This window comes from Centropristis striata, chromosome 22, assembly GCF_030273125.1.
Source record: "Centropristis striata isolate RG_2023a ecotype Rhode Island chromosome 22, C.striata_1.0, whole genome shotgun sequence".
Lineage (NCBI taxonomy): Eukaryota > Metazoa > Chordata > Actinopteri > Perciformes > Serranidae > Centropristis > Centropristis striata.
The window spans coordinates 27,043,900-27,115,988 of NC_081538.1; the positions used below are offsets into that span (position 1 = coordinate 27,043,900).

Genomic DNA, 72,089 nt, shown 5'->3' on the forward strand with positions numbered 1-72,089 from the left:
TTTAGTCACATAGAGGTTTTTATTTTTAATTTTACAATATGAAATCATGAGAAAATGTTGATATACTGTAATGGCCATTACACATTAAAGTTGCGTTACCGTTAGCTAAGTTAGCTTGTTAAATCATTAGCTTCAGTCAGGGCCGGTTATTCCTACAGGCCACCAAGGCGGCTGCCTAGGGCGCCAAATTGGCAGGGGGGCGCCCCCTTGGGGCGCCCTTAAGCATACATCTTTGTTTTAACAACATTCATTAACGAAACATTTTTTAAAAAGCGTGGGCAATTTAAATTTCATTTTTATGTTTATTTTTATTGCATTTGTATGTCTACATTTTATTTATTTTCAGTCTTTGCCATTCTTAATTTGATGAAGATCTGTGTTTTCTTATTTATTTATTTATTCGTATTTTCAATTCAGTTGTTGTTGGTAAAGTTCCAAAGTTTCTAAAAATAAAAATGTTCTGAGACCATTACCTTGCTTGTAGTTCATGTATCAAATATTAGTGTACAGCATAATAGGGGGGGGGGCGCAAAATCTCAATATCGCCCTGGGCAGCCAATGGGCTAGAACCGGCCCTGGCTTCAGTCCATAGCAACGGCCCCAAATGCCCTATCGGCCTGCCATTTGAAGACAATTTTTTGATACAAAACAATCACATTTAGTCCAAATTTAAAGTACAACAAGATGTTTTATGTCTCTGTCAGGGTAAATTAACTTGTACTTGAGGTGAAAGACATATTTTTTCATAAATATTAGCTTTTTCTTTCCTTAAACTGAATGAATCATCACTTTGTTTCATTCATAAACCTGTTGAATCCGTGTGTCTGCGCCCAACACACACATACACACATTTCCGTAAGCTCCGCCCCTCCCGGAGCGGGGCAGGGAGACCCGCTGGTGAATAAGTAACATTCATTGAAAGAAGCGGACAGACGGAGACAGACTCCCGGCTTTGGACCGTCTCACCTCCGCAGCAGCAGCAGCAGGAGTCCCGGCGCTGCCTTCGGTGTTGGTCGGTGTTCAGCTCTCAGACGGACCGGAGAACCGGCAGACAGCGTCCAGGTAAGACTTCTGACCCACTTTACTGAGCTAACTGTCTGTGTGTGCCTCATTATCGATCCGCAATCAGCGTTCAGGGACATTCCTATAGTGTGACTAATATCCCTATAATCAGTATTTACATTTACTCAAATACTGAACTAAAGTAGGCTACAGTTTTAAGGTAGGTTACTAAAGTATTTCCATTTATCCTACTTATTTAATACCTTGTCAGTGGTGGAATGCAGCAAAGTACATCTAATCAAGTACTTGAGCAAATACAAGGTACTTGAATTTTTCCATTTTATTTTACTTCATATATACTTAAAAAAGGGTGTGGGGTGTGGATAAGTTATTTTCCACAAATTTGCTGTGTTATTTTTACAGCGTTTATCTGTTTTTTATTGCAAATGCCATTAAAAAAAGTAAGTTCAAATAAAATAAAAAGTAACCATAAAATGGACATTGAAATCTGTAAATTCATATAATGGGATATTATAGATTTTTAAAAACCAATAATAATATGAAAATAAATAAATAATAATAATAAATCTAGGCATTAATCATTTATAAAGTGTCACATAAATTGATATTTCTGTTTGAATTTGCTCCTTTATTTACTCTTTAATTTTCCTGGTAGTTTATTTATTTAATATATTATTATTTTTATGTGATGCAAATCAACCAGCCCCCTTCGATGAATGAAGAACAAATGCATAAAGAAATATTAAATTAAAATAATACAACTTTATTAAAAATAATAACAGAGGGAAAGCAAAAGAAAGATAACAAAATAATGCATTCATATTAATTAATTTCAATATATATATATATAGATATATATAGATATCTATATATCTATATCTATATATATATATATATATGAATATAGAATATATAAATAAATAATTAATAAATGAGAAATATCTCAATAAATGATCTCAATAAAATCATTTTTTGACATTTATTTGGCATATTTCAAGAGATCAATTAACACAGGATGAGGATTATTACAACTGAAAATTTATTTTTAATTTCACAAGGACTTGAAACAACATTATCTTAATTTATGCAAAAGTAGCAAATAAACCCATGCAACTCAGCTTAACTAAGATCCAAGCAGAATTAACTAAACTCAATGTAATTTGACTAAACTAGAATAAAAACCAAATAAAGTAAAATACACACAAAAAGTGAACTTGGAGCCGAGTTATTCTCTGAAACTGATGTGCAGACAGTGACTGACAGACAGCAACCTGTTTGTAGACTCATCAAACCGCTCAGAGAGTGTGACAGCGTTCCTGGAGACACAGACAGAAAATTAACACTTGGACACACAGTTAAGAAGAAACCTGCTGACAGGCAGCCGATCAGGACAGACGGCATGTACAGTTAAACGTTTACTGTCAGAGATATGAATCAGGCCGCTCTGCCTGTGAACAGAGAAAAAAACATGATACAATTTTTTTTTTAAATCTGCTCCAACACTCATGTCTGAATGAATCAGTTTCAATCTGCTGACAGGTTTTAATTTGAAAGTCAATCACCACTTCCTGAGTTTTCTGGATGAATTCTTCTGTAAGCTGCTTTGATTTCACCTCTGCTCCACATAATTGCTTTTTTTTTTCATACCAGCAGATAAATGACTTCATCAGGTTTCCTTTTCTTTTTTTTTAATCTCACATCTATATTGTTCTCTTCAGATACAGTGAGTCGGCTTCTTATCTCTGCCAGCAGTGGAATAAAAACCCAGAGCTTTTAGTAAAAGTAGCACAATGTAGAAACTAGGGCTGGACGATATATCCATATAAAAGATATATCGATATTTTTAAAAATGTGATATGGAATTAGACCATATCGCTTTATATCGCTTTATATATAAATGCTGCCCTTACTGCGGCCTATTTTATTTCATAGGCTATTTTTATGTAAGGTATTTTTTTTTTATTTAAATGTGCACTTTATGGAGCTTTGATTTAAAAAAAAAAAAGAAGGTACTCCTGTTGTTATTACAGTGTTTATGTTTACTTAAATAAACGGTTTTAAATGTAGTCAGACATTTTATTTCATATTAACAAGAAATATGTCATCATTATGACCGTTTATTTAATTTTAACTGGAAAAAAAATCATAATTATGGCTTTTTTTTAACTGAAGTAAATGTTGTTGGACATTTTATTTCATATTAACAAGAAAATATCTCATAATTTGTACTTTTTTTTCATATAACCAAGAAAAGTTCTCATAATTAGGACTTTTTATTTCATATAAACAAGGAAATATCTCATAATTTGTATTTTTTTCATATTAACAAGAAATATGTCATCATTATGACCTTTTATTTAATTTTAACTGGGAAAAAAATCACAATTATGGCTTTTTTTAGCTGAAGTAAATGTTGTTGGACATTTTATTTCATATTAACAAGAAAATATCTCATAATTTGTACTTTTTTTCATATAACCAAGAAAAGTTCTCATAATTAGGACTTTTTATTTCATATAAACAAGGAAATATCTCATAATTATTACTTTTTTCATATTAACAAGAAAATATGTCATCATTATGACCTTTTATTTAATTTTAACTGAAAAAAAATTCATAATTATGGCTTTTTTTTAACTGAAGTAAATGTTGTTGGACATTTTATTTCATATTAACAAGAAAATATCTCATAATTTGTACTTTTTTTTCATATAACCAAGAAAAGTTCTCATAATTAGGACTTTTTATTTCATATAAACAAGGAAATATCTCATAATTTGTATTTTTTTCATATTAACAAGAAATATGTCATCATTATGACCTTTTATTTAATTTTAACTGGAAAAAAAATCACAATTATGGCTTTTTTTAGCTGAAGTAAATGTTGTTGGACATTTTATTTCATATTAACAAGAAAATATCTCATAATTTGTACTTTTTTTTCATATAACCAAGAAAAGTTCTCATAATTAGGACTCTTTATTTCATATAAACAATGAAATATCTCATAATTATTACGTTTTTCATATTAACAAGAAAATATGTCATCATTATGACCTTTTATTTAATTTTAACTGGAAAAAAAATCATAATCATGGCTTTTTTTAACTGAAGTAAATGTTGTTGGACATGTTATTTCATATTAACAAGAAAATATCTCATAATTTGTACTTTTTTTCATTTAACAAAGAAAAGTTCTCATAATTAGAACTTTTTAAATGATATTAACAAGGAAATATCTCATAATTATTACTTTTTCATATTAACAAGATTCTCTATTATGATCTTTTATCTCATTATTATGTCTTTTTTTGTTGCCAATATCATGATATGCATTTCTTTTTATTAGGGCTGCAACTAACGATTATTTTCATTATCGATTAATCTGTCAATTATTTAAACGATTAATCGATTAGGTGATGGTCAATAAAATGTTGAAAAATATCAGTCAGTGTTTCCCAAAAACCACAAGATGACGTCATCAAATCTCTTGTTTTGTCCACAAACCGAAGAGAAATTCAGTTTATTGTCATAAAGGAACAAAAAAAACTGAAGTATTCACATTGAAGAAGCTGAAATCAGAGAATTTGGACTGACGCCTGGATTCCACTGGATGCGTAACGGCTGCAGATCCGTCGTCGGAGCCGTTACGCATCCATTATAATCAATGTGTGAGATTCCACCGACTGCAGATCCGCTGCGTAATGAGTCCGACAACGCACGGCCCTCGCAACACTTGCGCAGAGCTTCTATTTTTGTCGGACGACGGAGCACTACGCATAAATTCAGCACAGAGCAGATCGTTCGGGACAGGAAGTCTTGCACAGACACAAAATAAAACACCGGTATATTTTCAAAATAAAATACCTCGGGTTCGCTAACGAACCGGCCGGCTCGTTAACAAGCCGGCCGACCTCATTAGCGCTCGTTAAGACGGAGTCGCTGGATTTGTCTCCAGTCATTAACAAGGAGATGTTGATTATCTTCCAGTTATATCAATTGATTAGGCGTGAATTCGCGAGATCTCGTGCGTCCTCAGGACTCTGCTGTCCGCAACAGCTCCGACACAGACGGATCCGGTGGGTGTTGACGGACTGCGTAGATACGCAGCCGTTGCGGACAGACCCCTGTCGGAGTCGTTACGCATCCAGTGGAATCCAGGCGTTATTGTCTTTAAAAAAAATTATTCGATTATCAAAATAGATGACGATTAATTTAATAATCGAATATTGTCTGATTAATTTAATAATTGTTGCAGCTCTACTTTTTATCATCACCCTGACTATCGGCCTATAGTTTCTGTATGTGTCTCATGCACGGTGCACATGTCTGAGCAGGCCGACAGTGTGACACACATTCCTCCCACTCAGCTGATTGACAGCAGCAACACGTCAACTAGTGAAGCGGATAAGCTCATATATATATTTTATGACTAAAAGATGAAACTTTCTCTAGGGCATTTCAGATTTGAGCCCTGGTATGAGGCAAAAGGCAACACATTTCAGACTGTTACATTTTCATTTTGTGTTTTTTTTGCTGGCATAAAAGTGGTAAACATCAATTATGATTTATTGATGTGCACCTCAGAGAAAATGTTTTAAAAAGATACAAAAATACCAAAAAAAGGCACAAAATTACAAAAAAAAATACACAAAATTATTTTAAAAAGGTTCAAAAATACAAAAAAAGGCACAAAATTACAAAAAAAAGACACAAAATTATTTTTAAAAAGATACAAAAATACCAAAAAAAGACACAAAAATACTAAAAAAAAGACACAAAATTACTAAAAAAAAAAAAAAGACACAGAATTACCAAAAAGACACAAAATTATTTTTTTTAAAAGGCACAAAATAATTTTTTTAAAAAGGCACAAAATTATTTAAAAAAAAGACACAAAATTACTTAAAAAAAGACACAAAATTACTTAAAAAAAGACACAAAATTATTAAAAAAAGACACAAAATTACCACAAAAAGTAATTAAAGGGACCTTCCACACACAACACGGTAAAGTGCCATTCATTCAAAACTCACATTAAACCTTCCATATCAAGGTGAGGGCCACAAAATATCATCACGAGGGCCACAATTGGGCCGCGAGTTTGAGACCTATGCTTTAAATCTTCTATAATCTCCCATATTCAGCTTCATGCTTCACCTTAACTCATTAAGCAACATATACTCAACACCCTGGTGTGGTGGTCATGTGACTGTGACAAGAAGTGACTTCTCCAAAATGTGTCTGTTCCTGGAAACAGAAATATGAAAAAGTAGCTCATTTTAAAAAGCGTATTTTTTTGTTACGAGGCTAAATTTAAACCCATTTAACAATTCTAATCCGTTAATAGTTTGTCCTGTGTTGCATTTAACTTGTTCTGAACATATTTCCTGAACAAATTAAAGTCACAATTTTTGATATATGTTGTGGAGATGCAAAAGAAAAAGGCAAATTTGTGTCTCTGTAAGCAGAAAATGTGTCTAGCTTTTTTCTATTTTAAAATAAGAAATATCATAAACATAAATACCATAAACGGCCAATGTAACGTATATGTCACATCACAGATCTTTGACATTTAGGGGTAGTATTTTTTTTTTTTTAAACATCAGAAATGTGTTCTATGTGGTCCACTTATAGAAAACATCCTTTAAGGATAACTAGGTCTGGGTTCTGATGGGTTCATTAAAACAAAGTTGCAATTTTGACAAAGATATACATGGTTATAATGCAGGGTGATGGGGAAAATGGAAAAATGGTGGTCGACCGATACAGGTTTTTTAATGCCGATGCCGATACCGATTATTCTGACATCAGTCTTAACCGATCCCCGATATGTCCTGCCGATATTTTTGGGCCGATTCTTGAAGCCGATATCGCCTTTTCTCGCTCCATTTACATGATAAAAATGACACAATGATAACAAATGTTACGCAAGTCTCAATTCAGACTGTGTAAAAGTCAATAGTGAGATAATTTCCTGTTATTAGAAGATAATTTCATGTTATTATTAAATAAAATGTCACAATTATATGATATTTTCTTGTTATTATGAAATAAAAAGTCAACATTATAAGATATTTTCTTGTAAACGTGAATGAGAAAGTCACAAATATGAGATATTTTCTTTAGAAATATGAAATAAAAAGTCATAATTTTGAAATATTTGATTGTAAATAGAAAATAAAAAGCAATAATAATGTAAACTTTTTTGTGATTACAAAATAGGAAGTCATAATTATGAGATATTTTCTAGTTAAAATGAAGTAAAAATCAATAGCCAGATATGTTCCTTTAATTGGAAGATCATTTCATGTTAATATGAAATAAAATGTCTAAAATGTCATATATATATGTGTCAAACAAAAATAAATATTTATGAACAAAACAAACAAAACAGATATCAGCCGGCAGATATATCGGTCTGTCTCTAGTTTGCTTATCTGCTAAAGAAACGAGCTGCAGGAGAGTTTCAATGAGTGACTGAATGTTTGTTTCCAGGAAAACTTTACAGAGCTTTACACCTTTGGACCTGATGTTTCATAATAACTCTGATAATCTGCAGCTTGTTCTTCTTCCTCGTGAGAGAAAAACAGGTTCAAATGTTTGTTTTGTTTTTTTTTAAACTTCTCTTTATTGGGTTTTTTTTTCTTTTGTTCACATACAAAAATATAGAAGGTACACGTTCATTTATGCTTGAAATCATCACGAAAGAGCAGAATGATAGTAGAAAAATGAAAGCAATAAATAAAAATAAATAATTACAAATAAAATAAAATAAAACTAAATAAAATAAAACTAAATAAAATAAAACTAAATAAAATAAAATAAAATAAATAAAAATAAAATAAAATTAAAAAAAACCTAGGTGGAGTCAAATCAAATATCAAAACAAAAATAAGGTTTACAAATAAAAGAAAGAGATTTAAATATTAATAATGCAACTTGGAGGATTTCAAGTTTTCTAAAAATTTACATTTGTTAATTTTTCATGGGATTATATTTGGTATAATAGTGGTTCAAATGTTTTTTATTAACAACTTAATCTGAATCAGCTGTTTTTCATCAATGTGACTTTGGACTTTTTTTTGCCGCACCTCGACTCTCTCCTCCTCTGGTGGCACCGCAGTGATGTCATCGCTGCTCCTCTTCCTCCTCCTCCTCCTCCTCACTGTGGCCTCGCCGTTGGAGTTTCGTTACCACAGCAACCGTGAGATTGAGCAGCACCTCCTGCAGGTCAACGCCTCCAACCCCGACATCACACACCTGTACAGCATCGGCCAATCCGTCAGAGGTAACTTTTTATTCCATATTTACAAGAAAGATTGAATTATTATGATTTTCTATCTTAAAATAACAAGACAATATTGCACAATTATGACATTCCATCTCATTTAAACAAGAAAATGTCTAATAATTACAACTTTTTTCATAATAACCAGAAGAGATCTTGAAATAACTAAAACATCTCTAAGAAATATGACCATTTATTTCATACTTTCAAGAAAATATCTCATAATTAGGACTTTCTACTTCATAAAAAGAAGAAAAGATTTCAAAATAACGACTTTCTGTCTTATTTATGCAAGAAAATATCTCATAAACATGACTTATAACTTCATATTGTCAACAGATTATGTCAGAATTATGACTTTTGGCTCTTATTAACAAAACAAGATCTCATAATCATGGCTTTAGATGTCATAATTACAATAAATGATCTCATAATTATGACTTTTGGTTTGAGTTTTGTAAACACAGCACAACTTTTAGACGCACACACACACACACACACACACACACACACACACACACATTCTTGTACTTCTATCTTTGTGAGGACCCTCATTGGAACAGTGAATTCCCTATCAAGGTTATAATAGTTTTGGATTTTTCATTAGTTTTAATATACATTTTGTTGTGAATTTTTGTTTTCAAATTCAGCTAGTTTTAGTTAGTTTTTAGAGTGAGTTTGCTAGTTTTAGTTTTAGTTTTTTTTAATGCTTTAGTTTTAGTTTAGTTTGAATTAGTTGTAGTTTTTTGTAATGGGGTATTTCTGGGGTACCTCATTTTCATTTTTATTTCAGATAACAAAAATGTTTTTTCAATTCTAGTTTCCGTTATTTCATTAGTTTTTGTTAACTATAATAACCTTGTTCCCGAGCCCCTTACTCTAAGGTAACCATGGTTACCTTAACATAAACCTTGTAACCTTTAACCCTTAAAACAAAGTCTGAAATCTCAAAAAAGCCTTTAAAGAAGTGAGGACCGGCCGAAATGTCCTCACCCTGTTGGTTAAAAACGTGTTCTGGTCCTCACTATGTAGGAAGTACAAGAACACACACACACACACACACTGATGATGGATGGTGTCAGTCTCTATTACAACGCTGACAGTGACTTGACTGTGTGTGTTTGGTGTTTGTGTGATCATATAACGGGACTGTAAACGGCGGTTGATTTAATCTGGGCGACGGCTCAATCCGGCTAATCACCGACACACACACACACACACACACGCACACACACAGACAAACACACAGATAATCTGAGTTAATCTAGGACACCAGCTGGTCTGCTTCCAACATGTGTGTGTGTGTTTGTGTGTGATTGTGATTCATCTCGCCAGTTTTTCCCTCATGTTGCTGTGATGACTCATCCACACTTTACTACACTGTCATGTTTGCGTGTGTGTGTGTGTGTGTGTGTGTGTGTGTGTGTTTGTGTGTGTGTGTGTGTGTGTGTGTGTTACTTGCTGCAGCTTGCACAGCTTCTTCCCTTCATCTGCAATAGTTACAGTAGTTGATGGAAAGTTTTACTCACTGAAAATTGGCACCAGTGAAAATATTAAAGGGATAGTTTGGATGTTTTTAAAGTGCGGTTGTATGAGGTACTTAGTGCAGTTTAGTGTAAACAATATTTAGAGTATTTTCCTGCTTTACCTTGCCATCAGACGGCCTGAAGCTGTGATAACCCTCTCTGTAAAGTCATCAGACTCCATCGACAAAAACAGTAATTTTACCTCACAGAACTTGGAAGTTACTGATCTACCGCTGCCTCATTTGGTTAGTTTGTTTTTTTAACCTTTTACTCAACCTTTTTCTACAGCTGCGTAGGGTTGTGAAAAGTATCGATACTCGAAAAAGTATCGATACTAAAACGTTGTATCCGAATACAATACTCATTTTCAAAAATATCTCTCCAACAACTTATTAAGCAGCTAAACCATACAACCTCAAAGTATTGTTCTAATTGTTATTGTTTATTGTATTTATTTATTTTTTGCACTATCTCAGACCTGAAGCTTGTTATCATAGTTGCAGTTTCTTTTTGCAGAACTTTTTTATTATAAATATTTAACCTGCGGTTCTGTTCATTTTTACATGTTGCATTTTTCTTGTTAATAAAAATATTTCTGTTAAATTTTGGGGACTTTGTTTTTATCCTGGTGGTATCGAAAATGGTATCGAGTATAAAATAATTTCTTGAGTATCGGTATCGAGTTGAAACATTTTTTTTGTCTTTTTTGGGTAATTTTGTGTCCCATTTGGTCATTTTATTTCTTTTTTGCTAATTGTTTTGATATTTTTGGGGTCATTTTGTATCTTTTTTTGTTGTTTTCTCTCGTCTTCTTCTCCTGACGAATTAGCCTACAGCAACACATCACACTGCCACCTGCTGGCCAAAGTACGTACCTGCAGCTTTGTTTATTTACTCTATACCAGCTGATGGAAACTCACTAATTCACATTTTATTTAATGCCACGTTTGAAAATTTCTCATTTTATATATTTTTTGGTCATTTATGTCTTTCTTGGTCATTTTGAGGGGTTTTTTTGTCTTTTGGGGGTAATTTTGTGTGCCATTTGGTCATTTTATTCATTTTTCGGGTAATTTTTTTGATATTTTTTGGGTCATTTTGTGTCTTTTTTTGTTTTGTTTTCTCTTCTTCTTCTTCTTCTTCTTCTTCTTCTTCTTCTTCTTCTCCTGTTTACTAATGGATTAGCCTACAGCAACACATCACACTGCCACCTGCTGACCAAAGTACATTCCTGCAGCTTTGTTTATTTGCTCTATACCAGCTGATGGAAACTCACTAATTCACATTCTCTTTAATGCAAATTTTACTTCGACTTTAATGGAAACACGGCTATCGCTTCTGTGCCGGTACTTCCACTTTGGCTTCATTTTCCAGCCCCAAACATAACACACTGACTGTGGATAAGAACCTCATACGACCCCACTTCAAAGCATCTGAAGTATCCTCGCATGGCTGCAGACAGTGATTATTTTTTACTGTCCAGTTATTCAGGTTACAGTGCAGCTTCACATTCTTCTCTCTCTACATGCTTCACCGTCCACCATCTCATCCAAACTAAGCATTTCATACTCACTTTCTTTGCTCTTTCTGCACATATTAGGGGATAAATTACCAAGACAAACTGTGTGGAGATGCATTCAAATACCTGACATCCAGTATGTGTTTTTGGACATAAAGACACAAAATGACTAAAAAAAGACACAAAATGACTAAAAAAAAGACACATAAAGACACCAAATGACCTAAAAAATACACAAAATGACCAATAAAGACACAAAATGACTAAAAATGACACAAAATGAGAATACATGTGGGAGTGTCGCAATGCATCATGGGACTTTTCCAGAACTGAAATCATGGCGGAAGACGACTATAGCGGAGGGAGCTCAGATATAACAGCTATAAGCTCTTAAATACTTTTTGTGGCTGAAAAATCTATTTTTTAGTAGGAAGAGTTGACATTTCTGTTGAATTTCCAGAAAAACTTCAGGTTTTAGGGGCTTATTTTAAAATCGCCCAGAGGTTTTACAGGCATTTGTTCCAGCCGTTTTAGGCCTAAATGGGTTAAATGCTCCAACTCCAGTCTGGTGTTTATCCAGGACAAAATGTTTTCCTTAGAAACACAAAATGTAACCTGTATAAATGTAAAATCGTCTCTGTGGTTCTCTCTGTCTCTGTCAGGTCAGCAGCTGTGGGTGTTGGCTCTGGGTCTCAGTCCACGCCGTCACACCGTCGGCATCCCCGAGTTCAAATATGTGGCTAACATGCATGGAAACGAGGTGAGTGAACACACACACACACACACACACACACACACACACACACACGTCAGGACCCCTCCCTGTTGACAGGAAGCGGGACTAAAAGGAGACTAAAGAGATCAACAAAAGCCATTCAGAGTCAAACACACTCCACACACACTTTTGTATTCAGGCGGCAGACTCTGTGTGTGTGTGTGTGTGTGTGTGTGTGTGTGTGTGTGTGTGTGTGTGTGGCGATCCGTGTTATTTTCAGTGGAAAATAGACAGTACGCTGAGTCAACATGGAAGTATTAGAGGACATTATAAAACAAATCTTTGAGCTTTATGACTTCAGCAGAAACAAAAACAGCAATAACTGACAGGAAACAACTTTATTGACTTCAGTTCAAACACACACAGTCACAGAATAAATCTCAGACTCATACTTAGAAAAGAAAGATCAGTAAAACTTGCTGGACCAGTTTATGGATACTTTTGTGTCTTTGTTTTTGCAGACAAACGGAATAGATTTGAGAGCAACACTGTGAAAAAACTGCAATTACAAAATGTTTAATTGCAAGTAAAATAAAAGTATAATTTTGTTATTTATTTGCGCATTTAAAAGCCATTAAAAAAGTAAATAAAGAATAAAATACATATGCAGGTGAGGTAGAAACACAATTTATCCATCAACATGTAAACTCTTTTAAATATCTTATCACATTTGAACATATGTCATTATGCTGCTGCTGTGTTTGTTTGTTTGTTTGTTTGTTTGTGTTATTGTGTGACTTTCGCAGCAGCAAACCAGCAAAAATACATGTTTTTAACAGTAATTTTACCTCACAGTAGACAGGAGTTGCTGGTCTCCTGATGTCTCGATCAGTTTGTTTCTTTGTGTTGTTGTTAGGGCTGCAACTAACGATTATTTTAATAATCGATTCATCTGTTGATTATTTTGTTGATTAATCGATGAATCAGATTTTTTTTTAAAATACAAAAAAATTATTAATTTCCAACCCTTCTTTCCAAAACCAGAACTGATGCAAAAAACAGGATTTGTTCGAACATTACATTTTTTCCTTTATACTTCACACACACACACACACTCAAACTCTCTCACTCCCTTGTTGAGACACTTTGCATTGCAATTATTACCATCATTGTAGTAAGTGCAAGTTAAGTTCATTTATACACCACATTTAAACACAGCTTAAGATAACCAAGTGCTATAAAATAACTTGAATTAAATTAAAAAGTACAACACACACAAATATATTTGTCGACACTAACAGATATGGGACAAAGCACAGAATATACACATGACAACAGATTGAAAAATTAATGGGCATTAATATACATATCATGTGTTCTGCAAACTGTTTCATGCACCAAACTGTGACGTATACATGAATCCTTACAGCCCTGGTTGTGTATGATGCATTATACTCCATAAAACAAATAAAAAATCCAGGTTCCAACAGTATTCTCCTCTGAATTCAGTTCTGGTACCCAACAGTTACTTGTTTGTAATAACAAAAATGTAATCTCAGTGGTAAATACAGTCATGGAAAAATTATTAGACAATTGTTTTCTTCAATTTCTTGTTTATTTTAATGCCTGGTACAACTAAAGGTACATTTGTTTGGACAAATATAATGAAAAATGTCTAGATATCAGCTCTTAAATTAAACTCTTATCAGCTATTTTTGTTATTATCATTATATTTGTCCAAGCAAATGAACCTTTAGTTATACCAGGCATTAAATTGAACAATATATTGAAGATAAAGGGTGGTTTAATAATTTTTTCCATGACTGTATAAGTCCAAACTTCTCAATTTCAACATTGTTACTCTACTACTTGCTACTGTTAGTGACATAAGTCAGTAAAAACATCATGCAGGGATGTTAAGTGATGTTCGAATCACATCATTTAGTTGATATTCTTTATATATAAACTGTTTTTATCCTGTTTTTAAACTGTTAAAAAAGACATTATTGAAGAAAAGACTTAAAAACATCAACATAACAGCAGCACTTCTGAATGGCAGTGTGTGTTTTACGGTTTGATATAATATAATTATTTTAGAAAATGAGACAAAATCAGACTGAACTGAAATATATTCACGTTAAGTTTTAATTAAAAAACAAAATGAATAAAAGATTAAATGTAAAAACTGTGTAAAGGAAACTCAGCGACCTCTGACCAGCATCTGGTTACTGTGGCAACGGTCGACTGCTGATCACACTGTGTGTGTGTGTGTGTATGTGTGTGAAAATCAGTGGAAATGTCCTTAAATAGACAAGTCACGCCTCGACACACACACACACACTTACACACACACACTTACACAGTGTGCTACCCAGTCAGCAAACAGAGTCAGTGGAGTGTGTCGGTTCAGAGGAAACTTCCAGAAAAAGACCTTTTCACTGAGTCCGCTCACACACACACACACACACACACACACACACACACACACACACACACACACTATAACAGCAGGAATGTAGCCTCTGTGGAAAAGTTGAAAAGGTGTCGTGGAGATCATTGTGTGTGTGTTTATGTTTGCGGTTCCCAGAAAGCATCTTTCTGTGTGACGGCAGTTTGATTTCCTGTGAGGCCGACACACAAACACTTCAGGCCTCATTTATACCGAGGACACAAAGAAAACTGTCATTTTGTGTTCAGTGAGTGTTGAGCTCCGTCAGACAGACAGCTGACTTCTATTCTCTCCATCTTCTGTCTCGTTCCTGATTCGGGTAGACTGAGTAAACTGACCAGCCCTGAATAAGTGACATACTATGGTGATTTTTAGTCATTTATTCCAGCCATTCTCAACCTTGGGAGGATTTCTGGGGGTCGCCAAATAATTTTGGAAAAAATATAAATGCACCAATTTTTTTTTCAACAATATTTTTTATTGAAGTTTCAAGTGCATATCAAACTTTATGTCGAATATACAAACATTTTCATTTATATCCCCTCGAACATACATTCATTCACACAGACAAAGAAAATGAGTAAATAAAATGGACAGTGACAACAAACATCAATCTAATGCAAAATAAGTACTAAAATGTAATAAATAAGACTAAAGTGGAGCAAAATAAAATAATTAAAAAAATAAAATAAAAATAAAATAAAAATAAAATAAAAATAAAATAAAAATAAAATAAAAATAAAATAAAAATAAAATAAAAATAAAATTAAAAATTAAAAATTAAATAAAAATAAAATAAAAGGCAGGATCATTTCATAACCTATTGTTCAGTCAGTGTTATCCGTTCCATTGGTCAAGAATGACATAAATGATTCCCAAATCCAAGCAAACTCCTCCTGTTTACCTTTAACAATGTATGTCAATCTCTCCAGTCCAAGACAAGTCATCAACTCCTTCTTCCATATTGCCATTGATGGTGGTTCTACATTTTTCCAATATAGTGCAATCACTCTCCTTGCATGGAGAAGTCCAAAGTCGATCATTTCTGATTTCCTCGTTGTTCTGATGGAGTCTTTCCTTTTCCTTTTCCCCAAAATACCAAAATCTTATGGCATTCCCATAGGCCTAAATGCACATAATTAATATTAAATTGCATAATTTCAGACAGGGAGATGTTTTAGTTGTTATTAGTTTGTATGATCTGAAGTGTGCGCGTGACAGTCTGTTCAGTGAGCACAGTGGAAAAAATAAACAAACAAAAAGAAGAGGGGTTGCGGACAACATGCATGTTAATTTGGGGGTCGCGACTCAAAAAGGTTGAGAAACACTGATTCATTCAATGCATAACAATGGCAGTGCAGAAAAACTGACAAGTTGTACAATTAAACCAAACAGTGAAGGAAACGGCTGCATGAAGTTTGTATAAAACGAGCAATTTGGTGGAATTTGATCCCATTTGTTACACTAATTTGCTGCTAAAATAAGAAAAAATTTGACCGCTTGAGAACTGATGAAAAAGGTCAAGGATGACTTCTTCATGACATCATGCTGTAAACAGCTGCTGTCAGCTTCACTCTGCTTAAAGGTCATGCCAGACCTTTGGATCAGCAGAGAAAACGAGCACAATCTTAAACATCTATGGCAATAAAATGCAACACACACACTAATTTTGCACATTAACATCAGATATAATAGTAAAACACGGACAGGGAACATTTTACTGCACAATCAATACTTTATTTTAACATTCTTAGGCATTGAGCATACATTGAGACATTTTAATGTTTCTTAGTTGCTTTTTAGTGTTTTTTTAGGGGGAGATAGCAGGTCAACAGTCGATAGTGATGTACATCATCAACTTTTAGTTGCACACTGATTTACAGCAGCAGTTAAAAAGTGTTGACTAGATTGACTGTTTGCACAATCAGACACAAGAACTTTCCGTCATATTACAGGTTTTTATGAGCACGTTACAGCTGCAAATTCTTTGGCATCTATTTTGATTATCTATTAATCTTTTTCAAGCAAATTTGCCAAACATTTGCTGCTTCCAGCTTCTCAAATATGAAGATTTCCCTGCTTTTCTTTATCATATGTGGCACCAAATTTGAATTTTGAAGTGATCTTTTGTGCTCTAGGACAATTTTTTAGCATTTAATAGTCGTTAAAATAATCTGCGGATTAGTCAGTAATGAAATAATCGTTAGAGTTGGCACTTTAACTGAATCTCAGCCAACGCCTCCCGACACTTATCTGCTCTCAGTATCGGTTCTGTTTTCCTTAGGTTGATCGTGTGGGCTTAAAAAAAAGAGAAGAAGAAGTTAATGACTGTTTGTGTGCGTGTGGGTGAGTTTCCTGTGTTTTGTAACTCAGCTGCTGACCTTCAGACCTTCCTGCTGTCTAACCTGTAACTGTCAGGAGGACTTTTTATATATTTTAACTAAAGTGAGGCTGAACATTAGCTCACCGCTGCTAATGCACAGCAACATAAACAGCACAGGGCTGGTGTAAACTTGTCTCAAGTTAGAGGGGAAACTTCTCTTCCCTGCTGCTGATCCGCCTGTTTCTAAAGGAAACACCAGAGCCTGAATTAAAGATGTTTTTTATCCTTTAAAGCAGCTGAAATGATATCACTAAGAGGATATTAATGAGGCTAATATATCATTAACAGGCTACAACTGAATTCTTTTAAATAACCACTCACCAATAAGATATTTAAGGCATTTAAGGCATGTTAATCACACACATGTTAAAGCATGAAAACAGCAGCTGGGGAGCAGAAAGTGCAGCATGAACGAGAGCGCTCACATGCAGAGAAAGTAGAGAATCAATGCTTTATATTGATGCTGATATCAATAATAAAAAAGATTGCTTCAGGCGTGGGAAACGGGCTCAACACCTGCATGAAAAATGCACATTTTCATATAGATATTTAAGGCGAGACACTGGGGCGCGTCACTCTGACACCCACGTCTCTTCCCCCCTCTGGAGCTCAACTGGAGTTGAACTTGGACCTGATGAATAGCAGATGGGCTGCAGGTGTGTGAAATAATATGTGACTTAAGGAGGAAAATATTAATGCATTTCTCTAAAATGTGAACTCAGCAGACGGACGTGCAGAAAGTGATGTGCGGAAAATTTGAATGACAAGAAACAGCAGCAGAAACATATTTCAGAAGCTTAAAGTTTGTTAAAAGTTTCAAGTTTTGCTGCTCCAGCAATGTTTCTGCAGTAACATTTTGAAGTTTGAAGTTTTTTTATTTTGCACAAATAAGACAAAAGACAAGGATAAAGACACAACAACAAAAGGAAGGTGCAAGGTAGCGGCAAGAAACCCAAAACGGCTTATACAGGGCAAGTTAAATTAAAACAAGTAACTATGAAAAAAAATAAAAAATGACACATAAAAAATGACGCAAAATTATAATAATATTAAAAGTAAAAATGTTAACACATTTAACCCTCTGAAGTCATCAATCACCTCTTCACCTCTTCATAAAACCTTCAGCAGCGTTTCCTACTGTCAGCTCCCCTCTAAAGTTCTGCCTTCAAATTCCATGAGGCCAGTTTGTGTTTGATGATGATCCGCTGAGTAATAAGGTAAGGTATTTAGTATAAATAATAATGAACGAGATGTTCTCCTCATTTTACCTCTCACACGTTCAGTCCCAGCCGTAACCAATTTGGCGCCCAAAGCTAGACACGCCCCAAATCACGCCCTCATATCTGAACTCCTTTGTTGGTGAGACGACCTTCCAAACTCCATCCGATCTGCTGAGTCCTTATCAATCTTTAGGAAGAGACTGAAGTATGGGCTGAAACATGTGCCACCAGAAACTGAATCTGAATTATATAATTTATATTTGAATTTCAATTGCTTAACTTGAATAATTGCATTAAAAAACTGAATTTGAATCACATAATTTGAATTTGTATTGTTCAATTTGAATCATTGCACTGAAAAACTGAATCTGAATTGTAATTTTAAATTTAATGTATTAGTTAGGAACTGAACATTCAGTTCGCAAAATTCAATTTCAATTTTCTGCCACGAACAACCTGTAGCTGAGGCAGAGCAATCGAGCGCAGATACACAGAGCGCCTCTTCGGCCAATCAGCACCTCCGTTTACTCTTGTAACATTTGTTGTCACCTGGTTGCCATAGCGCCTCTTCGGCCAATCAGCACCAGACAGGTCCCGCTATATTGCTATATTGGTCATAGTGATCCCGTGAAGGCAAAGTTATATTCTGCTCTTCCATAGTGCAGTCCTGCATCTTGAAACAAGGTGCACAGTAGCACAGTGCTAACAGGCTAACAGTTAGCAGAATTGCCTTATCATCTTTTTTCTTCTAAATGGGACCATTATTTAAACATTAACATCAGATTGTGTTGAAGAAGACTTGAAACAACCGATTGAGACCAGAATGTTGCCACCAGATTTTTTTCTGCGGTAATTAATCAAGTGAGAAGTCGTCTCAGTTTATATTGTGATAGATAGGACCGGACGGTGGAGACCCCTGCTGGATTTTTGAAGAATTGCAGGTTGAAGGCACTTCAGCATTTGCTTCATTGCTCAGAGCGGGAGGTTGCCGCCTTGCTCTTACATGTGGAGCTGCCAAACATGGTTTCAATTGACCACATTTACCCCCCGAAGGCCCCATAGAAGCTGCTCTCCTCCCATTAGTCGTTTAGTGGAACCAGTCCGTCGTTTGGCTCATTTTCCGTAACCAGTGTGGCATTAAAATACGGTGGAATTTCCAATCTAAATAGCTAACTAATTAAAGTTTTCATCTGGCCGACAGCAGCGTTCCTACACTGTGACGAGACGTGTGGATGAAGCAATAAGGTGTTATAGTTTACTCTATTAGCAGCTGCTTCTTAATGCTTCATGGCTCGTTTGGTCGTCATGGCAAAACCATCTCACCGCAGCAAGTCTGTGACTTATCCGCTTACATGAAATTGGTTGATTATAAATTTTTGTGCATCCAGAAGACGACTTCTTTCAGACTAGTGGAAAAAAACATCCAAAACACACATTTTCTTTTCTTTTTGGTTGACCAAAAAACCCAAATAATTTTAGCTTTTTCCGATAAAACGCTTTTGTGTTCTGGAAATCTGTACAAATTAGCACATATTAAATAAGATAATACCTTTATTTACATATTTAAACATAAGTTTCATAGAGAAGTCATTAGTTAAAAGGCTCAGGAACGTCCTGAAACAGCTGGTTTCTGTAGTTTTTATGACACATTCCTGCTGGAGGATATAGTGCATTTATAAGGGGGGACTATTTTCAGCGGCGGATTAATCCACATTTGCTGATTTAGTGAGTTTTCGTGGCAGCAGGATGGTGTTTGTACGATTGAGTCATAATAAATTACAGTGTGTGTGTTCAGCCAGTGTAACAGTGAGGCTCATTGATGTGATTTTAATAGTTTCTTTGTAGAATAAAGGAGCTCTGTGGCACAAAATAAGCAGATTTTTCAGGCTTTGATTCAAACACAATGCTGGTTTAGTTGTTAGAGTTTACTCTATAAGCAGCTGCTTCTCAATGTTTCGTGCTGCTCCATGGCTTGGTTGGTTATCACGGCGAAACCATCTCACTGCAGCGAGTCTGGGACTTAACAGCTCATACGGTAGTTAGTTAATTGGTTAATTTTTCATTTTTGTGCCTCCAGAACACGACTTCTTTCAGACTAGTGGAAAAAAAACATCCAAAACACACATTTTCTCTCTTTTTTGTTGACAAACTTTTGGCTTTATCCAGTATATCCAACATTCACTTTTGTACTCTGGAAATCTGTGCAAATTAGCACATATTTAATAAAATAATGCCTTTATTTACTTATTTAAAGATAAGTTTCATGGTGACATCATTAGTTACAGTCATGAGATAATTAAATACAGTCATGAAATAGAAAATTAGACCAATTTCTTGTTAATTTTAATACCTGATACAACTAGAGGTCCATTTGTTTGGACAAATATAACGATAACAACAAAATTAGCTCATAAGAGTTTAATTTAAGAGCTGATATCTAGACATTTTCCATGGTTTTCTTGATAATAACCAAAATCATTATCAAGAAAACATGAAAACATCAACAAAAAAATGGCTAGATATCAGCTCTTAAATCAAACTCTTATGAGATATTTTTGTTGTTATCTTTATATTTGTCCAAACAAATGTACCTTTAGTTGTACCAGGCATTAAAATGAACAAGAAATTGAAGAAAACAAGGGTGGTCTAAAAAAAATTTCCATGACTGTAGTGCATTTGTAAGCGGGGACTGTTTTCAGCGGCAGATTAAACCACATTTGCTGATTTAGTGAGTATCCGTGGCAGCAGGATGGTGTTTGTACGATTGAGTCATAATAAATTACAGTGTGTGTGTTCAGTCAGTGTAACAGTGAAACTCATTGATGTGATTTTAATAGTTTTTTGTAGAATAAAGGAGCTCTGTGGCAACAAAAAAAGACAGATTCATCAGCCTTTGATTCAAACACAATGCTGGTTTAGAGATACGTTAAGTTCTGGTTCGACTGTGAAGATGTGAGAGAGAAGAGGGAGATAGTTTAGACGAAGGAAACAAAACGATGGCCGTCGGCAGCGCTAGTCCTGACATGTGTGTGTGCGGCTGCTTTGTACACACACACACACACACACACACACACAGATTCAACACGCCTTTTCACCTTTCCCACCCTTCCCACCCTTCTCTCTTTCTGCCCCCTGAGGCTCTCATTCATTCACAAAGTTCTCCGTCTCAGAAAAACAGCCTCTGACTCGACTCCGGATCACGTTTCGATTCCTCGCTGACTCACGACATCACTTCCTTCCTCCCCCGCCGTTTCCAGCGGGAGAGAACATGCACCGAGCCGAGATGTCATGTCACGTTAGAATAACAGGAGTCGGGTCGAGGAACGAAGGAATAATAACGTGTGAAACTGAGCAGCAGCCACAAGAGGAAGTCACATCATAGCTTCAGTTTGTGCACCAGACTCCATTCACATTTTAATCAAATTCATTTTGATCTTTTCATATTTAAAGCAAGAATATAAATAACTAACTTAAAGTCAATATTTTCTGTTGAGTTGAGTACACGCATTATCCCAAATGTTTCCAACAACAGAGAAATCTGTATTTTTTTCAAAATAAGATAGTAAAATAAAATAAAATAATCTTTTTTTTTTGTAGAAATATAATATGTAGGATGAAAGCTGCCAAGTTAAAAAATAAACGATATCAATAAAAAAAGAAATGACTAAAAATGTTTGCTGATCTTTTTTAATATTTAATCATACCTTTAGTGGTTTTTATCGTGTGTTCTCTGTGTGTGTGTGTGTGTGTGTGTGTGTGTGTGTGTGTGTGTGTGTGTGTGTGTGCAGGCTCTGGGCCGGGTGCTTATGCTCCAGCTGATCGACGACCTGCTGCGTGGTTACCGTAACAACGAAACGTGGTCACTGCAGCTGCTGAACAGCACCCGCATCCACATCCTGCCCACGATGAACCCCGACGGCTTCGACTCGTCCAACACAGACTGTTATTACAGCCAGGGCAGGTACTCACACACACACACACACACACACACACACACACACAAACAGGCACCCTTTCACTTTGACAAGTAGTCATGTGATCCATTGTCAATATATCACTATTATTATATTATATTGTACAGGTGTACCTAATAAAGTGGTAAAATGCTTTTCTATGCTGATGATACAGACGTTCGAATTCCACAGGTTTAAAATGTGCATGTTTTCTTTTAAAAATTACCAAAATTACACCATTTATCATAACCAGAAACTGTAAAAAGAAAAATAATCATTTGTTTTCCAAATTTCCAATCGTTCTTGAATGAATCATGTGTAATAAACGCCTCTGTCAGGAAAAATAGTCAAATCTAAACTTAAAACGTGTCCAAAAATAAACGTTTGCACTAACCAGATCCTGTTAAAAACATTAAATTCTCCTCAGAGACACTGAAGACATGATTGATTCTGCTGAGACCAACGGTCACGAGACAAATATTCACTGAAAGTCTGTTTACACAGAGCAGAGAGGAGAGGACAGGAGAGGCTGTTTACACAGAGCAGAGAGGAGAGGACAGCAGAGGCTGTTTACACAGAGCAGAGAGGAGAGGACAGGAGAGACTGGAAACATGACAATACTTCAATATGTACAATATGTAGAGACAATTTATTTTTCTCCAAAATTCTTGATACTTGTGGCTACAATGAATAAATGTTGTTTATATAGATTCCATTTTATTTTATTTTATTATTTTAGCATTTTTATGTCATAAAATATTATTTATATATATTTTAAAATATTTCTTAATTTATCTTTTTTTAAATAAAATATTGCAGTTTCTTGCGTTTTTTATTTAGCTATTTCTTTTCAGATTTCCGTCATTCTAACTGTGTTATTCTGCACAGAGACATGTTGGAGTTGTTCCCACTTCTAGCCATGATTGTGCTGATTCTGCAGAGCTGCAGGGCCTAGATATATATTTTATTTTTTGCAGAGAAAAACAAGAACAGAAACTCAAAACAAGAACAAGAAACGCCCTGAAACTGGTTTGGACTCTTGGAGGGTTAAGGAGTTTTTTTTCTCAATGATAAACTCCTCGGGAGAAAACAGCTGCTGCCTCTGGTCTGCTGCAAACACAGGGTTAAAACGTGTGTGTGTGTGTGTGTGTGTGTGTGTGTGTGTGTGTGTGTGTGTGTCAGACCAAATGTCAAAACAATGACTTTAAAGACTTGAGACGACGCACACACTTGAAGTCGACATTTTTGATGTGTATAGACTAAACTATGGGACGCTCCAACGCCCAAAACACTCTGATAAGCAGGAAACCAGACACACACTGCAGATCTGTATCACACACACACACACTCACATACACACACAGATTACAGTCACGGTTCAAGCCTCAAAGTATCTAATTATAACTGTTTTGACTCCTTGTAATGTTTTCAGGAGATGTTTGTGTGATTGTATTAATCACATTGTGGGACGTAAATCTGTTCACACAGCCTCATTGTGGCGACTCAAAATAAAGATGTTTACATTTATGTTTAAGGTTTTAGATCTGTAGTGATTGTTTGTCCTAAAGCACCAGACTTCATTCAGATTATATCAACTTAAGCCCAGAAAATACTTTTCTAGATGTATATCCTTAAATGTAAACTTTGGGTCAAATTTAACTTTCGTTTAGTGTGTGTGTGTGTGTGTGTGTGTGTGTGTGTGTGTGTGTGTGTTTGAGGTCACTACTTTCCAAACCGTATAAGGAAGCTTCTCACTGGAGCAAGTTAAAGTGAAGAAAATCAGGGACAGAAACAAACTTGATGAACAGTGTTATTGATCAAATGTTATAAAAGCTTTATTGAGATGAAAATTATCTCACCTTAGTGGCTAAATCCTTCTTTTTTTTGTAGAAAAATAATGGAGGATAGAAGCTACCAAAGTCATGAATCAAAAATATAAATCAAAATCTATATTATATTATGTATAATATATACGTATATTTAATAATGTATATTTTTATAAATAATAAAATGTTAGCATTAATTCATTGAAAATGTAACAAAAACTTTGGTTTCAATTTGCTTTATTTTTTTGTACCTTTTAATTAATTTGCCTAATTATGAATGTTGCAATTTAATTTCCCTTTTTATTTTATTTTTTTTTTATTTTTAATTTTATATTTACATTTTTATTTACATTAATTTTAATTTATTTAAAATGTGTTTATTGATTTTTAAAGTAATTAATTTCATCTATATATTCATCCATTTATTCATGTGTTAATTTCCCTTTTCTCTTACTTAACGTACTTGTATCATTATACATTTTTCTTTATGCATTTAGTTTTTTATTGTGCAAATAATCAACATCAGAGAAAATGTATAGAAATAAATAATAACTAAGACATTTAATAAGACAGTAAATAAAAAGAGAAAATTATTAGAAATTTAAAAAGATAATTAGGCAAATTAAAACAGAAACATCCATTTACTTAACATTTTATCAATTAATTATTGCCTACATTTATTTCTAATTTAATTTCTGGTATATTCAATGATAAATTTGACATTTTTAAATTCTTCATTCATTTATTTTATTGGATTTCATAATGAGACATTTACAACTTTGGTGAAAGAAATTCTAACGTGAAAATACAGTACAGTTAATATAGTAGGCTACAAATAGAAGTGGTGGTCCTGCAGTAAAGCTGCTGTTTAAATAAAGACTGACTGACTTCCTGCAGGCAGGAGGGTCGTGGGAAACACTTCACATTTATCTTCCTCTCAGGATCAATTTGAATAACTTTGATCTCTTATTTTTGCCTCAAGTGGCATCAGAATATCAGTTTGTTTAATACTTTCTGCACAAATACCTGCAAAACTGATGGTATTCCCATCAGTCTGGGAAAGTCCTCTGACAAAAGACTGAAATTAATAATATAAACTAAAAATATGCTGTTGTGTTGTTGAATAAGCAGTGATACATTAAACACTCTGTCTGTTTCAGGTTCAACCATAACGGCATCGATCTGAACAGGAACTTCCCCGATGCGTTTGCTGGCCTCCGGCGGCTACAGCAGCCTGACGAGGAGAAGCGGGAGGCAGAGGTCGGTGTCAGAGCATCACCAGCTTTATGATTTAAATAATATTTAAAATCTGACGTGTTGAGCTGTAAGTTGTCTCTGTGATGTTTTCTCAGGTCAGAGCTGTGATTCGCTGGTTGAAGAATGAGAGTTTTGTTCTTTCTGCAAACCTGCATGGAGGAGCTGTGGTGGCCAGTTATCCTTATGATAACAGCAACGGAGGTAAAAACACATTTTATTATCGTTTTTGCATTAAATTAAAACAGTTAAAAGTCAGTTTGACTTCACATTTGTTGGTTTAAAGAGTCCACAACAGAGTGAGGAGGGAAGTTAAACTCCATGAAGATACAACTGGTGGTCCACAATAATCCAGTGGCTATATTTTGTATATATATGTTTAATGTTTTGTCCTTTGATTTCAAAGTATGTCGCAGGGAGAGAGAGACAGGAAACAGGATCTGAGTAACATTTTTGAGCAGCGTCGTATAAATATACAAGAGTTGAGCTTCTCTCCCACACAATGAGATCAGAAGGACATCAAAACAAAAACCCAGCATGGTTCCCTTCTAAGTATTTTCTGCTTTGGATTTTTTTTTCTACTTATTTATTTTTGTGTGTTAATTGGTGATATATCCATCCATCCATCCACCCACCCATCCATCCATCCATCCATCCATCCACCCATCCATCCACCCACCCAACCACCCATCCATCCATCCATCCATCCATTGTTCCATCCATCCATCCATCCATCCATTGTTCCATCCATCCATCCATCCATCCATTGTTCCATCCACCCACCCAACCACCCATCCATCCATCCATCCATCCATCCATCCATCCATCCATCCATCCATCCATCCATCCATCCACCCATCCATCCATCCATCCACCCATCCATCCATCCATCCATCCATCCATCCATCCATCCATCCATCCATCCATCCATCCACCCACCTACCCACCCATCCATCCATCCATCCATCCACCCACCTACCCATCCATCTATCCACCCACCCACCCATCCATCTATCCATCCATCCATCCATACATCCACTCATCCATCCATCCACCCATCCATCCATCTATCCACCCACCCACCCATCCATCTATCCATCCATCCATCCATACATCCACTCATCCATCCATCCACCCATCCATCCATCCATCCATCCATCCATCCATCCATCCATCCATCCATCCATCCATCCATCCATCCATCCATCCACCCATCCATCCATCCATCCATCCACCCACCCATCCATCCATCCATCCATCCACCCACCTACCCATCCATCTATCCACCCACCCACCCATCCATCTATCCATCCATACATCCATACATCCACTCATCCATCCATCCGCCCATCCATTTTCAACCACTTATCTGTGGCCGGGTCGTGGGGGCAGCAGGCTAATGATATATATAGTTAGGCGGTGTAGCAAAATAAAGGTGACATGCCTGACAAAAAGCACCACATTTTTTCCACATGCTCTCCATCACCATAAGTTTCCATTTTTGATGGGAGCCACTTTATCAAGATTATTGATTGAAAGTCTATGAGAACCAATATATCTTCCAAGCCACTTAGAAGGTCAATCTTGGTGTCAAAATCTACATTTTCTGGGTCAAGGAATCATTTAAAGCTATTGAGAACATCACTAGATGATTATTTGATCAAGGAGACATGTTCATTTTGGCCATGTATTTACGTAATTTCCAGCTCAGTTCCTCAGTGGTCGGACATATTGCACCTTTACAACCACACTTGACCAGTTCGCTGCAGGCTTTTGAAGCGATTGTTAGAATGCATCTCACAGGACACAGCTGTCTTTAATTTCAATATAAGTTTGGGTCCTTTTACAAGGGTTTTTCTCATCCCACCTATACATTTTTTCTTTTATATGTTAATTAATTATTTGCGCAAATAAAGAACCAAAATACACAAAAAACTAAATTAGGTTTGGAGCACACCAGCAGCTTATCAAACAAGTCACATAAACAGAATTTTCTGGATCATTTTTTTGAGTTCTGTTACTCAAATATTTTGGATTTTGCGTAAAACGTGAAAAACCGCATATGCATCAAGTTCAGACAAGTTAAGGTTCCCAGATTGAACATTATATATCTTTTCTCTAGACTGCATTCAACTGAATTATAAGTTGTAAAGGATTCTGGATTTTTATGAAGTTTTCATCCAAATATTTTTGGATTCATGGTTGCAAATCCAAGGAAATCTGTTTTATTTAAGTCCATCTTGCAGGTTTAAGTAGGTTTTCTTCAGTAAAGTTATCCAGGTGACTCTTGGCTGTAACAGTGTCTTCATATTTCTCTGGTTCAAGCTGATGCTGTTTTTTGTTATTTCCCGACACGTTTCCTACAAACAGAATAAAACTCTTGTCTGTTTGTGCAGGCAGCGAGCTGGTGGGCGGGGCCAGCGTCTCCCCTGACAACGACGTGTTCGTCCACCTGGCCAAGGTGTACTCCCACAACCACGGCTCCATGCACCAGGGCGACGGCTGCGACGACAGCAGGCCCTTCCTGGACGGCGTAACCAACGGATACCAGTGGTACCCTCTGTCAGGTCAGCACGCCGCCTTTAAACTGGGTTTTATCAAACCGATTCTGTGTGATTCAGGGCAAGTATGTGTTTTTAACAAAATATATTATTTATTATCTATTATAAATATATTTTTTTGTCTGTGTTTGTAAATTAGGATTTTTTTTAATTTATTTTTTATATTAAATACTAATTATAATTATGATTTTTGAGTTTTTCTTTTTCATAATAAATATAAGAAAGTAAAATCTTTATTATTTATTACAATTATATATTATTGTCTATGTTTGTAAATTATTTTTTATCTATTTTTTTATATTAAATAATAATAGTAATATTAAAGAGGATTTCTTAGTTTGTCTTTTTCATAATACATTTAACAAAATATATTATTTATTATTGATTTGTTATAATTATATACTATTGTCTATGTTTGTAATTTATTATTTATTTTATTTATTTTTTATATTAAATAATAATAATAATAATAATAACAATAATAATAAAGAGGACTTCTTAGTTTGTCTTTTCATAATAAATTTAACAAATATATTATTTATTATTTATTTGTTAGAATTGTATATTATTGTCTATGTTTGTAAGTTATTATTTATTATTTTATTTTTATATTAAATGCTACTAATAATTAGGATTTCTTAGTTTGTCTTTTTCATAATAAATTACAAAATATATTATTTATTATAATTATAGATTTTTCTCTATGTTTGTAAATTATTTATATATTTATTATATTTTTATAATAAATGGAAATAATAATTGGAATTCCTCAGTTTGTCCTTTTCATAATAAATATAACAAATATGTTATTTATTATTATTATTGTAGATTATTGTTATACTTTTATTTTTTAAGTTTTTTATGTTAAATTCTAATCAATTTTAATTTTAATATTTTTTAATAATACATTCAAAAATATATATTATATTTTGTTATTCATTATGATGATGATAGTGATGGTTGTTATTATAGAATATTGTCTATATTTGTATATTCTTTTTAATATTATACTATTAGTTAGTTGTTGTTTTTTTCATATTAAATACTAATTATACTCCAGAAAATGTATGTCATCATTTGTATGTGATATTGTGTCGGCTCAGACACTTTCACTGCATGTTGGTGTTTTAGCTCTGCAGAGTTATTCAGTGTGACTTTAATTCCTGGAAGCAGTTCAGTGGAAACCTGCAGGTTGGGATCAGTGACAGAAACGTCCCTGACCGGCCTCCTCTGGTTTCCTGCTGCAGAAACCTGATCAATGCAACCCGATCGGTTCGCTGACACAGACTTTACCTGCTGTACTCTACTGTACTCTACTGTACTCTACTGTACTCTACTGTACTGTACTGTACTCTACTGCAGTAGTTCTCAACCTTTTTGAGTCGCGACCCCCAATTTAACATGCATGTTGTCCGCGACCCCCACTCACGCACACGCACTGTTCAGATCACCCAAAAAAGAAATAAAATGACCAAAAAGAGTAAACAAATGACCAGAAAAGACACAAAATGACCAGAAAAGACACAAAATGACCAAAAAAAGACACAAAATGAACAAAAAGGAAACAACTTGAGCAAAAAAGACACAAAATGACCAAAAAAAGATACAAATTGACCAAAAAGGAAACAAAATGACCAAAAAAGACACAAATTGACCACAAAATGACAAAAACAAGACACAAAATGACTAAAGAAAGACACAAAATGACTAAAAAGAACACAAAATGACCAAAAAAAGACGAAAACACATGAACACTTTAACACAGTGGAGACAGAGCTGACTTCCAAAATGATTTGGCGACCCCCAGAAATCATCTCGCGACCCCAATTGGGGTCCCGACCCCAAGGTTGAGAACAGCTGCTCTACTGTACTGTACTGTACTGTACACTGCAGCCCGGGAACACAAAAAAACAAAAATATTATTAATATTATTATTATAGTTTATTTCTAGTTCTGGTTTATGTCACATCAAGTGCTGGTTTTTAAATCTGGTTGGTGGGATTTCTTTCTGTCAGACAGCTGATATGCACGTTATTTACCTGTCCTCCTGCAGGAGGGATGCAGGACTATAACTACGTGTGGGCTCAGTGTCTGGAGATAACTCTGGAGATCTCCTGCTGCAAGTTTCCTCCAGCCAATCAGCTCCCTGCCCTGTGGACGGAGAACCGGGGCTCCCTGCTCCAATTCATCAAGCAGGTCCACCTGGGTCAGTACCTGTCTGTCTGTCATGTTACCTGTCTGTCCACCTGGGTCAGTACCTGTCTGTCTGTTCTGTTACCTGTCTGTCCACCTGTTCTGTTACCTGTTTGTCCACCTGGGTCAGTACTTGCCCGTCCCATTACCTGTCTGTCTACTGTCCTGTTACCTGTCTGTCCACTTGTCCCGCTACCTGTCCCTGTTACCTGTCTGTCCACCTGTGTTTACCTCTCTGGTAATGAAACTGTGTGTGTGTGTTCAGGGGTCAAAGGTCGTGTGTTTGATGGCTCGGGAGTGCCGGTCCAGAACGCGGTGGTGGAGGTCAAAGGTCGCAGGAACATGTGTCCGTTCAGAACCGACCGACACGGAGAATACTACAGACTGCTGCTGCCGGGAGAATACAGCTTCACAGTAAACACACACACACACACACACACACACACACTGACCTCTAGTGGTGGAACTGTGTGTCACACTCACACTAACTGTTTCCTTTGATCTGTTTGATTGACAGGTGACGTACCCGGGTCATGAGGTTTTGACCACAACACTGAACATCCCGTATGGTCCTGATCAGTACTCCGCCATGAAACACGACTTCCTGTTGCGTCGCCTCCCCACCACGACCAGCCGCAGCCCGGCGGCTCCTGCTCAGACTAACCCCACCCCCTCCTGTAACTACACCTTACACCTGGAGGGGGGCGGGGCTGTCCCCAGGCCGGCGTGGACGGGGCTGGGCGCGGGGCTCAGCCTGGTGGCGGCGCTACGGTCCCTAAACGGCTGAGAGGGCCTGGTGCTCGCAGGTTTGAACCCTCAACCTGCAAGAAAACAAACAAAGAACAAAAACATGTGGTGCTGCAGAGGTTTCACCACGCGCCGCCAGCTTCGTATTCTAATTTGAGGGCAAAGGGGTGAACCAGGTGGAGGTAAAGGCCCCGTTCACAGCAGAAGGTACAACTAAACAGGTGGTGCTGGACGCTTCGGGACGCAGCGAGGACTCCCCGAGCTAAAAGGACGTTTTCACAGAAGACATTTTGACATTGTCATGGCTTACCGGGACATTTAATTAGAAATGAGCCCTTTATTAGTTACATCTGTGTTTTTCCTACTCCGATAAATCAAAATATCTGCTGTGATAAAGACCTGCCGGTGAACTACTGTAGCTAGCGCGCTAACACGCTAACACGCTAGCATTCAGCAAATGTTGCAAGTGACCAAGCTAACCTGCGTGCTAACAAGCTGCTAACATTTGTTCTGAAACTACACATGCAGGGTTAATAGCTGGTGAGCTAACATGCTAGCTGCCAGCAAATATTGTGAGTGCTTGTCAATCACAATGGGGAAGCTAGCTTGCTTGCTAACTAGCTACCAGTATTTACTGGGTAATCGGCAAACTAGTGAAGCTGGCTAACAAACAGCTAACATGCTATCTGTCTGCCAGCTAATATTACCAGCCAAGCATGGGTTAGCTGTTGAGTCACTTATGCTGGCGAGCTAACAGCTAATATGAAAGGCAACTGGGAACATGCTAAGATGCTAATTAATGAAAACAGCCACTGCCCCGCCACTTAGTTAACACAGTTAAATATTATTATTATTAACTTTATTACTACAAATCATTCCTCTCCACCAGAAGAAGTTATATAAAATATGAAAACAGATAATAAGCTGATTAGCTTCCTCTGTTTTGGACTCTGTGGCGCTCGATTCCCTCACAAATAAGCATTGTCAAGATATTTTTCTATTAATTAATGTTGGAAATTAACTCACAAAGACTTTTGCACACATTAACTTGAAGCAGCTTAAGTGAAAAGAATGTATTTTTCTGCAAAATGTCACAGTTTTTAAATGCTAGTGTGCTTAGCAACTCTAGGAGGCTTATTATTATTATTATTATTAACCCTCCTGTTATGTTGCGGGTCAAATTGACCCATTAGTATTATTTCATAGTAAAAAAAATTAAAATATAAAATAAAACTTAAAAATAATCAACGCCATGTAAAACCAATGTTTCCAATATACATAAAAAATGTTTTAACATGCATTTTTTAATGAAAAACGAGTGAATTATCCTCATTGAACCTGATCTGTGAGAGGTAAAGAACACCACTGCACTAAATATTGATTGAAATGGTAGTAATGGAGTTAATCATGATATATAAACAATGTTTAGTGGGATTTTTTAATGGTTTCTGACACTTTTGGATAATTAAACACGCCCCACGAACATTATTGCTGTTCCTAAGAAACAAACATAACAGGAGGATTAATGGAGCAATGATTTTTTTTTTTTTAACCCCTTCTAAAGAAGTGAAATTAACTACTGAAGAAAACCATGCATTGACTTCCTAGAAAGTGTATTTCTCTACTTGTAAATTGTTACAATGAAGAACTCCATAACAAAAAATAAGGATTTAAGGGAAAAGGCAGAGAAAAACCTTAAAAAGTGTTACAACAAACTGTTGAAACAATAATACACAAAGTCCAACCCAACTGCCACTTTTCTGCACTAAAGAGAAAAGTGAAATAGACAAGAACGAGCAGGTTTTAACTGAGAGACGATTATATTTAAATAGATCACAGGAGGACAAACTGCTGCCCGAGGACTCAGTCTGCAGCCGAAATGTTCCAGCGTGTAGGTAGCGATAAGGCTCATTAACTGTGGTGCACTTACACCATGTAATTTTATATGAGGGGAGGAGCACTTTAAAATTAGCACTTGCAGGGACTGTTTTTAGAGAGAGTAGCATTTAGAGCGGAGAACAGGACATTACCGTAATCGAGCGTTGAAATGAAGCGATCCTGGTGACGCCACGCCCCTAATCGTCTCTCTGAAGTCGCTGAGGAGCGTTTGATTTACGGCAGCAGACGATTCAGACGGAGTCAGCACACGTGTGGCTGCAGGCGGTTATTCTTTCTGCTTGTTTCATGTGTGTGTGTGTGTGTGTGTCCCATTCATTCCTATAGAACAGCTCAATTCAGTGGTTCCCAACATGAGGCTTGAGACTTTCTCACAGACGGATAAATTAATCTGAAGGGTCACAAGATTATTAACAAGATATAAAAATAAGAAATAAAAATCTAATTTCTGCAATATAAACTGTAATTTTTCTCTAATTTTATTCTGTGACATTTATTGCAAGGAAACTGCCATAAATGAGATTTTTATTTTATTTTTTTTTATAAAAGAGGCTTCAGAACTTGACTGAGAATTATCAAGTTTTCTTCAGTGTTAAAAAAGATATATAGGCAAAAAAAATTGAGGACACAAGCTGCCAAAATACATATATATTTTTTAAATGATTAAATAATTATTATTTGTCATTATTTGTCATTAAACTCACCAACAATAATATTATAAATAAATTTAGGCAATACTACATGGATACATTTATCAATTTTGACTGTTTAAATTAAATTCTTTATTTACTTTTGTATTATTTCCCCAATTTATTTCCTAGGTCATTTTCTCCTTTTAATTATTTTCTATTTATTTGTTTATATATATATATATATATATATATATATATATATATATATAAACAATAAAAAATAAATAAATGCAAAGTGAATAAATACATTTAAAAGATAATAAAAATAAATAAAAGGCACATTTTTTTAGTAAAATAAATTTATAGAGGAATCAATACAAAGGCAAATAAATAAAGCAAATTAAAACAAAAAATAGTAAAATTTTATCATTAATTTAATGCAGACATTTTTATAATATTTTGGTAAACATCATATTATTTAATTAATTAAATACAAATTATTATAAAAATAGTTTGGCAACCTCCGTCCTCCTTTCATAAAGATATTGTTTAAAAATAAACATTTAAATAAATAATAATAATAATCTAGAACACATCAAGCTGACAGCATAGCAGCATTTTAATTCCTGTAAACACCCCCTAAGGATCGTGGGAGCTGTAGTTTAAAAAACTTAAAATAGCATGATTATCCTCTAAATAGGAGCCAGACAAAAATCATTTAATATAAACTTGTTTATCAATATATTTTTTGACATTTCTAAGCCTTTTAAAAGTTCAAAGTCAAAGCTGACAGCTGAGCCTTCTGCACACAGTATATATTTATAATCAGTATATATTTATATGCAGTAAATATCTCAGGTTCAGAGCAGCTCCGGTGACAAAACAACAGGTGTGAAGCTGGTTTTAACGCAGAGGTCAGAGGTCAGTGAACTCAGCACAGTTTTCTCCTCAGTCAGACTTTTATTTTTGCCAAATATCTTCTATCTTCTTCTCTTTTTCTACTTTTGTACGTTGGTTTGATATGAAATGTTGCCTGGTGAACGTCTCTGTGCCATGTTGTAACTGTGGTGGCTGCAGGCTTCAGTCACAGTCACACTCCAGACCTCATAAACATTTTTTACATTTCTACTGTTTCATGTGTCATTGCACTCTAATAAACATCTGCAAACGGTGCAAAATAATGCACCTAAACCTTTAAAATGATTGTTATTGTGCAGCAGTAGAGAAACAAACAGAAAATCTCTTTTATAGTTTCTAAGAACTCAATCTGAGTTTGACGTTTGACTATAAAATTTAACGGAGAAACATTTCGTTTCAGCCGAGCATATGATTCCTATCAGACTTGTTTTTCAGTCTTTTTAACAAAACAACATGTGATTTTAATGTCACGCTGGTTTTCAAGGTTTCCAGATGAGCAGAGTGAACAACGTCGCAGTAATCAAGCAACAATTCATTAACAAAATGAATGTTTGCTTGCGCAATCCACTTATTGAGTTATATTATTATATTAGACCTGAAGTAAACTGGTTCTCAAAAGAATTGTTGCATTAACTCTTGTTATCCTCCCGTTTATATGCGGTGGTGGTCCTCAGGGGCCAGAAAGGACCCCATGACATTTGACATGTAGAAAAAAATGATTCCCAATTTTTTTTCACCTTTTAAGGCAACTCATGACCAAAAAACAGGCCTGTCTGCTGTAGCACACAGGTAGAGTCTTTAAAATATCGTCACCATGTTAAAATAATCACCTAACTCATTTTTTCCAAGTTTTGCAGGAAACATAAAAAACTTCACCAAAAGTGTAACATATGAGATTTATTGATCATTTCACTCAAAAAGGATGTAACAAAGGATGGCTGTGTGTTAATTATGTAGCTTAAGAGAAATAAATGACTTAGGCAAGTATCATGAGCATTAATGTTACTTCAAAGTGTCATTAATGTTCATGACACATCCCATGTCATGTTTATGACACGCTCATGTCACTCTTATGTAGACACCTTCAAAATAAAGTGTTACCATATCTTGCTTAAGTCACAAAGGCATGTTCAAAAAGTTGCCTAAGTCACATTTTATTTTGACTTGGGCATAATAAATCTGCTTAAGTCACACACACACACACACACATATATATATATATATATATATATATATATATATATATATATATTTATATATTATAAAACAATAAAAAAAATGCAAAGTGAATAGATACATTTAAAAAAAAAAAAAGATTAAGATTTTATCATTAATTTAATGCAGACATTTTGATAATATTTCTGGGAAACAGTTAACAGCATATTAATTAATTGATTAATTAAATAAAAATTATAATAAAAAATATTTTGGCCTCACTTCTGTCACTGATTAAAAAAACAAACAAAAACCTACAAACTCTGATTTATTTCAATTTTATTCTACAGAAGATATTTCAGTAAGTATTGCATTTATTTCTGTTTCTATTTTTACTACTTTAGTCCTCTTTAAGTTTGAGTACCTTTAAAAGTGCTATATACATCAAATGTATTTATATATAAGTATTTGTAAAAAAAATAAAAAAAACTGCTTATATTTAATGTGAACTGTATTTTCTTCATACATTTCTCCCAATAAAACAGTTTTTAAAAATGAACGCGACGTTATAGGTCATTATCTACAGTCTATGGTAAATATATGACAACACCGCCCCCTTGTGGTCGTAATGGGGGACTGCACCTTTAAACAGCAGCAGGTTTTACATATTATAAAGTTTTCTATTTGATCATTTTAGGCTTTTATGTAAGCAAGACCATTTTGCATGTTGATGTTATACAAGTGTTGGTAATTTATTATAATTATTTTACTTTTTAAATTTAATATTAGATTTGTGTTTGTGTATTGATTTTTAATTTTAATTCAATTTTTTTGCTTATTCTTTGAAAGTTTTCCTATGCTTTTTAAAAATGTATATTTTGTTGTTTATACAAAAATAAATACATGTCAGTAACATGTTATCTTTAAAAATTAAAAATGATGCTTTACTGGATTAGATATTAATAGGAAATTTGCATTGACGTGTCTATATTTAATATTAACAATTTATTTATCTTTTTCTACACAAAATAAATTAATAAACTAAACATTTTGGCTTCACTATGTAAACATTTGAAACACTATAGGCATAAAAAAACTTTAAAAATGGAGGCGTTGTAGCAACCAATGTTTATTAGTGTAAAATAAAAATCATCCTGGAGCTTAAAATAAACTGATATTTGACTTAAATAAAAGTTCCACCACACAATCAAAGACAAACAATTTTTATAATAACATGATAAACTGGTAATCGTTCACTTCTCATGATGTTTATTTAATTTAATAACATGAATCTGTGTTTTTAAAGGGTCGGTTCTCGTCCTTCACAGTCGTTTTGAGTCTCTTTGGCGCTGCAGGACGAGCGTTCACATTTCATCCAGGGGTCCAAAACCATCCAGACGGTTTAAAAAGTTCAGTTTTATTTACAGACACGCGGGTTTGTTTTAATGTGTTCACAGACACAGAGAGCAGCTTCACCAGTATCACAGACAGAGAGAGACAGAGAGAGAGTCTCCTCCTCCTCCTGGGGTTAGTTCATGTTGGCGTCCGTCACCGTGGAGCAAAGTTCAGAGTTCAGAGTTCAGTCGGAGCCGTCCTGGTTCTCCAGAATCGGATCTGAGGACAAACAGAAAATGTTCAGTTCTGAAGTCGTAAAACTTCAAATGAGTCGAAGATTTGATCCATGTGTCTCAGCTGTTTGACACTAATCTGATTTATATAGAAAATAAACTCAGTTGTAGCTGCGTAACAATATTTATTTGTTAGTAGTTTTATTTATTGAAATATTCAGGGTGTTCCTGGATCAGAAGTTCAGTTTTTTTTTTAAGTTTTAATGCCCATTTCCAACCAGGTAAATATCAAGCAAAAAATAAAAAATACATAATAATAATAATAATAATAATAATAATAAAAATCCAGAGAAAAAAAAGAAAATAAAAGAGCAATAGTGATATAAATTATCATAAATAAATAAAAAATAAAGGTATGAAAAAAATAGAATTAAAAATAAATAAATCAAGTTAAATAAGAGAGATAGCAAGAGTGATACTGATAATCATAAATAAATAAAGACATGAAAAATATTTTTAAAAATAACGAAAATATTTATATATTGATTATCAGAATTAAAATTAAAATAAAGAGTTAAAAACAAATGCATAAATTCATAAGAATGAAATAAAATAGCAAAAGTGATATAAATAATATTAATTATACTCCTTAAATAAAAAAAGTTTTAAAAAGTTCCTAAAATTAAAGTAATAATAAAAAAAACTAAAATTGCTTTGTTTCATATCTGCGTTAATATAGAAAGATATCAAGTAATATTTAGCTCTGAAGATGAGAGGTTAATATGATTTTGTGTGTGTGTGTGTGTGTGTGTGTGTGTGTGTGTGTGTGTTACCTGTCAGCGTGCTGCTGATGTTCGGAGGAGAAACAATCAGCACGGCGCTGCCAGACGTTATCCCAGAATGCACCACTGCTGCCTCAACAGACGGTGAGCTCAGCTCCTGACACACACACACACACACACACACATACACACATTATCAGCCATTACACACTCACTGTCCACTTTATTCGGTACACATGTGCATTATTATAATAAAACATAATTCTATTTTCTGTTCATTACTAAGGTTTTATTGAGGTGTGTGCTGCTGTTGAATTATTGTAAATGTAAACATTTGAAAAACTTTTGGCATAAAAAAAACCTTATATAATTAAATCTATAATATAGTTTATTATTAAAAAACGTCTGCATTTACAGCTGTTTTTAAGGTTTAAACATGTAAAAAACAAATACTAAAAATTTTAATTAAAAAGCACCTTGTCCGTGAAGCCGTCTGTGATTGGCTCCTGAGTTTCCGTGACAACGCTCTCCGTCTCTTCCAGCAGACTCGTGGCGTCAAGGCGGTCGTCCTGGCTCCGCCCCTCCGCCTCCACGACCAGCTGCGATTGGCTGAGGGGATCCGAGGAGGCGGGGTCAGAGGTCACCGTCTGGATGATGACACCGTCGCTGGAGCAGAGTCCGTCGGCCTGGCAACGGAAAACACAAAAGTTAAATATTTATTATTATTATTAATAATAATAATAATAATAATAATAATAATGATATCAATTTTAATTTAATTGTATTATTATGATAAAATAATAATAACAATAACAATAATTTAAAAAAATAATAATAATAATAATATTAAATGTTTTGTAACAATCAAACACACATTTAACTTTATTAATAATGTTTTCTATAACTGACCGACAGGCTGTGGAGGATGATGTGTTCGTGTGACGTGGGGGAGGAGCCTGTCGTCAGGGTAACCGTGCTGTTATTGGCTAAACTGAGCGGAAGGCCCTGATTGGTGGAGAGGCTGAGCGGCAGGCCCTGATTGGACGTCGTCTGGAGGTAGTAGGTCCCCGGGGTGCCAGTGGGCTGCAGGTGGAACGACTGGGTGCAAAATATAAATATTATTATAAATAATGAAACAAGTACTTCCAGTCAAAAAACAGCTGCATGAATAGAAAATGTGAGGAATAGAAAGTCAACATACATGTGAAAAATACATAAAAAATATAAATGGTGGAAACAGTTTGTACAAATATGGAGTTATTTAAATGATGGAAGGAGCTGTGCATTAAATAATTAATAAAATATAGAAATATAGAAATAAAATAATTGAAAAAAATAGAGAAATACATGAGGTGTCAGGTTACCATCCAAATATAGCAACTAAAAAAATAAAACATTACATTACATATAAACAAGCATTATTTAAGTCACAATTACATTTTAAAATGCAATTTGTCACCATTTAATATCTAATTTTCAAAGGCTTAACCTGGAGCTGTGCATTGAATAATAAATAAAAAATGTAACTATAAAAAGAAAATAATTTTTAAAAAATTGAGAAATACATGAGGTGGGGATATGACATACATGAGGCGCTACCATCCAAATCTAGCACTTTTTAAAAATAAAACTAATATAAAATATAAACAAGCATTATTTAACTTGAAATGATATGTTAAAATGCATTTTCTAACATTTGAAAAATAATTTGACATTTAATATTTAACGTTCAAAGGCTTAAACTTCTTTTTTATTTTTATTTTATTTATTCATCCTCTCTTAAGCATCTTTGAATGTCTACAGAAGCGCTATATAAATGTAATGCATTATTACTATTTTATTTTTTATTATTATTTTTTTTATTTATTAATCAGCAGGTTTAACATATATTTATACGTATATATGTTATATGTTATTGTATCTGCCTTTAAAATACCTAAACACACAGTTGTGATGAGAACTTTGCTCTTTTAAATGACAAATAATAATAATAAGAATAATAAGAATAATAATAGATAATGAGGTGATAAGTGCAGCCCCAGATGTAACAATTTTAATGTGATGTTTTTAATGCTTTAATGAACATATTTGAGAGGAAAACATGATGTATTTTTCTCACCGGCAGGATCTCGAAGGTCTGCAGCGCTCCCGTGTTCAGTGTGATGGTTTCACTGTCGCTGGCTGCTGCCGACGAATCTGAAGCTTCCGGAGAAACAAAAAGAGTCAGAAATCAGAGACGGAGCGGTGAGAAGGTCAGTTAAAGCCTGTAGAAAATCTGTCTTCATATAGAAGTCTGTATCATCAGCGTAGAAAAGCATTTTATTTTAAATTTTAATCCACACACAGCGTTAATAAACTCACCCAGGTGTGTGATCTGCAGCGGGATCTGTACGGGGATCTGCAGCGCCGCCACGGAGCTGGGGGCGGGGCTTCCACCGCTCTCCTCCAATCGGGTGAGTCGGATCTGGAGCGACGAAGATGAGGAGGAGGGACTCCCCGGACCGGACGCCGTCTGAGAGGACGCCATGAGCTCCTGGAGACCCTTCAGGAGGACTGAGGACACACACACACACACACACACACACACACACACACGCACACACACACGCACACACACACACACACACACACACACACACACAGGTTAGAGAGTGTTAACAGTTTTCTGTCATTTATAAAAATAAAAATAAAATAACAATAAATTAAATAAAATTAAAAAAATAGATATAATATAAATAATTGTATAATAATCAATAATTTCAATGATTATCAACATATTCCAGCTTGCAAAAAAAACAGAAAATAAAACTTAAAAATTAATAAAAATAATTTCAATAATAAATAATTTTGATAAATTATTAGACAAAGATATATAAAAAAAGGCATTTAAAAGTGTAATTAAAAATAATAAAATAATAATAATCATTTTAAATATATATATTGTATAACATGTATTAAACATATTAAAAATCTAAAAATGTTAAATAAAATAAAAATTAAGATAAAAAATAATAATAATATATATATATATATATACACACATAAATATAAGAACATTTTATTAAAAAAAATAAACCATGAAATAAATTAAACTAAAGAATGTAAAACAAACCAAAAATCTGCTGGGAATACAACAGAGCTGTACGATACAACAAAATAAATAATATAATAATAAACAATAATTAACTTCAAATTAAAATAAACTCCTTCTCGTGTGTACCGTTGAAGGGGATCTCTTTGTGATTGGCTACTTGTCTCTTGATGCTCCACCACTTCGATCGAAGCCACTGAGGAGAACGGACGCTGCTCCACCCGCCAGCCAGATCCTCCCACCTGATCTCATTCTCATCCTCCACCTCCAGCTCCAGGATCCTGAAACACAGCGTATAAGTTTATATAATACACACCCACACACACACACACACACACCCACACACACACACACACACACACACACACACACACACACACACACACAAACACTGTGTACCTGCGTATGAGGCTGAGGTCGTCCTCCTTCATCCACTCCGTCCCTCCGCTGTGTTTCCAGTTCAGGTAGTTTAACCACTTCGACCGACACTGTTTCTCGGAGCGCGTGCGAACCTGATCGGCGACCGTTGCCCAGGAAACGCCTCCCGTCACCGCCGACCCCGGCGTCACGCCCGCCATCTCGTAAACGACCTCAGCCAGACGCCGCTCCTCCTCCTCGCTCCATTTACCTGTTTAAAAACAAACAAACAATGAAACATTTTAAATTAAAAATATAAAAGTCATAGTGGAGGAAATATTCACATCCTTTACTCCTACAGCACACAGTCAAAATACTCTCGTAACCCTCTCAACAACACAAGAGGAATTTCTCTGATAATTTTTTTTTTTTGAATTGTAATAAATTATTATTCTATATAAACATTTTTCCAAGTGCCCACAAGTGTCATGAATATTGTAAAAAATACTTTTTTCTCCACATATTGTACATAAAGTATTGTCATGTTTCCAGCCTCTCCTGTCCTCTCCTCTTGGCTCTGTGTAAATGGTTTTGGTTACAGAAACTATGATAATATTGCCTGTTTTTACAGTTTCTTTTCTATGATAAACGGTGTATTTTTGACAATTGTTTTAGAATTAAACCATCAAAATCATTTCTAATTAATTTCTAAACAAACAGTGATCAGCTCCACCTGTGTTGCAGGTGTCCTTCATCAGTCTGCAGCGGTCTTTGACAGACGACGCGCTGCGGCCGAGCGCCGCTCCGATGGTCGCCCAGTCGTTCCCGTGTTTCTCCCTCAACCTGAACAACAACAGAAAACAACATGTAAACAATATATTCATGAGCATTTATTTATTATCAAGTACACAGTAATAGTAAGCAAGCATGTTCCAGTCTGCAAAAAAAAAAGAAAGATAAACATAAAATAAAAAGTAAAAAGTAAAAATTGACCAAAAACAATAATATATATATTTTTTAATTATTTAAAAAAAAAAGTTTTGTTATTTAAACAAATAAAATATATTTTTTTAATGTTTAGCTTTCAGTTCATAATATTAGCCTAATATCATTATCAGCATATTCCAGCTTGCAAAAATAATAATAATAAAAAACACAAAATAAAATGTAAAAATAAAAATTTACCAAAAACTATAATATATATACTTTAATAAGTAAGTTTATTTTTTCATTATTTAAAAAAATTAAAAAACGTTTAGCTTTCAGTGCACAATAAAAGTAGCCTATAGTGATTATCAACATATTCCAGTATTTATGTACAAAAGATGAATGAAGAAGTTAAAATAAAAAATGACCAAAGAGAAGAAAAAATTAAGAAAAAAATATTGTATTCATTTTTTAACAATCAAAAAAAATATAGAAGCCTTTTTTATTACAAAATTATTTTAAATATTTTAAATACATTAATAAAAAAACAACTTAAATGTGATTTTTATTTATATTTTTTAATGTAAAAAGAAAAAGGAAACAGGTTTTACTCACGCTTTTAGCTTCTCTATCTCCTCAGGCGTATACCTTCAGAAAATAAAATAAATCAAATTAATATTGAAAATGAGAAACATTAAAGCTGTGATGTGTTTCCGCTCCTCGTTTCCTCGTTAACTCACTTCCCGACGTGGTTTCTGTTGTCGTACATCCTCAGAACTCGTCTGTAGACGGCGAACAGCGGACGGTTCAACCCCAACGCCACCGAGCGGTAGAAGTCCTTCCTCTCCTCTTTAGACATCTCAAAGATGATCTCAGCCGGGTCGTCGATGCCTCGGCCCTGAACACACACACACACACACACACACACACACACACTAATATTTATAACATGTACAGGACAGAATTAAAAACAGGAATAAAGACAGAAAATACCTGGAATGAGGCGGGTCTCACTCGCCAAAACGCCCCTAATTTGAAAACGAGTCGTCCTGAGCGGACTTTTGTCTGTGTTTTGTCCCTGTAGAAGAGCAGGGTCTTTTTTGTCCCCTGAAAAAAGCCTGGTTACTGATTGGATAGAGCGCTAATCAGGATGTGACATAGTACTCTACACAACAACAACATTTGTAAAAGCCGGCGAAGCAGTGTTGCCAACTTAGCGACTGTGTTGCTATATTTAGCGACTCTTCAGACCCCCTTAGCGACTATTTTTCAAGAAAGCGACTGGAGACAAATCCAGCAACTTTTTCTGGTGTTATTGGAGACTTTTGGAGACTCGTTCTTACTCTTCTTAACGAGCAGGCCTCTGGCCACTAGCAGCAGTTAGCTACAGTTAGCTCTGTAGCAGCACAGTGTGTATGTGCTAACAGGCTAACAGTTAGCTCTGTAGCAGTACAGTGTGTATGTGCTAACAGGCTAACAGTTAGCTCTGCAGCAGTACAGTGTGTATGTGCTGCTGCTGCAGGAGGTGTTCACTTAGCGATCTCTGTTTGTTTACAAGAAGCACCAGACACTCTGTGCACAGTTAGTGATGCCGGTTAATTCACCATCACTATGTTTATGATCAGTGGAGACGCTGTGCATAATTAGCCATGCTGCTTTGTTTATGATCAGCTGCTGACGTTGTGCACAAAAACCATACGTCACCTCCAGAGTCTCTAAATCCCTCTGGGGGCTAACTTGTAATGGAGACACACAGAGTGAGCGGACATTTGAGAGGGCGTGGCCTGAGACTTTCCCCCTAAAGGAAACACGACTAAAGAGACGAACCTTGACGTATCGATCGATGTTGCTCATCAGAATGTCGATCTCTTCCTTCGACCACATGCCCTGCTTCCACTTGTGACCTGGAGACAAAGAAATGTTAAATATCACAGTGTTTACATGTAATTTAACTGTAAGTTAAACCTTTTAACTGCTTAAAAGTACACATGACCTAATAATAATTATTTCACATTAAATTAAACTTCTTTTAAGACTTCTCCTGCGTCTTTTGGGGTAAATAAATCCATATTACATTTGGAAATTCTAAGAATAAACTTAAAGTTAAAACTTAAAAATACTGTGCAGCACAAAATAGGAGGAGTGCAAATTATAAAGAGTGCAAATATAAAAGATTCAAGATTTTATATATATATATATATATATATATATATATATATACATATATATATATTCAATATATACCATGCCAAAATCTAAATTTAATAACACAGAAATATGAACAAGTTTTATGTCCTTGATAATAAACTAAAAAATATATTTACACTTAGAATTACATCATTTTTAAATTCATCAAGGAGATAAGAAATTATAATGAAACTAGCTGCTGTGTTTTTCATTATAATGGTAGTAAAAACAAAACATTTTAAAGTGTTTCTCATGTTTAGATTCCTGGATAGAGAACGATATTTGCATCTTTACTACCGAGAGGATTTCTGCCCTTATTTCTTTCTGACTGATTCCAGCTTCTATTAAATCACTAAAAACACGTTTAGATGACATGTTTTGGTCTCTCTGCAGGTCAGTGTTTGTTTGTTTGTTTGTTTGTGTGTTTACCTTTGTTGGTCAGTGTGTCTTTGTCTTCTTTGGTGGTGAACCAGGCCTGACTGACAGGAGACACTTCTGTCTTCTGATTGGGCGACAGAGAGTCCTCGTCCTCCTGCAGAATCTGTAAACACACACACAGAGACATTTATTTTTCAGACCAAAGGAAGAAGTCTTTGAGAAGGTAGAGGTAGACAAAACCTGCTCATAGTCACAAATGTGTCTTTTTTATCCATAAATACAACAATAATTAACATTTAAAGGTAGTAAAGATAGGAAAAAAACTGTTAAAAGAATCTAGTTGTCGTCTTGTAAATAGTTTCCCTGCAAGATTCTCAGTCTGTCTAAAATCTCAGTCTGGGACTAAAAACTCTAAACTCTTGTCTTTAGATGTGAACTGATAGTTTTCTAGGAGTCTTTTCCAAATCTTTTCAAAGTCTTCTGGTGTTTAGGGAGCATGAATGTGAACCTGAATCTGAGCGACTCCTTCCTCGGAGAGATCTCCGTCTGCGGTGGCCGTCATCGTCACCTCGAAGCCTTCATCGTTCTCCGACACTGAGGGAGAGGAAACGTTAGAGCCGCGAGGTCAAACAGCTTCATTTACTTTATTTTACTGAGTCCTCTGAGCTGCTACTCACTGGGTAACGTGACCACAGAGAACTGAGGAGCGTCTGACTCGTCCTGTTCTTCTGTAGAGAGACGAAGCTTCTTCTGGAGAGGCTCCGAGTCCTCGTCTAAACACACAAACACTAACAGGTTACTATCAGGTTACCATGTTTACTTTATATCAGCTCGTTTACATCAAACTAGAGCGTTAAGTTACATTTTCCATCCATCCATTTTCCTCCGCTTATCCGGGGCCGGGTCGCGGGGGCAGCAGGCTAAGCAGGGCATTCCAGACGTAACTTACATTTTTCACTATCAAATTTTCCAAAAGTCCAACGTGAAATGTTTTCTATTCCAACCAACAGTCCAAATATTTTAAAAATATTCTGTTTATTATCAATCAATCACTCAATTAATCAATTCGTTCATTAAACTTTACTTGATTAATATTATTTATTTAATACAGATATACATAAAATTATTATTTATTTAATAATACAATATTATTAATAATTTAATAAATATATTTATTATTATTTAGTCAATACATAATTATTATTTATTTAATATGTTATTTTTTTATTTATTTAATACAAAATAATAATTTAATAAATTAAAAATATAATGGAAAAATTACAAATATAATAAAAACTTTTTTTTTTTTAAAAGAAGCCCCTAAAAGCTATAAGAAGAGTAATTATAGTAAAACCAAGTGAAGTAAAAACTAGATAAAAAACAAAACTATGAAGCATTTATAAAAACTAGAGACCAAACTAGAGACTGATAAATAAAATTAAATAATAAAAAAAAAAATATCACGAGATTGTTAATAAGACCAAAAATAAGTGTGTGTACTGTATGTGAGTGTGTGTGTGTGTGTGTGTGTGTGTGTGTGTGTGTGTGTGTGTACCCACCATTGGTTGGACAGTGCAGTATGATGCTTCCATCACTCTCCTGAGTCAGTGTGACAGATTTGACGGTTTCTAGCGTTGCCGCCTCGTCGTCCTCCGCTGCTGAACTCATCGTTCACCTGCTGAACATCAAATAAAATAAAATACAATAAAATAAAATAAAACACTTTATCAGCTCTGTGTCATAAACACCAGGAAGAGAAGCAGGTTCAGTTCACTCATTCAATAAACACTGAGACAGGAAAAAAAGCAAAAATAAAAATAAAATGAGGTGTCAGATTCACCTGATTTATTAATTAAACTCTTTATATTGTTTAAAAAAAAAATCTATTTTTCTAATATGTTTTAACGAGGGATGCAAGTAATGATTTATTTTATTCTTTATTCAAAGTGAATATTTACAAGAATTTCTGCACGTCATAGATAGACATTTAATGTAATTTAGTTGAGTATTCATTTTTAACAGATCAAAATATTTACTTATTTATTAACCTACTGAACATTATACACATTTACTAGTTATTATAACTAGTTATAGAAATGACCAAGACAAAATATTGATAAAGAGCTCCATCAAGACTTTATTATTCATTATCATCATCATTATCATCATTATTATCTTTTTTTAAGCAAAAAGTGAAAAATACATTTCATGCTGCTTCTCAATTGTAATATATTTAATTTTTTTCTGTATTTTATATAATTTTAAACTGAATTTAGTTAGTTTTACAAGTGAAAACTATGAGTACCTGATTTGTATGTAAATTAGATACAAATAAATAAAAACACATTCAAATAATTAAGTGTGACAATATAAACTGTATTATGACTTATGACTGATGTGATAAAGAAATAAGATTATCTAAACCTTTTTTTCATGGAATTGCTACAAGCAGCACAAAGACAGCAATAATACAGTTAAATACAGAAAGTAAAAGAATAATAAGTATATAGAAAACTAATTCACACCAAACCTCCTTCACAAATATACCAATTTAAAGCCAAATTGCATATCAACAAAGGCATTCATCCCCCACACTAGAATTCATAACATTTTATTCATGTTTATTTGACATAATAAATTCGGTTGAGACATTATTCATAAATAAGTACGCTTTTTCAGTAAAATTATGTATTCACGTCAAGCTGCTCGCTGTCGCCCACCACCGTCTGAGTGGGATCAGACTGGAGATTATCCGCAGCAACTCAGTATATTTTGGCCATAAAATTACTAAATTAAATGTTTTTTGGACAATATGTGAGCCGAAATGCAGGCCGAATCTCATTTTCACTCTTTAACTTCACATAAACGTGAACAGTGTGTTTATTGTTTAGAAATAAGCAAGACGATGTAGAATTTGTGTATTTTTAAATGGAGTTTGGCGCACGGACCCATGCGTCGCTATGCGGGCCAAAGCCGAAAAAACAGGTATTTAGCGCAGAGATGGATACGTGACTCTAAACTCTCAGAGGCTTTTTAAATACACAAATTCATTCTAGTGCAGAAAAGCGATAATGATAATGTTCATAAATGATGTTCCAGTGTGAGTGAAGCTATCCTGCTAAATGAAAGAGGAAAAACCTCCGGCGCCATGTTCGCTGACAAGCTGAAGCTTATATGGCGTCTGTGCGCTTTGGCGCTGTTCTGGCTCTTTATTCTCGGGTTTTCTGCCACTTTGAGCGGCCTGAGAGCTCCCCGCGGCTCCGACGACCAAACAGAAAGTGAATTTTACTTTTGATTTGGCTACTTACTTCCTGTTTTTGGTCCGGGGACTTGTGAGTTACCAGGATGAAGGAAAGTGCCAGGATGGAGATCGGCCGTGCGAGGGCCGGCGCTGGTTGCCAGGTTAGAGGATTATCCGTAAAACTGGAGGGTTCTGCATTTTCTTTGTCTCAGTTTAAAATAAAATAATTAAAAATAAAGAAGCAATTTTTACTTAGATTGTGCAATTGTGTTTTATTTTTTACAGTAGGAACTAAAATGTTAAATTAGATCTTAAAATAATATAAATTACTATTAATATTATTTTAGATGTGTTGGTATGTGTTCAGTAACATTTTTCTGTAGCAGCAGTGTGCAGGTTAATTTAAAAAAAATATTGTCATTATTATTATTATTATTATTTTTATTATTACCATCATCATCATCATCATCATTATTATTATCTTTTTTAAGTTGCTGCTTCTCAATTGTAACACATTTATGTTTTTTGTATATATTTTATACAATTTTAAACTGAATTAGTTCGTTTTACAAGTGAAAACTATGAATACCTGATTTGTAGGTAAATTAGATACAAATAAATAAAAACACATTTAAATAATTAAGTGAGACAATATAAATTGTATTATGACTTATGACTGAGGTGATAAAGAAATAAGATTATCTTTTTTTTCATGGAAATTTAGTTGTTACAGCAGCACAAAGACAGCAATAATACAGTTAAATACAGAAAGTAAAAGAATAATTAATAAGTATATATAAAACTATTATAAACATAATTAGTACAGTGGCTGTGGCAGTGATTTGCAGCAGCAATGCAATCTATTAAAACGTGCTTTTTTGTGCATGTTTGTTCTTTTAACCAAAAATATGCAAATAATGCAAATAATTGTTTCGTGCAGCTTCTTTATATAATCTTGACTCAAGATCACTGAAGGACTGGGATGTGATTAAAAGCTCTGTACAAATATGTTGTTGTTGTTGTTGTTGTTTTCTTTGCAATTACATTTAGTTGTAAGAATCAAACCTGGCAACCAGCCTCTCCGCTCTAAAATGTGTCCGGGTAACAACCTTACCACAGACTGTACATATTTATTTTGCCTAAATGGTTAAAGTAGATAGAACATTCTACATTGGTACCAAATAAATGCTATTGTATAAAATATTCATCACGCAAATACATTTTATAAGTAAACAAAGCGTGATTATTATTTTTAGACGTTAATGGTTCCGCTGTTATTTTCGTCGGACGACTTTTGGTGACGGACCAAACGTTCAACCTGCAAAACTCAAAATCGCACATTTCTTTTTGCTATTTACTGCTAATATTTAGCCAAGAGATGTCGGAACAACCAGTGAGAGTGTAAGTTTCACTTTATAAATACTTCATATTTTATTTTAAAGGCGTTTCAACCCGTTAAATGTTAAATATGTGATGCTTTTTCAAATTGTTTTTATCCTCACCATTATGTGACAGCGTGTCTGTTAGATTTGAATGTCTTTTAAAACGTTTTATCAAATAATTATATCATAAATAAGTTATGTGGGACAATAAAGTTTTTTATTTCTAAAATTCGGTGGGTCAAGTTGTTGCATTTGCTACCAATATCAAATAAATCCGATATAAAAACGCAACGAATCCTCGCTGAACTTCATTCAAAATATATAAAATTTAAGGATCGCGTTACCTAATAGCACAATTATAAACATCATAAAACGTGATATATAAACATAAATTATATTTATTGTGCCGAATGAAAAATGCGGCATAAATTAACTCCACTAAAACACATTAATTATAAGAGATTTCTGATCTGACAGTAACATAATGTTGCGGTTCAACTTTTTCTGTTACATATTTTTTTTTTTGTTTTTTTTTTTAAGTTACTGGTGGTTATTATATTTTTTTTTTATATTATTTTTATTTTAGTATTATTTTATATTTTTTAATATTATTATATTTATTATTATTTTCCTTTTTCTTATTTTTCAACACTCAATATTGTTGATATGTTTGGTTGGTAGTATTGCCATTGTTATTTATGTATTTATTTATTTTTTGTTTGTTATGCTACACTACCATTTTATCTTCTTTGTTGCGTTATTGCCCAGTTGATGCTTGCCACACCTGCTTGTTTGTTTGTTTTAAACTAAATCGAAAAAACAATAAAATATTGATCACAAAAAAAAAGTTGCAGGTGTAAAATTCCCCTGTCGGTCATCTTATATTTGCCGAATTTAATAAAAGTCTTTAAATTACACCTGTACATGTTTAATAACAAACAAAGCACCAGTAAAATGTTATTTAGGCTATAATTAAAGAAAACACGACAAATCCTCGCCAAACTTAATTCAAAATATATACAATTTAAGGACCGCGTTACCCAATAGCACAATTATAAACATCATAAAACATGATATAGAAGCATAAACGGTATTTATTGTGCAGAATGAAAAAATCGGCACAAATAAACTCCACCAAAACACATTAATTATACGAGATTTCTGATCTTTTACACCACTAACTTAAAAGTTACTGTTGTAAAAGGCTCCTGTTGGTCATTTCATGTAGGCCGAATTTAGTAAAAGTCTTTAAATTACACCTGTACATGTTTATTAACATACAAAGCACCAGTAAAATGTTATTTAGGCTTCAGAGAAAATGCAGAAATGTTTTGTGAGAGAAGAGGGCTGAGATCTGGGATGCTTTTCATGAAACTAAAGAGTCTTAAATTCATCTCTAAAATAATGTTGTGTGATCAGTAGAGCCACTGAATGTTTATATAGAGTGCCTACAGTTAATCTCTCATCATGTTTTATTGATAAAGTTGATTTAATGTGTCTGTTTGCAGGTTGGCATGTGGAGATGTTGAAGGCAGGCTGAGCGCTTTGTTCAATCGAGTCCAGACGATCCAGAAGAAGACGGGACAGTTTGATGTGAGTCAGCAGAAGTTTTTTTAAAGTCGACAAAAACATAACCTAGTTCTGATATTTATTTGGTTGTTTTCCTGCAGCTGCTGTTGTGTGTTGGAGAGTTTTTTGGAACGACGCCGGAGGCCGAGGCCGAGTGGCAGCAGTACAAGAGTGGAGCCAAGAAAGGTACAAACATCTGGGAAACATCTGGATAAGCAGCTGTTTAACCTGTTTACATTGGTGGAGTGTAACTGAGTACACTCTAAATTATAAAAAGGTATTTAGTGTCTAATCGATTAATTGTGTTAGCTAGAAAAAATGCCTAAAAATGAATTGGTTGCAGCTTATTATTATTTTCTGACATTTATCTGAATTTTACATCATTTTAAACTGAATATATTTGGCTGTTGGTTTGACTGTGTGAAAACAAAATATTTGAAGACATCAATTTTTCATTATTTTCAGAAATTTAATACACCAAAATATAAATCAGCCAAATAATGGTCAGAAACTCTGCATTTTTAATATTGTTTTTATTTTTATTTTTTATTTTTTTTTACAAAATGCATTTATTATTTAAAAACAAAAAAGTCCATTTAAAAGTGGATTTTACAAAAAGGGTGAAAATTCATGAAAAAACAAGTAAATAAAATTAATTCTAAATAATATATAATTTGATTATATAAACATTATAATCAATATAACAATATTCAATAAAAGTAAAGATTACCTATGCTGTAACCACCTGGTGAAAATAATAATAATTAAATAACAAAATAAAACAAAGTAAATATTATGATATAAGTCAATATAACAATTAAAACCAATTCGATTAAATCCAAAAACTAAAAATATATTCAACACTTTGTTAAACTATATTTAACTACTATAAACTATATTCCAGTCAGTTAATTAATAAATAAATAAATATTTAAATGATTAATTTTAGTAGCTTTTTACACCTGTATCACCAGATATTTTGCACATTTTTATCCAAGAAACTGAAAAAAAGGCTGATAACTTTTGTATTTCACACACAGGAAATCAGTTTTTGTCTCTTTTCTTTCACTAAAGTCTGTGTTGTTTCTCCTCAGCTCCGATCCACACCTACGTCCTGGGCTCAGCCAGTCAGGAGACGCTGAAGAGTTTCCCCGGCGCCGACGGCTGCGAGCTGGCCGACAACATCACGTATCTGGGTCAGACTGACACTCGGCTTGTCACCATACTAAGATTTTCAACTCGATACCGATACTCAGGAAAATATTCGATACTCGATACCATTTTCGATACCACCAGGATAAAAACAAAGACCCCAAAATTTAACAGAAATATTTTGATTAACAAGAAAAATGCAACATGTAAAAATGAACAGAACCACAGGTTAAATATTTATAATAAAACAGTTGTGCAAAAAGAAACTGCAACTATGATCACAAGCTTCAGGTCTGAGGTAGTGCAAAAAATGAATAAATACAATAAACAATAACAAAAAGAACAATATTTTGAGGTTGTATGCTGTGCACAATATTCGGCAAGCTTGATAAACCGACTTTTCTCTGCTTCATTCTGGGACTTCAAGAGAGAAAATAACACTTTTCAGTCACCAACATTTATGTAAACTTATTAACTCTATGCTTATGTATACTGACACTGTGTCAATTCACATAATATGGACATACTACGTGCCTGATTTATTTATTTATTTACGTTGTTTATAATCATTAACGTGATGTCAGCCTTTAATGCTAGCTGCGGCTAACGGCTAATCATAACACGGGCAACATTAATGCCACGATAACATCAGTAATAGGTCAGTTTGAAAAGAAAGGTCGGGGGGGGTAAAAGTATCGATACTTTTGAAAATGAGTATCGTATCCGGATACAACGTTTTAGTATCGATACTTTTTTGAGTATCGATACTTTTGACAACCCTGACTGACACACGGGGAGCAGATCTTCTTCTGGTTTCTACGTCTAACCCTCCATCACTAACCGTGCTGATCTGTGTGGTTCTCAGGTCGGCGCGGCGTGTTCACCGGCGTGTCGGGGCTCCAGATCGCCTACGTCAGCGGGCGGGAGGCGCTGCAGGAACCGGCCCCGGGTCACTGCTTCACCTCCAAAGACCTGTCGGCCCTGGTGGCTCCGCTGACCAGCAGCTCCAAGTTCAGAGGAGTCGACATCCTGCTGACGTCCCAGTGGCCCCGAGGAGTCTGGCACTACGGGAACAACCCGGTAACATGAACACAACGTATAAATACTGATGATACTGACTCATTTTAAGATGATTTGGACCATAAAACGTGGTTTTCTACTCCAAATCAATTTATTGCAGTATGGAAGCTGCATTTATTACTTGGTTTCAAACTTATCATACAAATACAATACATACAAACATAACCAAATATATGCTTAAAATAATGATATTTTAGCAAAATCACTTTTGATCATATCACATAATCCTCATTAGCAAGTGAAGTTGTTTTTGTTGCACAAATGTCTAATTTTCGAGCACTTTAACAACTTTTTTTGCCACTTTAATCTTCGCTGATTTTTATAACATCAAACATGTACAAGTCTGGCACTACAGAAACAACCCGGTAACAAGAACACAGCATATAAATACTGATGATATTGACTCATTTTAAGATGATTAATATCTTTTGCATCAAGTGGAATTCACATATTGGACCATAAAAATTTGGTTTTCCATACAATATCAATTTATTCCAGTATGGAAGCTGCATTTATTACTTGGTTGAATCCACATGGAATAACTTTTAAAACTTTATTTAACCCCCACACAAACTTACAATACAAATACAATACATACAAAGTATGTTTCCTTTAAAAAAATCACCAAAATTACACCATTTATTGCAGCCAAAAACTGTAAAAACAGAATATTGTTTGATTTCCATGTTTTTTTAAGATCCTTGAACGAATCACATGTGATGAGTGCTTCCCTCAGGAAAAATAACCAAATCCAAGCTTAAAATAATGGTATATTGTGATCATATAACATCAACTTTATTTAACCCTCATAAGCCCACAACCTGCAAGCAGGTTAAAAAAGCATGTTTCTTTTAAAAATCGCCAAAATTACACTTTTAACACAACCAGAATCTGTAAAAACTGAAATAAATGTTGGTTTTTCACATTTCTAACGATCCTTGAACAAATCACATGTGATGAGTGCTTCCCTCAGTAAAAATAAGCAAATCCAAGCTTAAAATAATGCTATATTGTGATCAAATAATTTAAACTTTATTTAACCCTCATAAGCCCACAAAATTACACTTTCTATCACAGCCAAAAATTGTAAAAACAGAAATATTTGTTGATTTTTCCCACTTTTGACAGCTCTTGTATGAATCACATGTGATGAGTGCTTCCCTCGGGAAAAATGACCAAATCCAGGCTTAAAATAATGATAGTTTGTGATCATATAACATGAACTTTATTTAGTTCTTCTTTCTGCAAGCACCTGTTTTCATGTGTCTTGTTTGTTTGTTTTGCAGGAAGTGAACACAAAGTTCTGCGGCAGCGGCGCCGTCGCCAACCTCGCCGACAAACTGAAGCCACGATACCACTTCGCTGCACTAGAGGGCGCTCACTATGAACGACTCCCGTACAGGTACAGCTTCGAAGGGCTCTCTGTAGACATTAATGTGTTTCAGAAACAGAAAAAAATACTTTTAAGCTTCCAGATGGTTTGAAAAGACTTGTTTTCTTAAGAAAAATCACCAAAATTGCAGCATTTATCACATCCAAAGACTGTAGAAACTGAAGTTATTGTCCGATTTTCACATTTCCAACACTCCTTGAATGCATCATGCGTGCATCAGGTTAAATAACAAAATCAAAGCATTAACTTGTGATATTTGATGTGTTTCAGGAATCATGCTGTTCTGCAGCAAAACGCTCAACACGTCAGCCGATTCATCGCCCTGGCAACCGTCGGCAACCCCGCCAAGAAGAAGGTGTGTGTGTGACTTGATACACACATTTTTACATTCAGTATGACTCAAACTTCTCAGGGATATCATTATTTTTTGATACTTATTGTGAATAAACATCCATAACTTTGCCTAGAAATCCCAGGGGAAAAAAGAGACTTTTCATAGCTGCAGAACTTGCCTGAGAAATATCATATTTTAAAGTTTTATTCAACGTCAAAGTAATCCAGTGATGGATGTCTGTATGTTCATGGTTACACAGCAAACAGGAGCTGCTAATAGATGATTCGGCATATTTTTAATCAATCAGACTTTATTTAAATAGCACTTTTCATAGAAGCGAAATGTAACACAAAGTGCTTCACATAAAAAATAAACAAATAAATAAATAATAATGATAATAAAACACAGAAACATGCAAACCCGCTCCCCCATTATAAACAAAGCACAAACTGAGGAAGCTCCATCTCAACGTGGAGCAGCAAGGAAAAACACTGGAGGAAGGTTACAAAATAATTAGATAAAATAAATAAAAATAAAGTAAGGTAAAATAAAATAAAAACAAAAGTAAATAATTATAACAATAGAAAGTAAAAAAGCTAGATAAAAAAGATGAAAATAATAAAAGTAAAGCATGATATATAGACTAATAAATAATAGCAAATAAATATATAAATAAAAGAGAAGATGTTGTAACATGCATGAGCAGAAGAGTATTTAAAAATGGTTCAAGTTAAAGCCAAATAAAAATAAAGTAAGGTAAGATAAAAAAACAAAAGTAAATATTAATAACAATAAAAAGTAAAAAAGCTAGGTAAAAAAAAGATGAAAATAATAAAAATAAAGCATGATTATTTATATATATATATATATATATATATATATTAATAAATAATAGCAAATAAATAAAAGAGAAGATGTCAAAATGTAAACAAATACAGGCTAAAAATAACACAACATGGCAACAAAAACACTGAAATGAGCCGCACAGGGTCAGACTTTGAGATTATTTGCTGTAAAGTAACATTATCAATATCCTTGTGTCTGTGTGTGTGTGTGTGTGTGTGTGTGTGTGTGTGTGTGTGTGTGTGTGTGTGTGTGTGTGTGTGTGTGTGTGTGTGTCTGCAGTATTTATACGCCTTCAACATCGTCCCCATGAAGACGATGGACCCCACAGAGCTGGTGAAGCAGCCGCAGGACGTCACAGAGAACCCGTACAGGTTCTCCTCCAAAGACAAGACGGAGAAACTGAAGAAGAGCTTCGGGGCTGCAGAGGAAGAGGAGGTGCACAGAGTTTCATTCATTCTTCTTCATGCTTGAAAGACATAAAAAAAATGTAAATCTTTGTCCATTAAAATTGCCAAAAATTAGGTTTATTAAGATTAAGTCTCAAAACGTTCAACAGGGATAGAAATCAGTCGGTCAGAGACAAGAGTTGTGACTTTTTTTTCACTCAAAAGAAGACTTTTTAAAATATTTTTTATATATATATACATATATATACATATATATGTATATATATATATATATATATATATAATTTTCCCTAATGCACCTGTATTTTATTTTGAATTTTGAGCAACCTACTCTGATTTGCTGGTTATTTTTCATTATTTGCATTTTTTTTTTTAATTTTTGTCTCATTTGTCTCTATTTTAATTGATGTTATTGTCATTTTTATTGTGTTTTTAAATGTTATTCTGATGCAATTTTCACCTTTTATGTAAACCACTTTGAATTGTCTCTTATGGGTGTAATATCAATAAATGGACCCTTCCTTTCCTAGGCTAAAGGAGATGAGGAAAGGAAACACTGAAGCTCCCTTTTTCTAGCACTTAAATTGCAACCAGCTCTAATCCTGGCTGCCTGTTTCAGTCCAAAATCATTTTAAAAGAGTTTAAATCTCCAGGTGTTAAAAGGTGCTTAATGTGGCCCTGTGATGCATTTTTACTTTGAAAACTCAGCTCCCTCGCTCCCGTTGTCTGTCCAGGAGCCGGCCAGTCAGTTCTTCTTTGACCTGAGTAAGCAGCAGGGTGGAGGTTTCCGGGGCCGCGGCAGGAAGAGACCTTCAGACGGAGACGGACGAGGACGAGATCAGCAGCACGACGGAGGAGAGAGACAACATCAACACAAACAGCCCCGCAGGCACCGTGAGTCCACAGCTACAACATCAGAAACTGTAGTACTGTGGTTGATTTAAGTCTAAAATAACAGTAATATGTGTGTAGAAATTGTCCAAAACTGTAGAACATTTCTGAACGAGTTCAAGCGTGAGACAGCTTCTGTGGAAGTGTTTTAAATAGTAAGATTTTAGAGAAAATTCATTTGTTTTCAAAGTAATGAGTGACAGGATAAATGGATTTCTTAATTTAATTTACAAAAATTAGAAACACTGTAATCTATTTATAAACCATTGTTTCCAAATGTCCACAAGTGTTACCAATACTGTAAATAAAAAAAAAACAATTAGGGGCTCCACATGCTATAAATATTGGTTATTTACATTATTATAACCTCTCCTGTCCTCTCCTCTCTGCTCTGTGTAAACAGATTTTCAGTGAATATTTGTCAAGCAGGATCTGGTTATTTTTGGTGAAATTTTAAATCAGACAATTTTAGGTGAAATATCACTATTTTAACCTTTGGCTTTTTCTGACTCAAGCATTCATAACACATCATTTGTTCAAGGACAGTTGGATATCTGAAAATCCAACAGTAATTTCAGTTTTTACAGTTTCTGGCTGTGATAAATTGCGTAATTTTGGTTATTTATTTGTTCATTTTTTAAAAAGAAAACATGCTCTTCAAACTTGATGAGAGGTTGTAGAGTTTTAAAGGGTTAAAGAACCTTTTAAAATGCTTCCAGTGGACTAACAGAATGGTTTGTGTTTTAATATTGTGTCTTTTTATTGTGTTGTAGCTCAGCCCACTGGTCCCTGCTGGTTCTGTCTGGCCAGTCCTCAGGTGGAGAAACACCTCGTCATCAGCATAGGATCACATGTGAGTTTATACCAGAGATAATAATTAATATTATTAGGGCCGGGACTCGATTAAAAAAATTAATCTAATTAATTAGAGGCTTTGTAATTAATTAATCAAAATTAATCGTATATAAATAATTGACCTGAGAACAGTGAGAAGTAATTTTTTTTACATGGATTTTTAGTATACCATTGAATAATGACTGAATACATTAGCTTAAGCAACAAAAATATTGTTTATTTTTTTGTCCAACAGACCAGTGCAATTTTTGCATCAAGTGTAGCAATAGCATATTTAGAAATATAGTACATTTCATAAATCCAGGTAGCCTATAGGTAGGTAGACCTTCTGTAAACTAGAATACTTTGGTTTTTGAAGTAAAACACAATCCACGCTAGCTACCACACTAGCCGCTAGCTGCTATATGTTTAGCATTGAGGTGATACTTGAGGCTGGATGTGCTGCTATGGTGATATGTGAATTCCTTGTTGCATAGCAACACAACCATGCTCTTATCGACGCTTCCATCCGTTGGTTTTTACTAACTAAATGTCCCATCATCCACGGAGCCAACCAAAGGTCTCATCAGCTTCTTCCTTCATGTTCACTGTGGTTTGTTGTTGTCTGAACTCATCAACGCTAGTTGGTGCTCCAGTATAATCGGTCCTCCTGAAACTCATCCAGTGAGAAACGTTCCGCAGTGCAAAAATAAGTTTGATTAAAATGCGTCAATTTTTTTTAACTTGTTCATTTTTGTGTAATGAATTAATCTTAATTAATGCGTTTAAGTCCCGGCCCTAATTATTCTACATCCAAATAGTCTAATCTAACAGAGGGAACTTACTGAACCCCCCTGTTGTCTTACAGTGTTACCTGGCTCTGGCTAAAGGCAGCCTGACCCCCCAACACATGCTGATCCTCCCCATTGGACACTACCAGTCAGTGGTGGAGCTGAGCTCCGAGGTGGTGGAGGAGATGGAGAAGTACAAGAAGGCGCTGACGAGTTTCTACAAGAGCAAAGGAGCGCGCTGCGTTCTGTTTGAGAGGAACTACAGGAGCCAACACCTGCAGCTGCAGGTACACACACACACACACACACACACACACACACACACAGTTAGATAATATGTATCAATACAATTATATACAAATAAATAAAATTCACTCACTCACCAGCCTATTGGCAAGATTATCTTTGGCCTACTCCACTTATTTAAATAAAAAAATATACATATATTCAAATTGATTGTTTGTTTTGTTTAACTAAAAGTCCAAAACTGTTTGTCCAGGTGGTCCCGGTGCCATTGGACCGCTGCACCACAGAGGACATTAAAGAGGCGTTCATGGTCCAGGCTCAGGAGCAACAGATGGAGCTGATGGAGATCCCTCAACACACCGACCTCAAACAGGTACACACACGCACGCACTCACGCACGCACACACACACACACACACACACACACACACACACACACACACACACACACACAGATGGATCACACACATATACTAGAGGAGCATGTTCTCATCTCAAGGTTTAGACATGTTTAGACATGCACTTAGGTTTAATTGGTGACTCTAAATTGCCCGTGGGAGTGTATGAGGGCGTGTGCGGATAAGCGGTTAAGGATAATGAATGAATGATGGGATCAACATGTGTGTGTTCAGATTGCTCCTCCAGGGACGCCGTACTTCTACGTGGAGTTGGACACGGGGGAGAAACTCTACTACCGCATCCAGAAACACTTTCCTCTGCAGTTTGGAAGGTAAAAAAAACTTCTGTAACTGATAATCATAAGAATAAAAACTGTTATCTGAAATGTTAAGATAAATATTTAAGTGAATCTAATGTCTTAGAATGATTGATAGTGTTTATCAGCTTCTTTGAGCTTCATTACTAACTGTAAGATGTCCACTCACCATTGTGAATGATACTCTGGGGTAGGATGGCCTGCTCAGCAACTAACTGACTTTTAAACCCAAACTAAGAGTTATTGAGGCCAATTCCACAATATGCACTTGTTTCTCACAACGTGTTTAAGGTCTGTATGTTATGTAAATATGTAACTGTATTTTGTGTTTGCTGCCTCTTGGCCAGGGCTCCCTTGAAAAAGAGGTTCTTAATCTCAATGGGATATTTCCTGGTTAAATAAAAAAATAAAAAAATGTGTTTGTGTGTGTGTGTGTAGGGAGGTTCTGGCCAGCGAGGCGTTGCTGAACATCCCGACTCGTGCTGACTGGAGGGAGTGTAAACAGAGCAGAGAGGAGGAGGAGGAGAGCTGCAAACAGCTGAGAGACGACTTCCAGCCGTACGACTTCGCCTGGGAAGACTAACACACACACACACACACACACTTTCTACAATATCTCATCCTTTAAGCTGTTAAAGGAATAGTTATTTACTTTCTGGTGGTGTCGATCTTTGCATCTAACTCTGAAAACTGAATCGAACTGTTCCTTTAAATCAGCTTTTGGTGTTTTTAAAAGATTTTTTTTCCCTTTTTTAATAATATTTCACCATTTTTGCTGGTGAAAGTGACGAGATCCTGTGTTTGTGGTTCGTGAAGACTTTTGTCTTTTAAGTTTTTCTGATACGTAAAAGTACAAAAAAGATCCACTCTTTCAACTCTTTCACAATAAAAGCTCAAATCCATACAGACTGAGGCTCTAAAAAATGTTTATAAACACAACACTGTCGCTCAGAGATCTTTTCTATCATTTCTATGGAGACTCTTTTGTTTTAAACTCTGGGGGAAATTGTTTTTTAATGTTTTTCTTGTATTTTGTAAATGAACTACATTAAACTCTTATTTTGGGTTTCTGGTGTTATGTTGTTTATTATAACCACATAGTTCAGGAATAGGTTCTTTATTTATGTTCATGGTCTTTACACATATTTATATTAAACAATTTAACAATATTGGCTGATGTTTGACTTTGAAATTCAGGTTTCAAAATCCCATTGACATTTTTTAACAATAACTAAAAACGGCTTTGAAAGGCAGGTTAAGTGCTGTGTGGCACCCTTCATATGTTTATGTTTATTAGTCTGGTTGTTTTTTAATGTAAAATAAAAAAATACAGGCTGGTTGGCTGGTTTTGATGGTGTTGAGATGCAGAGTAACTTTATAAATAGCTCAGAATTTTACTGAAGTTAAAGTAAAGTATTTGCATCAACATATACTTAAAGTGAAAGTAGCAATTTTGCAGAATTACCCATTTCAGAAAATATAAATTATTATTGGGTTATAATTACTGATGCATCACTTTAATGTTGCAGCTGGTATCAGATTTGATGACTAGATTTGACAAAATAAAAGATTTGAAATGCAACTTGTATTTTAACACCAATGAGTTGAATTTACTTGGACTTGAGCCTTTTGACTTTGTAACCAATACATAAATAAAAAAGTAAAAAAAAATAGGATTTTTTTGAAATTGTATTTACTTTTAATTGTTGTAAATTGTATTTATTGTAAGAGCACATTATGACTTGTTTTGGACTACAAACTAATTTTTAATTAATTTAATTTTTAAATGGAAATACTCAAGTACAGCACAAATATGTAGGCCTACAGTATAAATATACTTATTTATGCGTCCTTACTCATTTAAATATACTTATATAATTCTGAATTAATGAACAACAAACAAAATCTCCGGTTACTGCTGTGATTAGTCATTATTCTACAATTTAAAATCAGTGATTGTTAATAGTTTAAAAATTGAGTTTTAATTAGTGAAGTCAACTCACAATGTCAAGAACACAAAGTGCGGAAAAACTACAATACGAATAGTCGAAGCTGATTGGCTGTTACCCCTGCTGCAATCTGATTGGCTGTTTCCCAAATATAAAAGCACGGTTGTCCTGATTGGCTCTCTCCTGACAGCCGTTAAGTTTGTATTGACAGAAGATATGGATTATCTTCTACGGCGCACATATTGATATAAACGCGTAACTTTTTTGCGGAAAGAAATACAGTTTAAACAAACCACAAACCACCAGCCGCGGGTTGTTATCATTATAAACCGAACGCTGTTAAAAATAGCCAGTTTTTACGCTAAGCTAACTGCTAGCTTGCCAACGAATAAGCTTTTTTTCGTGTGTTTGAATCGGATTCCGGACGCTACCTGCTCAACAACAGACTATTACGGATATTTAATATCTTTTTAGTTGGATTACCGAACAAGAAAGCAGCCGGAGGACGTGGTGAAATTGAGTAAACATGGCAACCCAAACGGACAGTGCAGACAAACAGCAACCAGATGAGGAGAACAGGTAAGAGCCCAGTCCTGTGTTGAACTGTTGAAAATGTAAACACTTTTCTGGTTTTGCACGAAGTAGTTCCTACCACACCATGTTCACCTTTTTATATTTACAAACAAAACAGGACAATCCTTCCCATAATTATCCAAAATATAATCTAAAACAGCCTGTAACCCAAGTACTTGACACAGGGCCGGTTATTCCTACAGGCCACCAAGGCGGCTGCCTAGGGCGCCAAATTGGCAGGGGGCGCCACAAGGGGGCGCCCTTAAGCATACATCTTTGTTTTAACAACATTGATTAACGAAACATTTTTTTAAAAGCATGGGCAATAAAACCCTCATTGAATTAAATGAACATGCCCCAACCCATATTTCGAATGAAAATGTAATATTATATTATATAAAATATGATACGTGCATGGGTGTCGTCACTTATTTATTCGTATTTTCAATTCAGTTGTTGTTGGTAAAGTTCCAAAGTTTCTAAAAATAAAAATGTTCTGAGACCATTACCTTGCTTGTAGTTCATGTATCAAATATTAGTGTACAGCATAATACATATAACATAGTGTACCTATATCAGAATGAATACATGGAATGGATGTGGTTTGGGGGGGGGGGGGCGCAAATCTCAATATCGCCTAGGGCAGCCAATGGCCTAGAACCGGCCCTGACTTGACAGATATGGTACCTGAGTGTGTATGCTGCGTTCGATTGCACTCGGAACTCGGAAAGATCCGACCTCCGAGTCGGAAAAGCGCAATAGAACGGCCCTTGAACTCGGGATTCCGACTCGGGAATTGGGGTAGGATGGGTAGGATCCAAGCAGCCCGAGGAGGTCGGAAACACGTGGAAAACGTCAAAGCAAAATGGCGCCACACACCGTGAGAGGTAAACAGTCACTTTATCTCCAACATTTAGTCTGTTATGTGTCGTTTAATTTAGCATTTGTGTCATAAAAGTGTAGGATTACTTTGTAGTGGTATTTGAACTCCCACTCTGTTAATTAAAGAGTTTGTGTGAGCGTAGTAGGGACGAAAAAGCACAAAGTGTAAAAAAATATATTGTAGTTTTCCCCATATTTAAGCGACATTAGTCTCTCTTAGGTAGCTGATGTACTTCCCCAGAATAATTTTCAAATGCTCGAAAGACATCGAACATTAATTTGCTGTGGCCGGCCATGTTTTCCGAGGTTGAGCAATGAAACGCATTTACCTCGGAAGTCGGAATTTCCAACTCGGATCTTTCCGAGTTCCGAGTGCAATCGAACGCAGCATTAGATCTAATGCAACGTTTTATTTCTACTCCATTACATCTCAGAAGTATTTGTTAGATACTTTTGAGATTAGTCCTTTCTGTCTAGTGAAAAAAAATATCTCTAGTTGATTTTGAATATTTGTGATGAACTGAAAGTTGGAAATTCTGCCCCTTCTTAAGATAAATAAACAATTAAAAAAAACCTTTGATCAGCTGGAAAAGTCATTATCCAAAGTTGAAAACTGAGATGTTTTTCTGACCTTTTACACATGGTTCTCACAAGACAGCCAGGCTACAAACATACCTTAGAAAATTGAAGTTATCTCACCATAAATACACCAACATTCATCCACTTCTTGTTGTAATATATAACTTTCTCTTTAACTTATTGCTCGGTTTATTATGTGTTCAAACGTTTGTCTTAAGTACATCTGCAAGTATTGTAAAACTTGGCTAATGAAGTCATTTCTGATTCTGATGCATTGCTGTAGATTAAACTACCCAACATGATATACATGGGTTAAAATGAGCACAACCTAAATGCAACATATATATCTAAAAACAAAAGATATTATAATAAAACACTGACAGGGAATATGTTACTTAGGAATATGTAAGTGCATTAAAATACTTTTTGTTTGGATATGAATGCAGGACTTTTCCTTGTGGTGTAATATTTTCACAGTGTGGTATTATTACTTTGTACTCTTCCACCACTGTCACTTTGCTATGTACAGAGAAAACACAAAATATAGACCACACAGTATAGAAGAATGTGTACATTGTGCAGTATATGCACAAGCAGAAAAAACAAACATTTGTTCAAGGTCTTTGCACGAGAGAAGACCTTTTATCAAAGGAAAGAACATTATTATAAGACATAATCAATCTCTCAAGAAAACCTCCATTATAACCTTCATGAAGGAAAGATTGATTTCAGCACGGCTTTTACTTTTAACTACCTAAGTTTACATTACTATTATCATTTTTATTATTTATGACGGCACACCAAATCAATACCAGGTGCTGTATGCGTGTTTATTGCTCATAAACATAATTTAAGCTGCACATCTGGCCCCAGATGTTTTAGCTCACACTATGTGGTCATTTAGTGCTCCAGTTGCAGCAGTGAACCAGTAGAGGGCGTTATTATCCAGCATGTTATTGTACTTTATTTTAAATTCAAACACTTTCCCCCTGTGGTGCTCTGAGGCCTAAACAATAATAAACCACAGACCTCACTGTGAACTATGAACACATTGTTTTAACCTTTGTCTTGAAATAGTTCCACATGAGAACTTGCCTAAGTGAAGTTGGATGAAAATCCAGAGATTGTAGGACTTTATCATTATAATTTTTATTACAATTTATTTTTTAAAAACACACTTTTACATGCAGCTTTTTCCTCCAATGGAGACAGAAATCGGTTGTGGTTTGTGCTGAAAACTAACTAACTAAAATAATTAAAGTTCTGTACTTAAGTACAATGTTGAGGCACTTCACTACATTTCAGAGGCAATTATTGTACATCAGGGGTCTCAAACTCACATTACCTGGGGGCCGCTGGAGGCATGACCAAAATGACCAAAAAAGACACAAAATTACTAAAAAAAGACACAAAATGACAGATAAAAAAAAAGACATGGAATTACCAAAAAGACACAACATTATTAAAAAAGACACAATTGTTCGAAAAGACACACAATTATTAAAAAAGACACAAAATGATCAAAAAAAAAGACACAAAATTATTTTAAAAAGACACAAAATTACCAAAAAAGTAATTAAAGGACCTTCCACACACAACACAGTAAAGTGCCATTCATATAAAACTCACATTAAACTTTCAGATCAAGGTGGGGGCCACAAAATATCTTCAAGAGGGCCACAATTGGCCCGCGGGCCATGAGTTTGAGACCCATGTTGTACATTTTACTCCCCTATATTTATTTACTTGATAGCTTTTGTTATTTTGGAGATTCAGATTTTAAAAAACAACAAATACACTCTGATGTAATAATGTAGATTAAAATCAAACTTTATTTATCTGCAGGGGGATTGAAATGCCCAGCAGCAGATAAAGTAGTAAAAATAAGCTCCAGTTTTATGAACACACTAACGCATTAATAATTATAATCCAATAATAATATTCTGAAATGGGCCAGTCTGCATAATGAGCACGTTAAGTACATTTTGATGCTTTGTTCTTTTACGGAAGTAAGATTTTGAATTCAGGACTTTTACTTGTAACAGAGTATTTCTGCACTTCAGTGTTGCTGCTTTTACTTTGAAAATCTCTGCAAATGAAAATGTCTAATAACCATTTTCACTTTGAAAGTTTATTGGTGTAGTGTTATCTTTTTATTGTATTTTATAGTATCACTCCCAAGTGTACTTGCTGTATATTGCTATTTTATTAGTTCTATAAGCTTTTAAAGTACCCCGTGCTCCATCGCTGTCCTGCATTTTATTTGATTTCTTTTCTTGTAAATCTAGAATATAGTTTTTAAGTTTTGAACTCAAGTTGCCAGAGCTTTCAAGTATTTTGTTTTTCCGCACAGAACATGGCTTCAGTAGATTATTTAGTTTGTTATATTTAATACTTCTGATAAGATGGTTCCTCATGTGTCTTGTTCTATGTGTTAAGTGTGCAAACAACAACCAAAAAGCAGCCCTGCTCTCTTTCCTCTATGTTACCACTGACTGACTGTATCTCTAATGGAAAACCCATTACCATGATTAAGTTTTGTTCCATGAGCCACAAAGCACCTGCACATTTTTATGAAGTTATTTCTGTGAATGACCTGCATAATAACTCCTGAAAGGTTCAGCAGATTTCATGAAGGGAACACGCTGTCTTAAACATCTCGTATTTCATAATCCTCCCTAATACTTCATATACTTGCATAAGTTGGTGAGGCAATATAAAGACAGCACTTCAAATAAAGCTAAATATTTGATTGTTTTAGAACATCGGTGTGGTTTTTATGATATATTCTTATACAAAGTTTACGTAAGAACCTTGAACTGGTGAATATTTGGATGGTTTTTAAAGAAAATATATGCAACAGAGAAGTGATTTCTCTATGTAAACCAGTGGTAACAACCTTTTGTTTGGCTGATGTTGATCCCTCACAGCCCCACATGAACTCAGGCACCTCTTCATCATTCCACTTGTGGATGATTGAACTGATGTGAAGTGAAACTGGATAGTAATGACGTAATAGTGGACATTATTGTGATATTTTATTGATCTAATTAATTTTCAGACAGATTTTCATTCGCAATCCTGGTGGTAACAACTCTCATGATCCATTGCTACTTCACAACATCATCTAACAGTCCGTCTTTTGTTGTTGTTGTTGTTGTTGTGATTTAGAGATCCCTAGTGGCAGAACAATAATATTGTGCGCTTAACAATTTGGCCAATAGGTTACTTTTGATTAACTGTTTCAACTATCCAATAGGGCTTAATCAAATTTTAATCGTGATCACGATTTTGGCCGCCATGATTAAATTAACCTGATCGTCGGCGATATTTCCATTGTAAAATGCGAGCTTTCCTGCATATCTAATCAAGCACTTCCTACACCGGTAGTCCACCAACCACCAGGGGGCGGGGCCGTTTTTGGCCCCTGAAAAAAATCCTGGTTGCTGATTGGATAGAACGCTAAGCAGGATGTGACGTGGTACTCTACACGACAACAACACGTGCCATTTGTAAAAGCCAGCGAAGCAGTGTTGCCAACTTGGCAACTTGCTATATTTAGCGCCATTTCAGACCCCCTTAGTGACTACTAAAAAAAAACTAAAAAAGCGACAAATCCAGGGACTTTTTCTGGTGTTATTGGAGACTTTTGGAGACTCGTTCTTACTCTTAACGAGCCGCGGGGGCCGGCGGCTCGTTAAGAGTAAGAACGAGTCGAAGCGGCACATTCCTCCTGCAGCAGTCTCTCCCAGCTGCAGAGCCAGAGGGGATGTTAACCCTTTAGCGTCCAGTCTGCAAATTGCTAACAGGCTAACAGTTAGCTCTGTAGCAGTGTAGTGTGTATGTGCTGCTGCTGCAGGAGGTGTTCACTTAGCGATCTCTGTTTGTTTACAACAAGCACCGGACACTAAAAACTGTTCCTATGTATGTTTAAAAGTAGTGCAATAAAAATACAGATGTTTTCCCAAACATGATGAATAATCGTGATTAATAATCGTGATTACAATATTGATCAAAATAATCATGATTATCATTTTGGCCATAATCGTGCAGCCCTACTATCCAATACTTATTTAAGATGTATCCATTACTTTATTTAGCCAATTTTTTTTAAATAAATGATTGGACTCTTTAGCTAAAAAATAACATAATCCAACCATTTATCCATAATTTTTAGCCAAATAGTCCAACAATTTATCCAATTTTTAGCAAACCATTTCAACAATTTATCAGTTATTTTTAGACAAATAATCCAACCATTTACCAGTTATGTTGTAGCTAACTAGTACAACCATTTATCTTTTTTGGGCTAAATTTTGCATCCATTTATCAATTTTTAAGATAACTATTCCAGCAATGTATTGGTTATTTTTAGTTAGTCCAACCATTTATCTATTATTTTTGACTAAATAATCCAACCATTTATCTTGTGAACTGGTTATTTAACCATTATTTTTGGCTGAATAGTTCAACAAATGATCCATTACTAATTTCAGCTGTTTGTATTACTTTGAACTATGCAGTTCAACCATTTCCTCCTTGTTTTAACAATGCATCCATAAGGCAACTTGGCTATCTATTTCAACCATTTATTCATGAACTTGTTTAATGGTTTATCCATTCATTTCTGCTGCAAATTCCAACTGTTTCCATCACTAAATGTTCTATTAACTACGGCATGTAGTGTTGAGGGTTTACAGATGACTTTATATGCGGATATATTTTTTTAATCAAATGATCATTTCTATTTATTCAGATGAAATAATTCACAGTTGTTGTTAAACCTTGGGTAAATTACACAGTCTGTTGATTAAGATGCTAAATGAAGCCACAATGGCTGTTTTAGCGCCCACACAGGATGCAGCCGAGTCGTTTGGCTGTGCGATGATCAGATTATGTGGGAATCTTTCCATTCTGCTGTTAAATGTTCCTGTCAGATAAGGTTCAGTTTGCAGGTTGTCATAAAAGAGAATGCTGATTGTTATGTATTCACTTATCTGCGCTGGATTTTCCACCGGCTGATACATGAACTGATAAATGAAGCTGACATTTCTTGGTCATTAAAAACTGCATATGGTTCTGTCAGTGTTTCCCATTTGGTGATTATTATTGACCTTTTACACAGCAGACAATCTGTCATGTAATAGCAGATTTAATTAATAATTTTACTGGCTGAATTATGTATAAATGGAACACAGACATCATTAATTAGTCTCATTGAGTTACATTATTATTCAGACCTGAACTCTAGTTTTCAGTGATGGAAAAAGACACTTTAATTGCTTCATAATACGTTGGAAAATACTCCATGACCGATGTATTTGTAAAAGTAAACAATAATTAGCATATATATTACATATAATAATATTAATTATACGTCTAGTTCCAGTTAATGTTGTCTTCCTCCATACAGATGTATGATACCGCCACAATTAAGTGGTTTGATTGATGCATTTCGATTGGATTTCACACTAAAATGCATCTGTTTGCGCGACAGGATTTTGTCTTCTGCTCAATTTGTGTTTCTTATGGTCATATTTTATTTAAAGAACCGCTACACAGTTTAGCATAGAAAAAATGAACTGTAAAAGCAGGAATTATCATCAAAATGTGAACTTTCTGACTTTCTTTGAATAATCATAGGTTACAAAAGTTTCCACTAGAAAAAGTAACAAAACAAAGCTTAGAATAGTGGTATTTCTGTCTTAATCACTTTATTTGGAATAACCAGATCCTGTTAAAAACATTAAATTCTGCTCCTCAGAGACACTGAAGACATGATTGATTCTGCTGAGACCAACGGTCACGTGACAAATATTCACTGAGAATCTGTTTACACAGAGCAGAGAGGAGAGGACAGGAGAGGAGCGTGCACTTAACCAGATAAGGTGAAACTGCAATTTTAAATATGTTTACAGTGCAGTAACGTAACCCTATAAAGCCTGAACCATGAAATAATTGCCAGAAAATTCAATTTTTGTAAAAACTGAGTGCTTATTAACCTGCTGACGAATTTTAAGAAATAAATAAATTGCATATATGAATTCTAATTTGTATCATATTTGATACATCAGGTCTTTTTGTGCAATTTGTTGCTCACAGTTTGTTTTTCTCGAACTAACAAAAACATATAAACCCTAACATATTTAACCTATTAAGACTTTGACTTTTCCTTTTTCCTCAAACATGCAAAATACATATTTTTTCCATATAACACAACGTCATACATCTGCTGATATGAAGTTTTTTAATGCAGCAATGACTGATCCATTCGTGGAACCTGCATATCATTTTTGCTACATCTGGTATTTTTGTGCAATTTGTTGCTCAGTTTGTTTATCTTCAACACATGTATACATCAGGTTTTTGATGATGTAGAGGTCTCAAAAATAACTGTATCTAATATGATACACTTGGCTTTATAGGGTTAACATATTTCATGCTCTAATGCATGTATAACAGTATAAATAGGAATACAAAAGGTTTGAAGCAAATAAAAAATAACCACTTACTGTGATTTCTTTTTTTTTTTCAGTGCAAGAACAGCAGACCAACATTAATTGCAAGAAGTAATTTTGTGCATTTTTACACTGCACTTTTAAGATTTCATGCTCAAATGCATGTAGTTGTACTGAGGGCCACTTCAAGTGAGGGTGCGGGCTGTATGTGGCCCCCGGGCCTCCAGTTGCCCATCCCTGGTGTAGATTAAAAACTTTCCACCTCTCTGCAGTTACAAAGTTGTGATAAAAAAAAACAGAATATGCTAAACTTAGATCGTGGTTTTGAATGTAATTATTTTTAGATGTGATGTTTTTGACAGAGCGGTCTGGATTCAGCATCCGTGTGCATGTTGATGTTTTTATATTCTCAGTCTCGGAGGGTCCACTCACTGTTTTTGTGTCCCGTGTTAAGCTGCATGCTATTCCAGAGGCTTTACCACCCTGGCAAAGAAAACATTTTATGGAAACACTGGAGTAGCTTTTAATATCCTGGAATGTTTTTAGATTAAACCAAAGCCTTGACAGAGGCACAGAGTATCCAGTGACGCCTCTTATCAGCTCTCTCAGTCAAACACTAAACCTCCCGCACCGTGTCAGAAAACAGTCGCCGAGTGCTCCAGTTAAATCTTTCGTGTGATTGAGAAATGGGTTCAGTGTTGGGCTACGACTCCTGCTGCCCTCCTGCTGCTGCTTCTGATTATCCTCCTGCCAGTCATGCTTTACAAAAACCCCGTCATGTAAACTCACAGTGACACGCAAATGTGCGCCTCCGCCCCCTCCGACAGGCCTTCATCAGGATGGCTCCCAGATGTGAGAACATCAGCTCTGTGTTAGAGAGTCGGAAAGAAAACACTCTCCTTTGTGTTTGCGCCTTCTTTAATTCTTCTTGGCACTTTAATTTCCTTAATATATAACTTTAAGTTCATTCCTTTTAAAGGAGCGCACCTTATACATCTTAATTAATATAAGCGAGGGCACGGTTTGAGATAGAGATTTACCTCTTCTAAACTTTTAGTTATGATGTATGTGCACAGCACTGCTGCTTTGATAATTTAAAAGACAACAGGCTGGGTTCAGGGTTTAGAGATGGTATTCAAAGTATTTACCCAAGTGTAAGTTCAGGCCAGTAACAGAGTACATTTACTCAAACACTTCACTGAAGTACAGTTTAAGCATTTCATTTTGAGTCATTTCAGGAGCACTTCAAATGTTTGTAATTTAACCCTCTGACCCTCTAAGTTTTATTTGAAAGAAATACAAATACACCGTTTATCGTAGAAAGAAACTGTAAAAACAGGCATTATCATTGTAATTTGAACTTTCCAACAGTCCTTGAATGGATCACAGGTTACAAAAATAGTGATATTTGTGTCAGAATCTCTTTATTCTACATGTGTCATTTAAAATAAAGCGTTTGCACTAACCAGATCCTGTTAAAAACATTAAATTCTGCTCCTCAGAGACAGTCAGTACGTTTACATGACACTTCCGACTATAACTGGACAACTGAAGTGCATGTAAACGTGTTAGTCAGACTAATGTTGGAGCTCTCCAGCTCCGATTAGGACACCGAAAACCAGAAAGGGGGCCATAATAACCAGCTGAAACGACGCCACCCAGTGTTGAGGAAGAGGACACGTTCCCGTCAGTTATTCGATGTTCTCAGTTGCATATAAACTGGGACAAGGACAGAAGTCCGATTAGATGCCAAAATCGATTTTTAAGCATAGCTTGATTAAACTGTGCATGTAAACGCACTGAATGTGAAGACATGATTGATTCTGTTGAGACCAACGGTCACGTGATAAATATTCACTGAGAATCTGTTTACACAGAGCTGAGAGGAGAGGACAGGAGAGGCTGTTTGCACAGAGCACAGAGGAGAGGACAGGAGAGGCTGTTTACACAGAGCACAGAGGAGAGGACAGGAGAGGTTGTTTACACAGAGCACAGAGGAGAGGACAAGAGAGGCTGTTTGCACAGAGCACAGAGGAGAGGACAGGAGAGGCTGTTTACACAGAGCACAGAGGAGAGGACAGGAGAGGTTGTTTACACAGAGCTGAGAGGAGAGGACAGGAGAGGCTGTTTACACAGAGCAGAGAGGAGAGGACAGGAGAGGCTGTTTACATAGAGCAGAGAGGAGAGGACAAGAGAGGCTGCTTACACAGAGCAGA

The 72,089-nt window shown here is 35.0% G+C and overlaps 3 protein-coding genes across 3 annotated transcripts; 2 read left to right on the forward strand and 1 right to left on the reverse strand.

The window, feature by feature from the left end:
• The first annotated feature begins 794 nt into the window (after nt 1–794).
• On the forward strand, nt 795–32,400 carry cpm (carboxypeptidase M). The gene is made up of 10 exons (XM_059325803.1): nt 795–1,062; nt 8,150–8,314; nt 12,022–12,119; nt 21,915–22,087; nt 25,066–25,165; nt 25,258–25,363; nt 27,556–27,726; nt 29,774–29,926; nt 30,179–30,327; nt 30,431–32,400. The coding sequence occupies exons 2-10, from the start codon at nt 8,152–8,154 to the stop codon at nt 30,698–30,700; spliced, it is 1,383 nt and encodes a 460-aa protein (XP_059181786.1). The 5' UTR covers nt 795–1,062; nt 8,150–8,151; the 3' UTR covers nt 30,701–32,400.
• A 3,974-nt stretch (nt 32,401–36,374) lies between these two features.
• Nucleotides 36,375–47,929, reverse strand: dmtf1 (cyclin D binding myb-like transcription factor 1). The gene is made up of 17 exons (XM_059325487.1): nt 47,860–47,929; nt 46,111–46,229; nt 45,229–45,324; nt 45,060–45,145; nt 44,603–44,714; nt 43,814–43,890; nt 42,727–42,884; nt 42,602–42,634; nt 41,793–41,902; nt 41,102–41,330; nt 40,832–40,983; nt 39,973–40,164; nt 39,731–39,813; nt 38,521–38,709; nt 38,088–38,297; nt 37,663–37,768; nt 36,375–36,875 (listed from the first exon to the last, which is right to left on the reverse strand). Exons 2-17 carry the CDS (start codon nt 46,217–46,219, stop codon nt 36,841–36,843), a joined length of 1,977 nt encoding a protein of 658 aa, XP_059181470.1. The 5' UTR covers nt 46,220–46,229; nt 47,860–47,929; the 3' UTR covers nt 36,375–36,840.
• Nucleotides 47,930–48,876: 947 nt separating this feature from the next.
• Nucleotides 48,877–60,498, forward strand: cwf19l1 (CWF19 like cell cycle control factor 1). The gene is made up of 14 exons (XM_059325488.1): nt 48,877–49,193; nt 50,683–50,767; nt 50,845–50,929; nt 51,838–51,939; nt 52,761–52,975; nt 54,262–54,377; nt 54,639–54,723; nt 55,828–55,983; nt 56,690–56,849; nt 57,620–57,699; nt 58,549–58,758; nt 58,971–59,090; nt 59,350–59,447; nt 59,871–60,498. The coding sequence occupies exons 1-14, from the start codon at nt 49,171–49,173 to the stop codon at nt 60,013–60,015; spliced, it is 1,680 nt and encodes a 559-aa protein (XP_059181471.1). The 5' UTR covers nt 48,877–49,170; the 3' UTR covers nt 60,016–60,498.
• Nucleotides 60,499–72,089: the final 11,591 nt, after the last annotated feature.

Bases quoted from the DNA above. Each gene is read 5' to 3' on its own strand.
- cpm (XM_059325803.1), top strand. From the start codon at position 8,152: ATGTCATCGCTGCTCCTCTTCCTCCTCCTCCTCCTCCTCACTGTGGCC. The intron at 22,088-25,065 runs GTACTCACACAC...TGTCTGTTTCAG, and splicing joins TGTTATTACAGCCAGGGCAG to GTTCAACCATAACGGCATCG. The intron at 27,727-29,773 runs GTCAGCACGCCG...GTCCTCCTGCAG, and splicing joins CCAGTGGTACCCTCTGTCAG to GAGGGATGCAGGACTATAAC.
- dmtf1 (XM_059325487.1), bottom strand. From the start codon at position 46,219: ATGAGTTCAGCAGCGGAGGACGACGAGGCGGCAACGCTAGAAACCGTC. The intron at 38,298-38,520 runs GTCAGTTATAGA...TTCCGTTGCCAG, and splicing joins TCATCCTCCACAGCCTGTCG to GCCGACGGACTCTGCTCCAG. The intron at 36,876-37,662 runs GTAACACACACA...GTTTGTCCTCAG, and splicing joins CATCAGCAGCACGCTGACAG to ATCCGATTCTGGAGAACCAG.
- cwf19l1 (XM_059325488.1), top strand. From the start codon at position 49,171: ATGTCGGAACAACCAGTGAGAGT. The intron at 54,724-55,827 runs GTGTGTGTGTGA...GTGTGTCTGCAG, and splicing joins GCAACCCCGCCAAGAAGAAG to TATTTATACGCCTTCAACAT. The intron at 59,091-59,349 runs GTACACACACGC...GTGTGTGTTCAG, and splicing joins AACACACCGACCTCAAACAG to ATTGCTCCTCCAGGGACGCC.